Source organism: Dysidea avara, chromosome 3, assembly GCF_963678975.1.
Source record: "Dysidea avara chromosome 3, odDysAvar1.4, whole genome shotgun sequence".
NCBI classification, from domain to species: Eukaryota; Metazoa; Porifera; class Demospongiae; order Dictyoceratida; family Dysideidae; genus Dysidea; species Dysidea avara.
Genome location: NC_089274.1, coordinates 26134483 through 26193865, shown reverse-complemented (window position 1 = coordinate 26193865; position 59383 = coordinate 26134483). Strand labels below are relative to the sequence as shown.

The window sequence follows — 59383 nt, the reverse complement described above, 5'->3', positions numbered from 1 at the left end:
TTACAGCATAGCTTGTGCGCCATAACACAGGGCCTTACAGGTTATCAAATTTCACAGAACCTTGCGTTTTGATGTCTAATTATTATATAAATACCAGAAAGCCATCTTCTATATTTCAGACCCCAAACACCATTTAATGAAGGTGTGCATTTATTCACTCTCAGATTGTGACTGTCCCTATGGAAGCCAAAATGCTAAGGATGATAAGCAATCAACTAAGACGTGCACGGAATTTTCCGGTGTATAATTGTAATAAAACACACTAAATTTCGTGTATATACACTATTTGCACCTACACCTACGATCAAGTGCACAGTAAATGCATTATACTTTCAAGCAGTTGACTACAGTAAACAAAACAGCATGTCTACATTTCAAAACTAGACATATAACATAGACCAGCCTTACCTCAGCAGACTTGTCAAAAGCAGTAAGATCAAAATTCTCTTACATAGCAGTCACCACAACACCACATAGGGCAAATGCTTAAAAGGTATTTTCAAAATCGCTGCTTTAAAGCAAGGTTTAAAATACTTATCTGCCTATAGGTATTAACACAGTTGTGAAACAATGCACACTTTAGTTAATTAGATGGAGTTCCACAACAGGCACTGTTTACCATATAAAGCAACTATACTACAATTTACTCACAACTCTTATGGTGTTCATGTAATAGGTAAACAAATATACTTGGTAATATGCCTACTAACACTATTGTAAACACATGAAGTTATAAGTTTTCTGGTTGTTGTAAAATTACAAACAGCAATTACCACTTTGCAGCTCAACCACTTATCAATTGCTTTTGGAGACTTGACAAATGTCACAGCCTCAGAGTCATTTACATCATGTAGGACCTTTCTGATTGATGCCATCACAGAGGTGTTCCTTCAACTTGCCTTTCAATTAAATCAACCAGTTGCATGGAACAGATCCTCTACTACATTTCCCAAGCCATTGTTGATTCTGCCACTTTTTAGCAGCACTTGACCTCAATCAATCCTTTGCAAGTTATCTGCATTCAAGACCCCTCTTGGGTTATTGTGTTCCATACCGTTGGTTTGTGCAACAGCACTTAGTTTCATAGCATTCAATAATATTGCAATGTTGGACTTCATTCTACCCATATCAGTACTATTGACACTCACTTGTAACAGTAGCTGGAATTACTTTCTATCAGGTCAGCTTGAATATATTAGGTAACAGATTGAAGCTTGTTGAGACACCTTGTTATTGTATCAACTACCTCACTATAGTGCACTGTAGCTACAGTTCCATGGATGATAGCAACACATGGATGATGGTGACTTTTGTGTTGCGGACTACCTGGCTTAGAAGAAAAAAACTGGATTGTGGCTTGTGGGACACCTTATATAGCCATTCTTAGATTCTTCTGAATGTGTTTACAGTTCCATGTGGGTGTAACTAATCACTGGACTGGACTACTGGACTGACATATTGTTGGTTTTTACACATTTTGAGGTTGGTTTTATTGAGTCTTGCTAGCTAAGGACCTTCAGAAAACTTGCAGTCTGCCACTAAAATGATGAGTGTGAGGAGTGGAGTTAGCAAAAACTGCCTTCTCATTATTTCTTATGCTCTACAGCATTTATACACTTCTTAATATTGTGTTTTGGAGATTGTAATATATAGCAATAGCTAACCAAAATCACTGTACTATATTTGTGCTACCCATGATACACTGTATCCTTGAACTAAATAGCTCAGACCCCTGGGACACAACCAATCCTTCTTATTGTATCTAAATTCATTCCTACATGCAATATACAAACTCATTGCACAACTGTAGGGTTTTTGTTCTGCTGTCATGATTAGTTCTTACATGTGCTGGTTGGCGTACTATAATACATGACTAAATTTATTGGCATTGTACAAGCTTGCCATTATCTTCAAGACATTATCGTTGGTTAACCATAACTAGCACATTCCCTGTAGCATACTGATAAGGAGTATATGTACTGTAGAAGAACACAATAAGTAGTGAAATCACTAGAAGTCGGTTTTTGCTTACTCCACTCCTCACACTCATCATTATAGTAGCAGATTGCAAGTTTTCTGTAGGCCCTTGGCTAGCAAGACTCAATAAAACCAACCTCAGAATGTTTAAAAACCAAAAATATGTCAGTCCAGTAGTCCAGTCCAGTGATTAGTTACACCCGTTCCATGTTTTGTATAAGTGCATTTGCGTGCTTAAAATCAACTGATGACAATTGATCTAGAAGCAACAACACATAATTGATCTGAGAAGGAATTCTCTAACTATAATAGACAGGGTGGTATACACTATGCCATACTCATGTCCACCACTTTTTTCTTGCTAATCTTCTCTACAGTTCTCACTACTGGTTACTTTATGATAGTGTGCACTTCTTGTTCAGCACCAACCTTATGTGTCCATGGTTACTAAACACAATCATGAGCATCATTAAGAATACATGATAATCAGTGAATCATTACAGTTAGCACATGTCTAAAATACAGTTACTATGTAATACCCTTTTTGTCTATACTGAAACAACTCTACCTAGTTTTTAGGACATGTATAATCATCATAAAGAAGTCATACAATTATTAAATCCATACAAATACACATTATTAACAAAAGGTGACAACTACAATCTCTGGTCCCAAGCATATAAATGTAAGCTATTCAAGCTAGCCACTGTCAAAAAGAGGTTACTATGACTTTACAGATTTGCTTCATGATCAGCCAGCTGCTGCTCAGTGTTATGCTGCATACAGCAACTGCACTGAAGTGTACCAAGCTAGTCACCATTGATGGATCACCAGTTATGGATGAGCAAATATTCACTGAAGGACTCTATACTGTGAACACTACACTACCAACCAACTCTACTGAAATCAGGGAACTAGCAACTTCACTGCAAGATAGCAGTGATATGGAGTTTGACGTAGACAGTTTCATGGCTATCTTACAACCTAAGCATGTCAAAAAGGCAAGTTACATAGATCAACTGTAGTGTCTGTGCATGTACAAACTAAAATTGTGATTGCCATTAAAACATGTTTTCATCAACATGTAGCTGTGTGGCAGTGAGCTTGTGATGCTTATCAAGCAGCTACAGAGAACCAGACATGAAGTCAAGTGTAATAAATTACTAAAATCTCAGACTGGTGATCACAACATGCAGGATAATTACATTATGATGATGAAACAAGGACGAACAAAGAGGGACACAGCTAATATTGTAAGAATGACACTGTAAGGATCAAAGATACACCAAGTCTCATTCTTCCTTACTCTTGGCAATTGTATATGACAGAAGCCATTTACCTGCATGCTCACACAATGTCATTACTATTGTATAGTACAAAACACTCTGTCAGTTTGTTTAATATGGCATACTCTTCAAAGATCACCAAAAGGCCTCAACTGTCATATCTCACTGTGTCTGTATAGTATATCATCCCTTGTTAACCGCTGCTTTGTTCTGTTTACAATTCTTCATGGTATTGTCGGCTTTTTCACTGTTGATACGTACATACACATGCATGTATTGTAAATGGAAACTATTTTGATATCAGAAGAATTCAGGATGCTATAATTTGGCAATGAAAAGTTGTGACAGTCATCACGGCACTCAATTTATTTTAGTATGGAGATATTAAAGTTTTATCATAGTGGATAAGGTTTCTGGCTTTTATCTACTAATTACCTCTTCTGGTAATAATAACTCCCAACAGTGATCACAACAAAAAAAATCATGATACAGCGAAAATCATAACCTGCCCTCCATCACAAAAATGATTTAATATTATCTGTTCTATTTACTTATAGATCACGTCACTTCGCCATGCATCAGACAATGTTGACAGTTCAGTAACAGTAGCTCACATTCAACCATTCAATGGTAACAGAAAAAGAGGACTTCTTATGAAAATGAATGAAGCTGCACTAGAACATGTAAGCATATCATGTTGAATGAATAACTGCCACAACTATTGGTAGGCCACATGATAATAATCTCACTTCATTCACAGATATGCAATGATCCAATGGTGGATTATATTGAAGAAGATCAACAGTTCACTATAGCATCAACTACAAACCTGTGGCATCTTGATCGTATAGACCAGACTGACCTCCCACTCAACCACCAATACTCCAGCCCCAATGATGGCTCCAATGTGGACATTTACATCCTTGATACTGGTGAGTGCTTTCTATCATTCACTACATCATGAGGATTTTCCCCTTCTCTAAGTTGTGTAGCTGTAGCTTTTACTACATGCATGGCTAACACATATACCATGTACCAAAATGCACCTAACTACCATTCAATGTGGATCATTGAGCAGCTTCACAATGGTGGAAGCAGGTGGAATCTTTTCCACAAGCAACTTTCAAGGAAATTAACAACGAAAATGTGTTACAGTGGAACCTGTCTATGATGGTCACCTTTGGGCCAAAATTTCTTGGCCTTAATAGGCAGGTGGCTGCTTTATACAGTTGAATTAGTGTATAATTGTCTCACTTGGGGGGAATTTTAAGCTGGTCTTTATAATATAGTGGTGGTCTTTTTATACAGGTGGCCAGGTTCCACTGTAATAGAACAATCAAGTATTCTAGAACAGTCCTTGCAACAGTGTATGCATGTGCTTAACTTCACTCAGAAACCTCTTAAAAAGATCTGTAAAGTAATGAACTTACGGTACCACTTAAATGTAATGTCGTCTCACAAGAGTGCAAGCGATTAAAAACTTGCTAATTAAAGGGCGTGGTACCCACTTTCTTGCGAGTATTCAACCCAAATGAAACAGGATGAATACTCGCGAGTAATACGGGTGCCACGCTTTTTAATTAGCAAGTTTTTTAATTGCCCACACTGTCATGAGATGACATTACTTGGATTATTCACTAATACACCTTGTGATCCATGTACAAGTATACAATGCTCCTGCCAATCCACATACATCTAAAATAGGTATGCCTTTACCTTTGTCAGTTCTTTAACCTGTCTGATATATCAAAATGCAGTGGTAATCGCAGTTGAGTGCATGAGTCTGAACTTCACCCTACAATATACAGTGTATATAGTTCAAATCCATAGCAAATGAACATGCGAATACTTTCACTCAGGAATCAAATATGACCACAATGAATTTGAAGGTAGAGCTGTCTACTCCGGCTTTGATGCAGTAGATCATCAGTATGGTGGAAACAGAAAAGGAGAAGACTGCAATGGTCATGGCACAAACATAGCTAGTTTGGCAGGTGGAAAGTCATATGGTGTGGCTAAAGGAGCAACTCTTCATAGTGTGAGAGTGATGAGCTGTAAGGGTCACTCACATCTATCACTAGCAACACAAGGAATATACCATGTGGTTAAGCAAGTACAACAGAAACAGAAATCCTCACAGAGAACAAGAGCAATCATCAACTTGTCATTGATAGGAGGACACAGCCAGGTAATGACAGATGCAATAAGAGAGGCAGTTGATAGTGGAATACTGGTGGTAGCAGCTGCTGGAAACTTCTTTACTGATGCATGCAAGTGAGTACTTAAAGTGTAATATGTGTTCAGTATCTGGGAAAACAAAACACTAAGTACAACTTGCAGTATACACAAAAAGCTCCCTGAATAAGAACGTACAAATGGGCTGTATATCAAACTAAATAGAACATTCATTTTAAACTTCAAGTGTAGATAAACATGGGCCAAGTAAACCTTAAGATGGACACTTGAGGTATCTACTGTCCTCAATATGTTCTTACACAAATTATGAACTTTTTGTGCAGCAGAAAAATTTATACATACATAGTAGTCCCTATTAGAGCACACTTTGGGGATACACTGGTAAGATAACAATGACTGCATGTATGGATCCTTCCTTCACAGGTATTCACCAAGTGGCTTACCCGAAGTGCTCACGGTTGGAGGAACGCAACAAAATGACAAACTTTACAAAGCATTTGCCAGTGGAAGCAACTATGGGTCATGCGTGGATATATTCGCACCCGGACAAGCAGTAAGAGGTGCTAACATCCGTAGTACAAACAGCCACACCATCAAAGATGGTACATCACTGTCTACTGCCATAGCTAGTGGAGCTGCAGCTGTTTACTGGAACATCTTACCTGATAGTGCAACTACTACACAAGTTAAGGATCTCTTACTTGACACTTGTACTAAGGGAAAGATTTCTGATATTCCCTTAAACACAAACAACTGTCTCCTTCATATCACAAAGCCACCACCACAGAAAACATCTCATACTGTTCAGACTTAAGTACTAGTCAGAAAAAATGAAATTTTAATCATATACAATATACTATTCAAGTACGAGTAACTGCTTAGTCAGACACACTGTATTACAAATACAGTTAACAATACTTCATAGCAGTCACAAACACTTGTGTACACTAATTATATGGCATTACTGTGGTACAGTTAATACTGAATAACTGCTGTCCGTACTATGCCAAAATTTATGTATCAGCACTTTTATTGCCAAGTACTTATAAATGTCCCACAATTACACAACTTGTTTGATATGTCACCAGCATACACTCCTATTATTAATCTGATGGTAATAAAAGTAGTGACCATTCACAGTTCTAGTAGACTGTCTTCTAGAACATGTGTGCTCTACATACAGTAAACATGGAAAATCCTAACTTGCTTGCAGTTGCTTTGCAGAAACAAACATTTTAGAGGTGAACAACAATCGTGTATGACCACTCCCTTAAACAATCAGAACACACCTTCACACCCTAAAACAATCAAAGCACATGACCATGTGTCTTAATGAACTAGCAACTATCAGCTGCAGTTTTGCTATAGAAATAAGACATGGCACTGAACAACGCCCCTGGACGCAGAGTTCACTTGAGATGAGCAACAACATCAAGATACTCTAATTAAGCAGTCATAGCCACACATGTACAAATAAAACAGTGACGTGCCCAGGTTTAGAATATTGATGGCTACAAGAAACAGGGTTGAGTCCAGAAATGTAGTGTGGGGCCTTAACTAGTGTGTCAGAGGTGAATTTGTAGTGGTTGTTGAGTGATAGTGGTGACTGTTTTATTTGAGTGGTGGTCAGTACCAACCACTGTGGGCACATCCCTGATAAAGTACAGTAGGACCTCAATTATCCGAACCCTTGATTATCTGAACAGTGTGACTGCTCTATTAGAGTATTTCATCACTAGGTGAACGTTCTACAGTATTAGAGTAGTTGATCAGAACTCTGTACATAAATACAAATCAGCTTCATTTAGACTATGGTGTGGCTCATTTACAGGTTTACTAAATCACTTAGTCACCTGACATGTTCACTTAGTCACCCGCCCTCAAGCAATTTTGTACATGACAAATAACTATAACACGAAAGGCACACTGCAGTACTTAATAACACTATATTACTCTTCTTCTCTGTGTATGAAAATAATTCTGGACAAATAGTAGACTAAGCGGCATATCTACTGTAGCTCTAGCTGTCACTGTGGTTACCAGTTGAATAATTATTTTTGTGGGCGCTGTAAGGACTTCAGGAAGAAATCGTTCCGCTGTTCTACATTGCTCTTTCACCCCACACTCATGCTCTGGCTATAAAGGTACGTACTATAAAACATAACTCTTAAGGTAGACACCGCAACCAACGGGAACTAAGCGATTTAGTAACCCCTCAGGCCCTTAGTAGTGCCCTCACTGCGCTCGGGACACTACAGTCTAGGGTTACTAAATTGCTTAGTTCCCTTGGTCTTGGTGTCTAACTGATATTTATCCAAACAAATTTACTTATCTGAACACTTTTATGATTGGATAATGGAGTGGCTATGCTATAACAAAAAAAAAGTTTACAAATCAAAATGAAGTACTGTAGGGTTCCAGTGATAAAAAGTAGTTAAACAAGATTTATTAATGATGCCAGAAGGTCGCATTACACTACATAGTTTTGTTGTACAATAGTAATATTATAGAACAATATATAAACACTATACATATTTACAAACATACATACATGTAATAGACGCATTGTAAACATGTAAAAAGGTTCACATGCATACAGAGTTAATATTGCTTCACTGCACAGACAATGGTGATGTTACTGATGAATGTGGAGTTCCAGGATTAGAATTTTCTTTGTCTACAAACAGAAAATCTTTATTTATAGTGGCTAATAAAAGCCAAAAAATACCACACATCTTATATGTGTCATGCTTATTAATTTGACATTATGTACAGAGTGCTCAGATAATATGCACACATACAGGGGGGGGGGGGGGGGTGTATAGGCACGTAGAAATTTCCCACAAAACTACACAACGTAATGCTACCATCATTCATACTGTATATCTAGTAATATAACTACGTACTTTTTATTACTGGAACCCTATTTTATTTCTAAATTAATCATAATATTTTCATTAGTAACTATAATTGAAGTACATGCATTTGCATACTGTACTGTATAATACAGTAAAGAGTATCTAATAGAAACCAAGAGTGTCGAACGGTGTACAGTATTAGCCCGTGATTACTGATTGCGTAAAGTAACATGGATATTTTAGTAATTGTTTGTTTATGTGAAATGGTATTTTGAAATGTGTACGTGGCAACGGGTCTTTTTTCCGCTAAAACAACGGTTGCACAAACGAGCATGTTGCCATGCCTTCAGGGATCCGCTTGACAGTGCCAGAACTTTAACATTAGCCAATTCTCTTTAATGCTATCATGTTTTCACTTGGTTTAGTGGCTAAATTGGGCTAAACACAGCAACCCTTAATGGCAATGAAAACGAACAATTACTGAAATATCCGTGTTACTTTATACAATAATTAATCACGGGGTAATACACCCGTTCGATACTCTTGGTTTCTATTATATACTCTTGATACAGTGTATCACCTTATACTGTAATGATGCATTAGCTTGACATTAAAGGTCCACTGAAATGGAAAATTCACTTGCCATTTTATTGAATAAATAGGTTGTTTGTATCATGCAATACACACAAACGCCATTTAAAACTCAATTATGTTGTTAAACAGAGATATTTAGCCTAGTTACGTCACATGTTTCTCTACCTCCATCCACTGTATTGGGCCCTTAAACGTATTCAAATCATCCAAGAAATAAACTTATGATTTGCTTTGACCACTGTACTGTTGATTTAAAGTCCCTTCTCGAGCATTCATCACCCAATACCAGCGTAAATTCACAAACTATCTCCCGTAGGCTTGTAACTGGCTGCAGTACAAGTTCTTACCATGTTTCAAGTCATTTTGTAGATATGACGTGAAACTAAATCAAATCTAGTTGTACATGGACACTTCTGTCACTTTATGCACCGCGTTACGTAATTATTATTACTTTTGTGGTAACGAATTTGTAATATAACGAAATGTTCTGTAAAAACAGGTAATAACTCAAGTTAATTCACTTGTAAATGTAACCCATTACCTAAGTAATGAAGTTATTGTAACGAGTCTAATATTACATAATGTTATTACTTTAAGTAACGAAGTTACTAATCTCATTAGTAATCCACTGTGTAACGCCTAACCACTACAAAGTAACGAAGCCTACTGAACAAAGCTTATTCACCAGCTTCTTGTTTATAACCAAGATTTGCACATTGTCCAACAACACAATCATGTCACGTGATAAAGTGGTAGTTTCACACGTGACAGCTTAAGGCTGTAGACACAAAATAATACAATATGTAATATTACATGTATTATAGTTACTTTATTTTATGGGTAATATGTAACTGTAACTAAATAGTTCAGTTGTAAATAATATGTAATATGTAACGAGTTACATTTAAGAAGTAACTGTCCCAACACTGATGCACCTCACGCATGCTAAAGTTTCTTTCGTTATGACACAATATAATTGACTAACCACAATATACTAAAATAATTATATATCTACTTAACAAAGCAACATTTGACTAAATCAACCAACATGTATCCCAATAGTAGCAAGGATTGATAATAACCAAAGTGTATTTTACCATTTCAGTGGACCTTTAAGGGTCTTAACTGCTCCAATAGAGACACACTACACACAATGCACTTGAACTTGAAGCATACACTGTACATGCGCATGCACACGTACGCACACTACACTAAATGCACTGCAATGTCTCAAAACACATAAGCACACACATACAACAACACACATGTTCATTACTGCTTCCAGACACACAAGCACAAACCTGGTGAATCTTGAAATACTGAATGTGAAAACTTCTTCTGTAGTGCACGAGCAATAATGGCTGCTGGATCACCGTCAGCTGGTACACTAGTATTTTGTGACTTAGTTCTCAATGGAGTACCCCCTGGTGACCTATAGCCCATAAAAGTATAAACACACAAATATTACTGAACACTAAACAAATATTCTGTGTTGTGTTTACCACTCTCATCAGTAGTAAATTATAATTCACAAGTGGGTGTTGCCATTATTAAGATGTATACATATGTGTGTAAAAGGGGTACAAAGAAACTATACTTGGCGGACATCGAATAAGGCAACCTCATTCAAAGGTGGTACAGCAGTAGAGGGATTGATGGTTGGAAGTACAAAAGTACATAACAGCCACACAGGATGCTCAAAAATGAGGAACACGATCTAAGCATGCAGCATATACTGCAAGCATGAACCAACCTTGCAACACTTCTTAACTTAACAGCACTCATCTCTCTTAGCAAAAATGACATGTCCGGTCTATCGTCAATTTGTGATACTGTCTCTGTACGAAGTGGAGTCTTTAAATCTGTGTGGTCCTGTAAACAATCATGAGATAAATCAAACAATTATCCAAGCCACTAGATTTTTGTTCACATAATGTGTAGTCAATAGATACAGATGTTTTGACCATTTTTTTTAAATTCTACATCTGGACACCTGTAAGTGTTTTTAACATTGTATTTTGATGTTGAATTATTCTGTAAAGGTGACTGTATTACTGTGATGGTTTAGACGCGGACCTTTTTTTAGTGGCGTGCATCACTTTAAGGGGAACCGTACTAAACAGTTATTACACAAAATGTTTCATGCACCGAGCATTGTGTCATAAAAATTTCATTATAAGTACATATGGAACAGGGTCTGTTCCAGACCTAATAACATTTCCTTGCAATCTCATCGATAGAGTCTAGTAGTGTTTTTGTACTGGTCACAAGAATATCACTATGCAACAGTAATTGAGTATACTATATAAAGTGCTAATGGGATTAAGTTTATTAGTGGATCATCTGCTGTCTAACCTTTATGAAAATAACTATTGGAAATTCAAGCAACTAGGAACCAGATAGAATAAGCCAGGGCTTATAAAATTTGTGACTACTCTAATAGAGCAATCACTTTGGTGTGCAGCATAAAAAGCAGTCTCTGTATGCTATTTTATATTTCTTACTTGATAATGTGCAGTTTTTGTTGGAGGAGGGGGTGGAGCTAGAGGAGGTGGAGGAGCTGCTGGGACTGCAGGAGGCACAGATACATAAAGTAGATAACATAATACACACAGACAGACATCACTCCAATAGAATATCATACAATTACTATATAAGTTTGATTAGAGTTAGGGATCATAGAAAAAAGGTAGGGAAACAAGGAGGTCACCTACACCTGCAGATATACTGGACATTCAATCCCTATCTCAGTCTATGCCCATGACTGAGTTAGGGATCAAGTATATCTGCAGGGTAGGCGACCTCCCTTGTTTCCCTACATTTTTTTTCTATGATCCCTAACCCTAATCAAACTTAAATTTCTGGTGCTTGTTTGTTTACTTTTTTGTAACATTATTATGACTGGTGATCCCACGCATACCGCATCAAAGATGGCTCCAGAGTTAATGTTTTCGTCTGAATGTGTGCCCCAGCTATCAATTACTGACTCAAGTGGCTATTATGCTTAGCTTTCAACCCATTATACAGCATTACAAACGAAAAACAGTACGAGAAGCATCTCTGCAATCAATCCAGTCACTAGGAAAATATGGGTGATTAGCATAATAGCCAGCACAGCCACAGGGAAGCCACATCGCGCTATCACAAATTATCACCTTGCATTGTCAGCAAAAAGAACTAGAACACAAAGGAGGACAAAGGCAAGTCCATGATGTGTGTATTGTATGTACTGCGGTTGGCGAAAAGGCACATCTCAGGATGAAATGATGTCAAACAGTGAAGAAATCAAGCCTGTAGCCTTATCCATTGTCGAATTGTGCTTGGCTGGAGGCATCAGTTAGTTAGCCAGCTAGCTTACATAATTCTGTTAAATACAACTGTAGAACTTTTTTAAAATTTCATAAAAACTTTTTGGAAGGGTTTGCAGTTGCAATTGGTGTGGAGACAATTTTGGGCTTGGCTGTTTCTAACCAATGCTGCCAAGCTGTCATGAAGGGAAATTAAGGCTGATTTTAGGGTGATATTTTGGGCTGGAAAAGCCTGGTTCTTCATCATCCCTAACATACATACATACATACATAGTATAGGCCGGAGAAAATTTTGGCGATTTAACTCTAGTCGTATGGTAGTACAAAACACACACTCTACACATACTGCACACACACACACACACACACACACACACACACACACACACACACACACACACACACACACACACACACACACACACACACACACACACACACACACACACACACACACACACACACACACACACACACACACACACACACACACACACACACACACACACCATTTGACTCAGACTTTTGCATCTGTTCCAGTGACAATTGTGCCATTTGTGCTTTTAATATAGCCAGTTCATCTTCTAGTGCTTGTATTCTTGTCCTCTCATTTCCTACAGTACATCACAATGAAATGAACTTCTGAACAAAATGAAAAGTCTCAGTCACTCCCAAAGATAAGCTCAGTCCCAATACCGGTGAACACATACTTACATCAAAGGATGCGTACACAGTATATACTGTATCCTAGTCTCATGTTGTCAGATCGTATTCTGATAAGTGTCAGGTCTGGTAACATTACAAGCCATTACGGAATGTACTACTACTACTGTACTACTATACTTATTGTGCTAGTATTGGGGCTTTATTATAAAGTACAGGTGGCACAAGTGACAGGTTATCTCATTTCAGTGCTGGTCACTGTAAAGCTCTAACAACAATAATAATAACTCACTGCTATTGTCCCTTAGCAACAACAGTGGTTTTTTGTCATAAAACTGAGGTAAAACCTGTGAATTGCCTGTGCACTATATGCTGTGCTACAGAACTGGTAATGGCCGGGTCATAAAGTCACAGCCAGCGCTTTTATTATTAGTTTTATATTGATAAACTCCTGGTACACATTGGTCTGGCAACACAAGACCAACTGTACCCCTGAGAGGACATTAAATAAAGAAACTGAAAAATAAACTGTTCTCAAGATGTACAAATTACTACATGTTTCAGTAATTATAAAAAGTATACCTGTGTAACATGTCATTCCAAAAGTATCCTACAGAAGCTGTATAACACTAGTACAGTATATTAAAAATTATGCATTTAAAAATGAAGTAGGGATCCAAGCGGTAAAAAGTAGTGAAACAAGATATGAACGATAGTAGCTATTACTGCATAGCTCGGTAGAAAATCCCTACTTTGGCATGGTATAGCAATTATTTTGTGTTCAATGCCAAAGTAGGGATTTCCCACCGAGCTATGTTGTAATAACTACTATTGTTCATCTCTTGTTTCACTACTTTTTACCGCTTGGATCCCTACTTCATTTTTTTAAATTTATAATTTTTAATATACTAGTTTGTTTAATTTTTGTTAAAGCATACAGCTAGCTATAAACACGTGACTGTTCTATTAGGGTGACTGCTGTATTAGAGTATCTTGAGTCGGTCTGCAAATATGTGCGCTTGCCAAAACAGGGCGTGGTCATTGAGATTTTGATCGATTATTAGAGTCAGCCTTTTCAACTTGAAGGTGTGTGGTCACTGACTAGCTATTCCATCATCTAGCGTAAAAGGGGTGTGTCATCGTGGTTTCAATTGACAGATCGATAATGCGTACAATAAAGAATGGGCGTGATTGTTATTATTTGATCTTGTGACCTATCATGAAGATACAGGTAGCTATCTACTACCGGTACCTCTGTACAGTAGCATAGTCTAAGCGCCTTAAATAATCTTGTGGCGTCCATTATGCTGCTTAAAGAAAGTGTTGATATGGAATATTAATGCCTTGATATGGTTTCGTTGTATGAAGAAGATAAGCAACTTGATTGAAGATGAAAGAAGAGACAAGGCGCGGAGGACCTACACTTGTCGCAACCCCAAAAGGCACATCCCACTGGTAAGTTTGTTATTGTGGCGTGAAACGGAGGCTGTGTGCTGCTTCGTTTGTCCTCTACCCTTGCAACTGTGGTCAGTGAGTGAGGCAGTGAGGCTAAAATTCGAGTTTTGGTGATTTTTTAAAATTTATATCCAGCCACCTGTAAGTGTTTCGTTGCATTTGATCCTGTTTTATGTATTATATGGACTAGTACTATTTCGTAAAGATGATTTTGGTCATGTAAAATGTCTCTAGGGTGATTTTTAAAGGCAGAATTTTGGGCGGCGTACGAAAGTTTCACTGCAATCCCTACTTAAATGGTACTACCGTACCGTTTGATACTACTTTTGTAAAACAAAGAAATTCTAGCTTCTAATAGCCATTAGGTAAGGTACATGTAGGTAGTCTTTACAAATGCAGTTAAAATTTTCTTCAAACTTCTCTGATGAATGTCCTGGTTTTTATAGCAACATCTACTTACCTTTAAATTATAGAGATACATTACAACATAAATAACAATACAATGTATTGCAATACAGTGTGTTGCTTTCTTGAGTTTACCTGCTTCACTTTCGGTTTCATCATTAGAAAATACATCATCATTATGGTCCACGTCTGACATGTGCTCCTCGTCATCATGGTGTTCAGCTATCCCCTCAAGAGTCAACAAATTAGCTGCACTGGCCATGACTCTCCGCGGTGTCTTGAACCATGATGCCAATCCTAGACCACTCTCCTCTGTATCAAGTCCAACTCGATTTAATTCACTGTCTAACGATCTAGCTAATTTCTTCTGTTCACCAAGCTTTAAGGAACATTTATGGCTCTGACATCAAAGCACACATTTATAATTTACCTGTACTTTAACTCTTGCTTGCCCTTTACAGGGAAAGAAACTCCCTATTGTTCTAACAATGCTCTTCCTTGATTTACAGTAAGTCTAGAAGAAAAGACAACTAAGTATACAGTAAAAAATCACCTATAATTTAGAACATTATTTGTTGCTACCGATACTGACCTCATCTGAGCTCTCTAATCCTAATGCTTGCCACATGACAACCGACGATCTTCAAAACCTGGCGTGGCGGGTATTAATTAGAATGACCAAAACACAAGTGAACAGATAGTTAGAACTGTTCAAAATGTAACGTACATACAATATCCAGGCCGTTTAGACGATCAATATCTACTTCGTCTCTGCTACCCGTAATAGTTAAGTGATCACTTCCCCTTTGTTGATTCAAATTTAGCCAATCAAACAAAGTTTGCGTTAGGATCACGTGGGCTTTCAAAGACGACTAGTCTCAGAAGTGAGTTTTCACGGTTTTTAACTGTTTGGTGGATGTTCGTTGTTGATTTGTATTACTCTACCGACATCTATATAGTTGTTTTATAGACATTTAATACTTGTAGGTTGGTAACTTCCTAACCCATATATCCGCGAAGATACGTGATACGTGAAGAAAGAAATTTGTTTTCATGTTTTTGTGGCCTCAATGGATGTACTAAAAGTTGTTCAACAACTCCGGGATTTGGCCAAAGAGCCACAAAACAGGGTGACAATAATTAAGGTACAGAAGGAACTCAAACCTGACTACTTTGTCAGTAGAAAAATGTTTGCAGGACCAAGGTTGTCTACCAGGATTAATTCTATTCCTTGATAATGGTGATGACAGAGTTGTACTGACAGCACTAGAAGTTCGTTATACAGTATATATTCTGTACCATTTGTTACCTTTTGGCATTGGAAAATTCTAGTGGTAGACAAAGACATTAAAGTGCATATCAGTACATCAAAAAATACCTTTATGAGCATTAATTAGGTTTGATGCATGTTGGATCCATATTATTCCAGAAACAAGTGTTTGTATTTGTGTCCCAATAGAATGTATTTTTTTATGTTTACTTGATGCTGGGTCAAGGAGACTGTACCACACAATTAACACCAATACTGGGTTAAGGCCATATTGTGCGTGTTGATTACTTTGAGAGGAACTTAATAGATTATACATAGTGTAGACCATGTTACTTGGTTAAAAGGCTGTAGTTTCAAAACTGGTGCAGCAAATATGTAAACTTGATGTGTTTAAGCCGTTATTTTCCAAGTCTTTTGTGGCACTACTCAAGTGTGGCTACTATTGAAGGTGTGCCGGGCTATTCAGAAAAAAATGCATCCCAAAAAGTGCCTCCATATGATATGCATTAAGTCCATTTCATGGGGATTAAGTTTAGGGGAAATATACGTTGTAGGTCAGAGAACAGCTTGGGTTTATAGTGTTTAGGAAACACTCATGAGTGTTAGAGGTAGTTTGAGAATCTTGAATATTGATTATAATTCAAATGATATGTACTGTAAAGTATACTTTAATTAAGATGCTACTCATGATGAGAAGGTATGCTGTGGAGTAGTGAAGTGGTATTAATTTTTTTATTTCCGTGCACAAACCTGTATGGTTCACAGTAGTGTTGTACTTTCTTTGCTAAACATGAGAAGTAATTTAGCAGTCATTTGTCTATTAATATAAATGCAACAGAACTTATGTGTGTTATTCACAAAGTTTGAAAAATATGTCTGGTGGTTTGTGCAGGGAGCATGTCAATTATGCAGGGTGTGTACTAAGTAGTGTGTTATTCTAAATGAAGAGTTGTAAGCAACAAACATTAATTGAAAAATGGTGTGTTGTTACAAAGAAGACTCCTTGGGTGTAATGTGATACTTGGGAATAGCTGTGATTATTACATGTTGCTTTTTTTTTTACTATTGTGTGTGTGTGGAAATTGTGTACACTTGGTATTGTTGCCTATGTATATGTTTTCTATTTCATAATCTATATATATATATGTATAGGCATTGCAGTACTTGGCTCAGTTACCATCCAACCGGCCAACAATGAAGAAGGAGCTGGGCATGTTAGTTAGTCTAAGAACGCTGGTCAACAGGTATGCTAAGTTTGTTTCTGTATTAATTAACATCTTAATACCATGTAATATGCAGGACTGGTGCTAATCCTGAAGTTAGGAAGATGGCACAGACGGTTCATGATATGCTTGTGATACCAGCAGCCACAGCAAGGTATGTGTTACATCTGTAAAGTACTGAGTTATCCAAAGTACAAGTATTCTAAATACTTTTCACATCATACAGTACTATCATTAGGGATCATGGAGATTTGGGTTTTTCTGGCCAAAAAATTACCCAAGCACCAGTTTTACAAGACCATTCTGACGCCTTGGCAGTATTGGTTAGGTATAACCAAGCCCAAAAGTGCCGACCCTAAATGCTTGCAGTAGGTAGCTACAATTTAAAATATATATATATATATTCAATGAAATTTTCTACTGACTGACTAATTAACTGCTTGCTTGCTGACCTGCCTGATGCCTTCAGACAAGCACAACAACAGCTAAGGCTACAGGCTTGACTTTTTCACTGTTCAACATCACTTCATCCCAAGATGTGCCATTTGGCATACCACAGCATGTAAAATGCACTCATCATGGACGATCATAGAAAAAACCAATAGTCATGCTGTCAACCAGTTTTCTCTCCAGATAACATTGTCAGTGTCATTAATTATTCTGGCTACACTACAATGTGATCCTGATGAGGAAAACCCAGTAATAAACTTTTCACAGGTGTGTCATGAAATACTTCTACATATTGTTTTTCCAACCTTATTTGATTTATGGTATATATGTACGTACAAAGTACACAATGAGCATTATCCACAATTACGTCACTAAATAAAAATGGCAGCAGTATTGGGGTGACTTTGTACAGAGTGGTATTAGGAGAGATGGTATTAGCAAAAGTATTAGTAACACCTGTGTGTAGATCGAAATAATTGAGCTATTGTTTTCCTTTACATACTATTTAGTTTAACCACAATGTACAATAAATTGATTTTCAACCATGTTAACAAGCCACGATATGTCAATTTTATTTATCACAATACGTGGTATATTGATACAGTTTAACTTTGTATTGATACAGCAATGTTGTCTTAAAATGATACGATACGTGATATGTCAATATACTGTTGCATCTCTAGTCTCTATGTAGAGCTGAGCAATAGTACAACTATCATAATCACAATTTGATAGCAACTTTTATATCACAATAACGATAGTATCACGATAGTTATTAGCAGTTATTAAACACACTCAATCTCACGTATGCAAACACTTGAGCACTCTAATTATGTACACACCACACATCTGCTTTTCTAACACTCCACTAAAGAATTGTTATGTGTCAGTATTACAGTTGTTATCGTTGTTGTCCATGCTCAAGCTACTGGTCTTTTATAGCTCTCTGAACTTCAACATTATTATTTTTGCTTTTGCTATCCATATTTTTGACCAGACTCAGATATGGATAGGTAATCACAATAGCACGATAGTATACTATCAAGATCACGATTGTTACTAGCTATCACGATAATCAATTGGTCGCCACTATCACTCAGCTCTATCTCTGTGTAGCATATAGTACAGCAAAGACTGCCATATACACATTGTACAGTGAATCCTCTATAATCCAATGTTCACTGGTGTTCAAAACTTGTCAGATTAGTATTGTGGTTGAAAAAGTTTTATTTGTGTGGCAAAGCAGTGTAGTGGTTTTCTGGATTGTAGAAGTGTTGAGGTTTCACTGTGTATTCCTTTACATGCATGTGTAGTTAGTTATGTACCTTCTCAGTTGCCTATTGTGCCCTTGTGTAATGTGTATTTGTTTTACCTTTAGGCCATTGTCACAATCCAGAGTGGCTGGAAAAGGAAATGTGTTTTTAGGTGCCTCAAACAAGAGGGCCAAAGTAATCCTACTACAAATAAATGGACTAGTAGATGCGGTAAGTATATTAACCTGTATCCTTTACTTGTACGGTGTGTACCTAACCTTCCACCAACTGGTCCCTAGTGTACTTGTTGTTCCATTTAATGCCCACTCTGGTGATTACAAACATGCATAGCTAAAGGTTATGTTTGACTATTGGGTAAATTATACTTACAATTTTGTATGAATCTATTCTGACTGTTTCATAATCTGGCAAAGTTTACATTAATGTCAAACTCTTCTTACTTTTTTTATGATCACTTCTATAACCCTAGCAAATTGTGGATACTATGTTAGCTATTGAACATCACGTAATCTATTGACCATTGGGTACACAGTAGTTGAATTGTTCCAACCCCATGTTCAACAATATACATACAAGTATTGTTTTAAACTGTTACTGTAGAAGTTGTACTATCTGTACAACAGACACTTAGTAAGATGCTCAAATGATGTAATGATTTTAGTGTGGGGTTTCTGTATAATTGTAGATTCTCTCTCAGTGTATGATTTAAAATTTGCACAATATTAGAACACACGACGGATGGTTGAAGAACAGTTACTAAGCGTCAAAGGAATAATCAGTTTCACCTTCGACATGTCTCATCGGAGGTGTACCATTAGGGGCAGGGCAGACCTCAAGCCTCAGGTATATATGACCTCTGTGCGTGCGTGCGTGTGTGTGTGTGTGTGTGTGTGTGTGTGTGTGTGTGTGTGTGTGTGTGTGTGTGTGTGTGTGTGTTTGTACATGTGTTTGTACATGTGTTTGTACATGTGTATGTGTGGTGGATTGGTGGGTGGAAATGTGATATCTAGGAGTGCCTGTAGTATGCTTGTATGTGAGTTCCTTTGTGCCTTTATCAAATAATCAACAAGTATTCTGGTTGTTATTGTTCTACAGAGTTTATGTGAAGCAATAGCTAAGACAGGAGTGCTAAATGCAGAACAGGTTGTCAGAAATGAACAAGGAGAAGAAGTGAGTGATGCATAACTTTGTCTTTGGCAAGGGGAAGGTCAGATCATTTTTAATTAGCTAATGAAGATTCATATGAAATTCACCAAAAGTCATGATCAGTTTTTTTATTTATTTATTTATTTATTGAACGTAACAGATGTGACACTAAAGTGGAAATTAGGGGAGGAAGACCAGTCACAGACATACCTGCAATCCGTAGTTTGTCCTCCAGGTTTGATGTGTGATTTAGGTCACTATACAGTGGAGGGTCAATTATCCGAACTAATGTGAGGTTTGTATAATTGAAATAGTACAAACATCCATATTCAGACTGCTTTAATAAAGCATATACTTGTTGATAAAATACTCTAATTGAGCAGTCACTTTGGTGTTTGGATAATCAAATGTTTGTGGTTCGGATAATCGACTCTCCACTGTATATGCAACATAGGATTACATATGTGACTGAATTTTGGAAAACTGATGAAAATCATGGATCAGTACAATTCAGTAGTTTCAAGATAAATAGATTCAAGCCATTTTCACTTACCAAGGACGTATGAAATTTACACCTGATAGTACCTTTCAGAGCATTCTCTGGGTATGTAGCTGCTTGTACAGTTTCCTGCCAAATAAGATAGAAAATCCAATATACCACTGATTTTCTCTAGAAATTGCCATTCTTCAGTGTAGCTTTCCACACCACCCAGAAAAGACGACTCTTAACCTACCCTCAAGTAGTTTGAGTAATGCTAAGGCCTAAAACCAATAGTATGATAGTGTAGCTACCCACTGGTGGTGTTAGTTTGATTTTGCCTGATGTACGATTTGTATTGGTTTGGTAAAATCTGGTCACGTATTTGGGTTGGTTGAAACTACCAATCTTGTCACGATATTCCACTGTATGGGTGTGTATGCTCTATCAGAGTATTACCAATACCTGCTGAAATGAAATTGTAGTACTATTTGTTCACATTGGTTGAGCACCACAGTTGTATGCAATTGTCAATAGTGTCATCATGAGTTTGAATGTAGATTTTGTGTTGAATTTGTGTAATTTGTTGTAGGCAGTGGCATAGCCAAGGGTGGGCCTGGGTGGGCACATGCCCACCTAAATTTCCCAAGGACAGCAGCACCCATTCGCTAATGATAATTAAGAAATGAGTAGTGCATACCTTGGCAGTGCCATATTTTCGTTATGAACCAACCGCTGATATCGAGATAAGTTCAATAATTGCATCATGTGATCCAAGTAGTTTTGGTGCTTTCTATTTAATGTACAGCATCACATGATCCAAATTTTTGGCGGTGAAAGAGGAGCATGGGGAAAAGGGGATCCAGTTATTTTTCACTTCTGGGATACTGAATTGTGAGGAGCAACACGGATTCTGCTGTTGGCAAGATTATAAGTGACCAAAGTGATTAACAAAATCTAAATTCTCTGGTGTTACCATGTTAGACAAGTCGGTTGGAGATGAAAGATTCAGTGGTGACTGAATTAAGCCCACACAACTATCTTAAGGGTCAGGCTGGGTTATGTACAGGTGCAGATGAGCTAAACGAGAACAAGAGAAGGAGGTTAATAAGTTGGTTTTCATTTATAGCTTCTATATCATTCATGCAATAGCATTAGACTAGTGAAATAAGCTGCAGGAACAGCAACGTAGCATATTATTAGCTAGCTAGATACATTTATGCACTTTTGAAACAGTTTTTAATCCAAATGTACATAGAATCCACTAAGGATGGGCTTTCAGTTTATGCTAGATAGTTGCATGGAGTGAAATGTGTGGGTGAGTGTGCCTACCCATCCTTGAAGAACTGGCTATGCCACTGGTTGTAGCCTACTAAGACAGAATTAGGATCAGTCTGTATTCATTACATTTTTTGCTGGTTCTGTGTATTTTAGGTGTTCTTAACATTTGGAACAGCTCCTACAGCTAGGTCAGGACTAGAGAAGGAGAATAGTACACCAATTGAGGTTGGTACATCCTTCACTATGTTAATGTGTTAAATCTATGTTTGCGTTTTGTTGCAGTTACCCACTTACTTACCTGAAGAATTAGATCCAGAAAAGTCTAAGAAAGTAAGTGATGTATATGTGTGTGTGGGGGGGGTGCGCGCATGCGTGTTCCTGCAAGTTAACAGTTGTAGGAAACTAGTTACTCAATACTTGCCAATATATCCTGCTGTTGTTTCTTGTTTCCACAGGCAGTAGCAACAACAGACAGTGGGGAGAGGGGAGGTAGTTGGTTTGCCAGTGTTGGAAACTTTTTAGCAAAATCATTTTACTGGTGAAATAATCTAGCCAAAACACCCACACCTACACACACACATTCAATTTTGTACATCATCATCATCATCAATACTATGTGTATATAACCACAAGACCATAATGGCTTGCAAGTTAGATGTGTTTGCAGAACATTTCTACCTCCTGGTCTACTGAGATACAGTTCTTGTGTCTGTTAAGAACTTGATTTTTTTATCATGTAATATTGTTTCATTGTGTTGAATTGTGTAATGTTTCCTGTACTTGTAAATGTTGTTGTGAATGTCAAGCTAACAGTTCAAAGCATGTATCATAAATATTACCGAGGCACTCACAGAAGGGAACTTGTGAAGAGTTATTTAACACTTGTGAAACTATTTTGGTACTTTTTCTTTCACAAGTAGTGCTTTTTAGTGATTTCTCCAGCCTGTGAAATACACAGGCTTTGCAGGTTTTCAGATTTAGGGAAACCCCTTTTTCAAGTGTGATCTCATCTATTGCAGTAAAACCCTTTGCCAAATCAAACAGCTTTCCCTGTTTATGTTATTTTACAAAGGAACCTACCTAGTAGTCTCGCGTGGCCAGACCGCTTTTTCTCCGTCACGGCGCTTATCGATTAGAGATTATAAGCGCCTACTCCGAAAAAGGGTCTGGTCCAGAATCAATACGTAAACTCGTTTTCACACCCCAAGCAAGAGCTCGGGGTGTTTAATCAGCTTTCGTCATAAAACGTGTACTTCCTTTTAAATTTCAAGCCACGTACGCACTGGAAATGCCATGAACGATAGCCGGTAGAGTTAATAAGAGACACTGAAGCTGTTTTTCTACGGTTAAAAGGTCACGGATCGATTCCTTGTGAAAACGAAAAGGCTAAAGGCGAACTGAGCAAGGAATCAACCCGTGTCCTTTTTAGCCTTAGAAAACCAACTTCAGTGTCTCTCATCAACTCTACCGGCTATCGTTCATGGCATTTCCAGTGCGTACGTGGCTTGAAATTTAAAAGGAAGTACACGTTTTATGACGAAAGCTGATTAAACACCCCGAGCTCTTGCTTGGGGTGTGAAAACGAGTTTACGTATTGATTCTGGACCAGACCCTTTTTCGGAGTAGGCGCTTATAATCTCTAATCGATAAGCGCCGTGACGGAGAAAAAGCAGTCTGGCCACGCGAGACTACCTACCTAGTGCTTAATATGGTCAAGAAAAGCTACCCAGATAGTTCAGGCTTCACTGTGCTAAATTAGATACAGGTGTATGGCATCCTTTATTTCATTATTATCAACCACTAATGTACACATCTTGCTTAGCTCCAGTGGCGTAGCCAGACTTTTCGCCATGCCTGGGCAATGGGTGGGCAAACCATTTCCCATGCAACATACGTACGTACACATGCCCATCTTCATATGGACATCAATATAACATTTTAAAAATGCTTTATGTATCATCCTACACTACTGTATGCAAGATGACTAATATCAGCCTAATAGAAGCGAACACCTAGCTAGCTATTTGCCTTCTAACATATTACAAACATCTAGCTACGTGTCTTAATACGAGACTACAAAGATTCTTGAATTAAAGCACGAGGCGCTCTATCACGTGATGACTATGCTCTGCCACTACAGTTGTTAACCTAGAAAAGTGAAAACAAAAAGAAAAGAATTACTGACTGAACAAGTACTCCATATCGTTTGAACTGAGCAGTATCCACACGGATAGATGGGTGCTAATTTCACAAATACCTCTAGACTGCTTTGCCTCCCGAGTTTTGTCCACACCAATAGCTACCGTGATCACTTAATCCAAATGTAAACCGTCCAGCCCACTATAGTTAAACCAATTCTTTGTCCTTCACTCCTTGCCACGATGCTGCGCGGTTTTTCGTAATCATGTGTAGGGTCCGCAATCCGAAAAATCAACTTTTACAAATCGATCCCCCTACCATTGTGGGTTGTTCATTGTAGTATCCCATTGCTAGATCCACCATGAAACCGGAGGCACGATTGTTGTCTTCACAGAAATATCGACTTTAGTATTTCGTGAGATGCAAAAATTATTTTTTAAATTTCGTGCTCCACACAAAGAACAGGATAGAACTTGCTACTTAGATAGGTATTATCTAGAGTTAATGTAGTTAAAAAGTACGCACAGTAATAAGCAAATGATTCATTGGGTTCCCGGCACAGGGTTGCTTTCTCTCAAAAAGCAGAAAACGAAACACAAATTTTCGAATTCAAACTGCCCTACCAGCCAAGACAAGAAAAGCCAACTCTTCCTCATAGTGATGTGATAAGGTTGGATGCATAGTCTGTCTATGCTGTTAGTCTGGAAAGGATCTGAGACTTCTCACCATCTGGGTGAAGAACGTCAAAAATTTCGTGCGTCATTTCAAGGGATTCTCTCAATGGTACCAAAGTGCTTTCCAGTACTTCTGATGACACACTGGTCACTTCATTTTGTTTAGAACGATGATAAAGGATGGATCAAAACGTTTGGTAGTAGTAGTAGTTGGTGTTTCTGTGATTTCATATGGTGCAATATACCAGCAGCTCACCAGGAGCTCCACCCAGCTCGAATCAAAAATGAAAGATTTTATGCTTTTTCGGTTTGTTTTTGGATGTTTTGCAGCATAATGGTGATGTAGGGTGATCTAGTGAAAACTTGAAGCTGCTGTGGAGCGTGATGGGTGAAGTCAAATTTGGACGATTTTGCTGCCTCCCTGGATGCATAGCTTAGAGCGAGGCGTGGAAGCCGTGGATGAAATAATAATTGACAACCGCTACTACCAAACGTTCAGGGACATCTTTTGCCATAGTTTTAGTTTATAATTGATGATTGTTGTGGCTGCAGAAGCGCTGGAAATGGCTAGAAAGCGCGACACAATTCTTTGATGCTGCAGAAAAATTTGACGCTCGTCACCCAGATGGTGAGAAGTCTCAGATCTTTTCCAAACTAACAGCATAGACAGACTATGCACCCAACCGTATCGAAACACTATGAGGAAGAGTTAGCTTCTCTTACCCTGGGTGGTAGGGCAGTTTGAATTCGAAACTTCGTATCTCTTTGTCTGTTTTTTCAAAGAAAACAACCCTGTGCCGGGCACCCAGCAGATCATTTACTTATTTCTGTGCGTACTTTTCAACTACAACAACTCTGGATACGATTTGGCTAAGTAGCAAGTTTAATCCGGTCCTTTGTGTGGAGAACGAAATTTTAAAAATAAATTTTGCATCTTGCGAGATACTGAAAACGATATTTCTGTGAAGACAACAATCGTCCCTCCGGTTTCATGGTGGATCAAGCAATGGGATACTACAATGAACATCTCACAATGGTAGGGGGATTGATTTGTAGAAGTTGATTTTTCGGATTGCGGACCCTATCATGTGATCTTGCTTCTATTTATTGCCTTCTCTATTTGTGCACAACCAAGTTACTCATAGGGAAAACCCCTTGGATAACCCCATCTCTGTTTAGCCAAAAAGAAGGAAACCATCGGCAAAAATGGCACGGTGAGTGTTGTATAAGTTGTGTTATACTTATTCTTGTACAGTGACTAGTTAAGTAACTTTAGCAAAATCTCGAGCTATCCAGCCCACGTCTTTATAATTACTCTAGGAGCTGATGGTGGGGCAAAGAAGTCTGATGCCCGGGCAATGCCCTGGCTTGGCTACGCCACTGCTTAGCTCCATATAAGCTAATAGCTTGACTCCAAAACAACTTGTGGTTAGAATTAGCAATGGTGTATTTGTACTTTGACTTCCCTTTCAAATTTCTGTTATATTCACTCTGTAGTACTCAACATCAGCATCAAAGTTTTCATATTATAAACAAAAACTAAAAGTAATGATGTTCAATTGTACAATACACAAATTGCTAAGCTAATAAAAACAATAATTATTATCAATAAATTATCCAATAGCTTACACCAGATTGACAAAAGATAATGTACACAATATTCACAAAGTTTAACAGTAGACATTATACAAATATAGAGACAATTAAATCTATTTTTCATGTGGCAGATGGAAGCTTGTTTCTCAATTTTGTGAAAAGTTTTTGCTTATTTTTTCTTGTAATAGGGTCAGAATGTGGAGCACTGGTGGTGGTATACACTCGCTGTTTTATTGCAGTAAAAGGTTGAGGTGGTGGTGATGTAGAGTTTTCTTGCCATGACTCCATAGAAGATGTTGATTCTGCACTAACTTTTCGCTGGTATATTCCTGGAGGAACAGTGGGCACTCTTCGTTCTATAGTGTGTGACACTCTGTAAGGTGTAGGGGGCTTAGGAGGGGGACCTCGCTGCTGTTGCTTCTTGGGGAGTACTGGGGGTGAATTTTCACCGCAAAACTCATAAACATCATCAGCTGATTCGGTTAGGTCTGTGAGTGATCGAGGTCTCTGCACTGTAGGTTTGTCCAGTGTACTGCCTTCAGGATATGACATTGTGACAGTTAACTTGTTGCGATCAATCTGAAAATAAAACATGAGAGATGGTCCTTCAGAGAGCACTAAATTTCCAGTGGACATGCAACAGTTTGGGAAATACTCGGAGGATACCAGAGCAGCATAAAACAACTATTTTGACAATAAAATCTAGAATTGCAAAAGGTTTTCAATGCCCAATATGTCTACACGCCCACGTGGGTGACATGCATGCTACTCACACACATGTGGATAACCCTGCAGCAGGTCTACACAATACACTTCACCAGTGCACTTACATGTGTATTTAGCTTCTCACACTCATCGTCAATGGGTTCCATAACTGTATACTCCTCTGTTTCATCAGGACTGGCAATATGGGTCAACATTGAGTACTCTGACTGTGGCCTGGAACTTTTCTATACACAGAACAAACACACCACTGAAATATACATCACCTAGTACATACAGTATGTGTGTTGTTATAGTGTAGTGTGTGTCTGTTTGTTTGTTTGTCCTTGCAAGCTTGAGTTGCATGACAGTGCCAAACCTGCTGAATTTATCTCCACCTAATGAACAGATTACTAGTTCCATTGAGTGTTGCATAACTAGTACACATTTTACTCAATACAGCAAACAAACAGTTTAATTTACCACTCTTCTACAAAATGCCATTTGTATACTTGATGAGCTTGTTGTATGTAACATAAATATAGTATTTAATATACACTGTACATGAAGTCATGAACACACACATGGTATACTTACATCGTCATCAGTTTGGTCCACAGACATGTACTCTTCATCAGGTTTAATGACGGGATTCAACACTGAGTACTCAGACAATGGTCTGTTGTTAGGAACCTGTTAATAGCAAACATGTATGTAGATCTATTGTTCTGTTATTGCTCAATAGTACGTCACAGACAATTTGTAACATATTTTTGTGACATGATAAAATTTCCCACAAGTAATCAGAAGCTACAGTTCAAAATTCACATTAGAAACTTTATTTGCTTCAGTGTAAATTTAGCAGTAGTACTAAATAGTAAGGATCTGCAAAAACTTTCATAACAGTTTGGCAGCAGTATTGGTTGGGTACAATCATGCCTTCAAAGTGGCAAGCAGATTTACACTTTGACATTGTACGCAATGAGCAGAAACTAACTACATTGTTTGTCATTGGAAGGAGTTGCATTTCAGGTGATGACCTTCCTATTTGTCATAACACTGTTACTTATAAAATTCCTTACACTACTACCAAGAGTTAATAATATAACTCTTGCTTCTACATAGACACATACAAAAAGGCATACAAATACATTATTGTAAGTTAGTCAATACAAAAGCCTACAGTACTAGCACTGCACAACATATGTACACTAACCTGATACAGGCTGTCACAATTAGTGGGTAGAGAATTGAATTTTGCTCGTGGAATAATTGCAGGTTTCTTGTTGACTGGTCTTTTTATGGGAGGGAATAATGGCTAGAAAAAATAGTGGACATTGGACACTGCACACGTGTGTGCGCGCATGCACGCACACATAACACACACACGCACAATAATGTACACAACAGGGCTTAAACTGGGTCAGCATGAATGACCCACTGACTTGGGCCGTAATAAAGTAGAGGCATACGCTAAAACCTACATGTTACAACAAAAAAGCTTTTTGTAAGAGGACAAGGTACAGTAAATGTGTGTGTATAGGCCTTATTCTCAAGTACCCCATGTGTAAACTGGGTATGGCTCCAACTGGATAACTATAGAACTTTTCATGCCATATTAACACTTCCCTAAAGAATGATCATTGAAAGTGTATATAGGTTAGAGGTTATATGAAAGTGAATCTATACTTTTGAGGAACCAAGCACCAAGTGATCGAAACACTCTAACAGAGCATCATTCACAGAGCACATTATCTTTCTCCTCACAATATACTAGCCAGCAATGATCTTGGGGATTTCCACCTCAATTGTCAAGCTACGTATATAATCATATTTTATAATCAGGGTATGTAGACAAAACATGACCCGGATGACCCAAGCTTGGTACACAAAACTTTTAACTACGCACAGAAGTTTTCTATGCATGCAGTAATCTAACATGTACCTTTGGTAGCTCAATTGGTAAATCCCCAACACTTGATCCACCTGACAAATGTTTTAGAGTGCTCTGCAACTGGTGGTGTTCAGCAAACTGAGTAATACTATCTTCCGAGCTTTTGTCTGGAGAGAAAAGATTACATGAATCATACTAGCACCTCTCTATATTATTAACTGTTGGTAGTGTATATATACATAGCTCAATTATGATCGTGGAGAAACTTAGATATGTTAGGTAAGCTGTACTGTAGTAGTCTTAAATTTCTTCACTATTTGCTGAACTTTAAGGCCTCACACAAGTTCACAGAAAACAGGCTTTGAACACATTATCATTTTCAATAGGAAGCCCCACCCATGTAAAATAGAGTGCTGGCTCCAAGGTTACGTTACTGAAACCTTTCCAGTGAGAGTTAGGTTTGCAAAAGACATTTTTCTTACATGCACATTACCCACCCACCTAGGTAAACATGCAGGCTATGCGAAAATCGTTATCAATAAATTTTGATAATGAAAATTTTGTTAGTGTAATAATAAAACAAGTGAGCAAAAACTAGTACAATAAATTATTAATTTAAAAGTGAAGTAGGGCACCAGGAATAAAAGTAGTGAAACAAGATTATATGAATGATGGTAGCTATTACAACATAGGGAAAATCCCTATATTGGCAAGTTACTGCCTCAATACCTAATAGCTACCATCATTCATTGTGTTTCACTACTTTTTACCTCATTTTTTTTTAATTATTATTTTTTGTAGCTACGTGACTGCTTTATTAGAGTATCTCGATCTCCCTGATTGTTTTGTGCAATATATTATGGGGTGTGGATTTGTAATGTCTAGTTTTCTACTGCAAAACCATAGCTAGATTATTAAAGGGGGTGGTCATGGCATGCTCTGATTGTTACGAGCATGGTGATATTTCTGATCGTCTAGGGAGCGTGGTAAGTCCATACAATCTTAAGTGCTGCACGTATCTACTCCACTTGAAGTTCTTCAAATAGTTTTGTGGTTTCTAAATACATTCCTTTAAGGAAGTGTCGATGCAGAAAATTAATGCCTTGGTGTGGTTTCCTTGCATGAAAAAGACGACCATGTGATTGAAGATAAAAGGAATGGCAAAGTGTAGAAGGCAGGACACTCGTCAAACAAAAAAGGTACTTCCACTAGCGAGTTTGTTATTGTGGTACAAAATGGTAGCTGTGTGCTGCTCTAGCCTTGTGACTGTGGTCAGGCAGACTGGCAGACCAAAGTTCAGGTTTTGGCATATGTGACTGTCTCTGGGAAAACTGGTCTTATCGCCCATTTAAAAGTATCGAGAAATGTCGGTTTTAAATGTTCGGAGTGTTGTAGCTGGCCAATGGTGGTAGCTACGCATACCAAATTTTCACACATTTTACAACAATTTCTTACCTTCCTGATCATCCACTGAAGAAGTTGTCAACAGGTAAGCTTCCCACCATTTTAGATAGTTTTTAAACCGAGGTTGACTGTATCAGGCGAGCTGCCAAAAGGGTGTGAGGCGGGGGCGGGCAAGATGGTATTCAAAAATTGAAAAGGAATGTGTTGGGATGAATTAGGCCAAGTTATGGGCCATTCAGGGCTCAGAACTAGATAAAATGAATGGAAACTTACAGCACAGGTCATTGTCCAACATCATGGAGCTGTACAGCCACACACAGCCATCTCCTGGTTGGCCAGGGCTCCATCAAGACCCCAGACCACTCGTACAGCTCGCCACTGTGCTTTAAAAAAGCAGACCACTTTACTCTGGTCGACTGTGACAGTGAAACTTGATAGTACATTCATTAAGCTTTGTGTTTGTGTGAAAAAAATCAAACTTCCTGATAAGAACGGTTTTCGTAGATCCAGTCACACATATTAAAATTTCAATATTTAGCCATCTGTGCTTGTTCTTAACACTGGATCCTGAAGTTGGATGTGACATAAGATGTTACTATGATGGTTTTTAACAGCATTTTGGGCGGTGCCCATCATCTTAGGGGGTACTAAACAGTATGTACTACTGTACTTTTTGATATTTGGCACTGCCAGAGACCCTTCTCAACAAAAGTGTACTGTCTGATATCTGGTAGTTTACGAAGATTTACATCTTTGTCATGTTAAACTACAATAAGTGTTTTACTCATATGACTGCACAGCTTTAAGTTGTAAAATACATTTATCTACTATAAAAAGTTTTGTGATTGGCAACTACAAGTATTCTTTACAGCAGAAGTAATTTAGTCAGTACTAAGTCAGTAATCAACACAAATGTTATGATGCTCTAAAACAGTACATGGTTATGAGAAAGTAAATGAGATACTCGAGTCTGATGGCTGTTTTTGAATGCAAAGAATAAGTTTTCCTCTCAAGGAAAATTACATTTTGTTTAGAGACTGAATGTGCACAAAATACTTATCAGTGCCACATGTAGAGCTTCCCACACAGTACACACAGGAATGTACATCACATTCATAGTTCTTGGCCATAACAATTGCATCATTATTGATCACCTCCTGTATAAGGCTATATGTTTTACATGTGTCATCGTCATATATGTCTATACAAACATAGTTTCAGAAAGGCATGAATAATTTTCTTAGAATGTGGTATGAGAAAGATAGCTGTGCTGTTGCTCTAATAGGCATACATTCTATACAGAACACCTAATACAGCCAGCCAACTTGAACACTACTTAAACTTAGAAAATAAACCCACAATACATAAGTATCTACAGCACACATAACCTACATGCATACTGTACAAATGTATGTGGCTGCGCAGTTAATCAGCAGCTCACACACACACGCATACACACACACACACGCATACACACACACGCATACACACACACACACACACACACACAAAATATTTACAGTGGCTATGTACAGTGTATCTAAGACACACCTTTAGTCATTCTGGTGGTGTTCATGTACGTCTTATCATCAGTCCAACTGAGTAGTGTGGACAATATCTCATCTATCCTCTTCTCCTTCCCTATATGTTCCCCCATCACATAATAGTAGGATAATGACATGGCCAATAAGGCACTAGTCATCTTGTCTGATATCTTATCAGCCATTTCTGTAATGAATTGTATGCTGGCAATTATTGGTATATCCACATGTGTACACACTATACACACCACACACAAGATAGTTATTTTAGCAGCAGTAATGTTAAAACTTAAAGAGCCCAATATTAGCTGATGACATCTCATTACACACCCACCATATTTACATACAGATTTGTCCAGACAAAACTGTGGTTTAAATTATAAAATGATGATGAGGTATGACATCTATCATGACAAAGTTTAGTTCTCTTTTAATGTACCACCATGTGCTATTTCCATGAACACAATCAATCCCATAAGAATTCACTAGATCACTACACACACAGTTTTATGATTTCTTCCTAACTACACTTGACAGTATAGTGGGATATGAACACATTGCAGGAAGAGGATGGTAAATTCTGGCTTTATCAACAAGAAAGGGTTGCAATGGACAACGATTTTAGTTACAAGTCAATTTAGAACTCTAATGTCAACTAAAAGATTCTTCCAATCTTAAAACATCGAGCCACACAAGATTATACTCACCACTATCATCCATTGTGAACTTTCTAAACAGATACTCTACTGGAGACACCAGATCAAGTGAGAATACAGCTATACTGTTATCATTTCCTCCAGCATACACTGACACCTCTGCTGTACAAGGATGGTCAAACCCTATTGAAAGACAAGCTATTAAACTGACTGCCTGACACACAAAATTCTAAACAGTGGATATAGTACCAAACAAACTCAAACCATTATTTATAAAAACCGTTCTTCCCAGTGCTTATTAAATTTTATCACAGTCGAAAAATGATATTTAAGCGAAAGGTAAATATTTGGTAGGTCTAATACTGTATACACAAGCATAAACACACAATACATAGTTATGTAAAGAGTGCACAAATGCTGCAGGGATAGTAGCTACTAAGAATTACATTAACAGATACACTCTTCTACACAGGATTATGAAACAACAGTTATGATGATAGTCATGTGATACTAAAAACAGGCCTCTCAGAAGCCACACAATAATCCACTCTGGCAAGAGAAATTGGTTTCAAGCTCCAGTGGTCACTATATGGTGCTCATAGATACACAGCACCCCAGAGCAAATGTATATGTGCAACACAATAGTTTAGCTGGTGTTTGTGTGAACTACAATAAATGACTTTCATTGTGGATGTGTGCCATACAACAAACTAGCATATTTTAATACAAACTCTTACATGATATTGAGTATATGTACACATCACAAACTACTATAAAAGATTCAAACCCTATGCATGCTCACAGTAACCAACTACGATAAATTATAAGGTCTTCAAAGTTTTGTAAATGGATAGCATAAGCAAAAAAAAAGCACACTCCAACCTCCAGTCTAGACTTCTATGCACTCCAGGCAGCAAGTATTGACGGAAATATTGACAATGGTACAGAGTGTAATATGTGACATTGTGTAGGAGAAGGTGGGTAGTGAAGTATTGGATATCATTTGTGATCTAACTGAGAGGCCCTAGTCATGTAGCAACTATACAATCAGTCATCTCACTGTGTTCCACAAGTATTCATAGTGATATATGTAGTCTTGTCACTTACTATGCTGTAACCACTTGTAACAGGCTTCTAGTTTACAAGCATTGCTTACTATTTTAATGTTTATGGTAGATACATCCTACACAATACTGCTAATACCATTGTTATAGGTGCTATCCATACTTATTAATGATCCGTGGAGTTGGCTAATTAAAATGACAGGTAATCCATAGAGTTTTTGTTTTGTTACAGTGATAAAGATGATGTCACATTACTTAGTAACACATTCCAAGGTGTTGAGTGTGCCATTTTGACAGACTGGGCAACAATTCTAAAAGGATGACCCCAAATGTTGCTAGTTTCAAAAATTCAGCTGAGCACAACACAGGTTGTATAACATGCATAGCAAATTGTGAAACATGGTTGGTGTGTATACCCCTACACTTCTATCTATATAGCCATTTTTATTACATTCATTGTAGTCAGTAGTTTGAGGAAGTGGATAAACAACTCTGAAGAGATTGTTAACCAGAAATTAATAAAGTGCAGCATGTACAATGTATGGCTGCTCCATCATCTTCTGGGAGGGACTAGCTCACTTGGTACATCATGTACAGGGCTGGGGGAGCCACCCAGGCAGCCCAGGTAAGAGCCTGACCAATATTACGCATCAACAGTTCAACTGACTAGGTTGGGGACATATTTTGTCCACCCAAATGAATTTTGCCTGACGTTGCTTCCCCAGCCGTACAATTTTCTGAGCCGTAAATTATAGATTTCTCAGCTTAGCTGCCCCATCATTTTTGTATTTACTCAAGGGCACAATAAAACTTAGCAAATAGAATGTCAGTGTATACGAAGGTCTAATAAAATTGTGATACATGAAATAAAACACCTTAGATGAAACTAGCTACAGGGTATATAATATTAAACTGGTGATTACCGCTATACAAGTAGTGTTACTGAGATGAAAGATGGAACAGTCTTCAAAATCGTAGACACTCTTAGACTACAAATGATGTATAAGATTATCCACCATATAGTAGGCTTAAAACTACCAAACTATGTTAGTTACAATCGTGGAATTATTAGAGGCCATGATTTCAAACTTACCGTTCCTTTTACACGGATTGATGCATACAAGTTTAGTTTCTTCCAGCTACCATTGCATCATGGAACAAATTACCTAATGAAATAGTTAACGCTAACACTTTGTTGACCTACTTAGTGATTTTAATTAACTTTTTGTACTCGTAATTGCATTTTATACCCGCTTGTGAGGTTTTGCAATCATAATAATAATAATTTTTTCAGGTGCCAATAGTGCATGTATCATGTGTGCCGTATGCAGTAAATAGTCTTGGCCTGATAAAGGTTGTTCTCTGCATCTAGGGGTGGTCACTACCAATAGTCCTGTAGAACCATCTGCAATTGGGATCAAGGTTTTGATTGACGAAAATATACCTTGATCACTTGATTTCGCCTTAAAAATTATTACAGCCTTGATTGCTTAATAAATTAGTACATATTTTCGCAAATTTTCGTTTTGTTTGCGAGCTAGCTTTATCAGAGCTTTCTAGGACGCCTTGATCGCTTGATTCAGTGCTAATTTATCTATTGATCGCTTTATTTGATTTTGATCCCGGTCGCAGATGGTTCTACAGGACTATTGGTAGTGACTACCCCTTGTGCATGCATGCTGTGCACAGGGTAATGCACACATAACACACACAGAGCTCCCACATACTCATCAACCAAGTATTCAGTAACGATTACTCATTGCTATAGGGGACAACACCCACCTGGAGAAATCGTAGTGAGCACATCAGCACCAGAAAGTTCTGCCTCACGGTCCTTTATCTTTCCACCCGGAAATGTGTATCGGAGGTAGTAACTGGTGCTCGATTCCAGCGAGTGATTCGGGAAAATGAAGCTGTACCGCTCCGCACACTATCAAGTCGGTAAACAGTGATCACTATTCAACACACATAACTTGCTGATACAACTTACGCAAAATAGAACGAAGCTCTGATTGACAACGATCTCTGCTTGCTCCATAGCTCAACAAAACTAGTAATGACCACTAACAGACTGACTTTAAAATAAGGAAACCTTTCAATCGTTACCAAGCCTTAGCGCCATCGCTTGTTGCATAACGCTTATTAAATTTTATTCATTAAAAATAATCACGTGACATTCAATAAAAAGTTTATGAAAACATAAAAATAAGAAAAACGTTATGACCTCGGCTTTGTTCTTGGCTTAGCTCTAGGTATCGGCGGATGAGCAGGTAAAGAGATGTTCTTGGCAAGTGGGCTTTTCAGTGGAGAAGGAAACTCTGGTTGTTTAGACAGCCTAGTAGGTGAAACTGATTTCTCCATAACCTTAGATGTTCCATTAAGTTTAGGCGAATTTGGTCTTTCATCAGAGCTACTAGATTTTGGTTTGCCACGTACTGGAGCGATAGGTTTTTGGGGGCCAGGAGGTGATTTAGAAACCAGTTTTGCAGGATCAGGGGGTGGAGGTCTCAAAGGCGGCTGTCCACGAGTTGGTCTGTTTAGTGTTTTGGAGGCATATTCACGTGGAACAATATAAGTGTATTCGTTATCATCCAGCATGTCTTCTGCAGATCTGGAACGTTGTATTCTTTTGTTTGCAGAGAATGGTGTAACCACAGGTGGAGACTTGCCAGCTTTATTATGTGGCTTAGGATTCTGTCTTGGCTGTAAATAATCAGCAGGAATCTTTTTAGAAATCTGTATACAATAAAAAACAACAACATACACAAGTGATCTACCCAATGCCATCACAACAGTGATTAACCAAAGGGGTATCAATAATAAAAAGTGAATTTATGGCAGCTAAATAACAGCAGTTCGTTGGTGAGTTTACATGGATTTTGACTGACTAGTATAAAGTTCACCATAATTCTGTCCCAAAATGAGAGAATTACTTATTGTATTACTCGAAATTTAGCTGGTCGAACAATTTGGGAACCAACACCCTTGAGTGTCATATTGTCATATTGTTTCATAACTTATAACATGAGTTACTCTCCACGTAACATCCCAATGAAATGTCCTCCACAGGCTATGTAATCATGCCACATGGTAAAACATTTGCATTACATATAGCTAGTGATTTGTGAGGTCAGACAACTATACGTGTCTAATATAGTGCGTAATGAGAATGCTAACAGCATTTTTACCACTGTGTACTACACAAACACATGCAGCATGTGCGCGTGTGTACATACACATTGAACCACAACAATGCTAATTCACACATACCATGCTAACACTGTCTGTCATTGGCTCTTCATATGTTGTCTCATCAGTTGCGGGTGTATGATTAACCACTAGTTTTGCATACTCTGACTGATCAGATATTTCTCTAGATAGTGATGTATACAGTTCTGCATCAGACTGGGACCTCCCATGCTCAACCTAGTGATGTCATCATACAGTTAGTAATACACTGTTAGCAACATAAATATGCAGGTATCTATGGTGAATAGAGCATTGTATGCATGCGAAATCTTGCAGATTTAGTAAGCTTTTCATTAAACTTTCATCTCTAAATTTTGCTAACGTTACAGGAATAGGGTACACAACCTATACAGTGTTGATTATGATTGTAGTGTAATATATATGGTTTCCCAGAATCCCAGTGCATGAATCTTGGCTCCATTTTTCTTGCAAGCTAGTATTGGGGGGGGGGGGGGGGGAGGAGGAGGAGAAGGGGCATGCATACAGCTTTTCACAATGATATTGCAGAATAAAACTTAACAGTCAATTTGATTGTGTACAAGATTTAACATTATGTGGTCTTCATGGTAGTGGTAGTTTAATGGAGTTTCTCACCAGCTTCCAACTGAACATAGTACACAAACTCACAAAGAGATCAATACTAATAATAAATCTTGCATGCACATTAGCAGTTTGGCAGATCTAGGATCTAGGATTTTTAAACGGGAGTTTCTGAAAAATTGATGTTACAAAATATTGTAAATGACAAAACTTGGTTTGGCAAATCAGCATGTGAAGCAGTTTGGCAGATAAAAGTTTGGCGAACTTACTGCATAGCCAATATTGAACAACATAAGTGACTGGATTTTGAACAATTAGTCTTACTGTAACATTTGACAGCTTATGACCAAAATAAAGCATTCAAGCTATCAATCAGCTTTACACAGTGATTTAGATCATCAACAAATTCAATGAAATAATCCAACAGGTGTATAACTGTCTTAATGGGAGTACACAATGAATTGTATAATTCTAATTGTTTCATACATGACATTGAGGCTAACAAACTAATAAAGTTTGGAAAATTTCCTTTTATTCGCCAAATTCGCCAAACTCCAGTCATGCCAAACTTTCATCATTTACAGTAGGTAGACTGTATTGGGGACATGTCCCTAGAAAATTTTAGAAGTTCTGAGATTATCAGCTGTATTGACTGCTCTATTAGAGTAGTTACTTGACTTCTCTGTTAGAGTATCTCGATCACTTTTAAATGAAATGGGAGATAAAAGTGTAAAGTGTTTGCTGAGCTAGGGCTACGTATAATGGTAAGTGAGAAAGAACACATAATAATTGTTGAACTATTTTCAGATGCATTAAATAGTGATCCTTATTTCAGATCCACCATACCCACTATTACAAAACTTTTGTATTATTGGTATAATCTGGGCTGCAAGCAGGATTAAATACAAGATGTATTTAACTATGATCACTACCTCAACTTGGAGGGATTGGTCTTGTACATCTGCTCCACCAGGATATAACAGCTACAGAGAAAAGTTCAATGCTATAATGAAGCACTTGAATCAGAATCAAAATCTGTATATGTTATGTGTATATGTGTATATATGTCATGACTTCATGTGGCAGTCACCACCCTATAAAAATATTAGAAAAGATTTCATCAGTTTATATGCATCATTTTTGTAAACTTTAACTGCTTATGAAATAGCACAAGACTGATCTCAAGCCTTTATTTAAACCATCACTACATTATCTCTCTAGAGTAGAGGACTACGATACTACTACTACTGCTGTATATACTCTCCGAAAAATAACTTAATCCACAGCTTTGGCCTTAAACCACAACATTTCTCCATGATCTAGATGTGAAACTGCTACCTAATATCAGTAGTATTGTTCATGGTGGTTTGTACTTTCTCACAAAAATATCACCCTATCAATACCTTTAGGGCGCCTTGGCAGTATTGGATAGGTAGAAATCAAGCCACAAGTGACTTCCAATAAATTTGAAAATTCATAGAATTTTAAAAATTAAAGAATTTTCTAGTGGAGAAGGAGGACAAAGTAAAGCACATGATGCATTGTAGTTGCTCAAACAGTGAAGAAATTAAGCCCCTAGTGTTATATAACCATAGTCAAGTTACATGTATGCTTGGCTGAAGGCATCAGCCTCAGAGGCATAGCTAAGGGGGGGCAAGGGGGGCATTTGCCCCCCCATCCCTAATTGTTTTTTTTTTTTTAAATCTTCGTCACAAGTTTACCAGTATTAAACTGACACGCAAATGACTGTAAATTATGTACACTACCACTCGGTATCACCAGGGGTTGCTAGTGAATGCGCACACACAACATTCAACTCGCTCGTGAATCCATCGAACAAAAATATTAGAGACATACTTCTATATTTAGCCTAGATTACTCGCGTGATAGAACATTTTTGAATCTAAAAAGAGTGACCCGCTTCTCCGCGGCAGGAGTCACAAGTGACAAAGGAGACCGGATGATGCTACGAACCTACTGCCTACGAGGTGATAAAGTGTTAGCTAAATAAATGTACCAAGTTTATTTTATCGAGTCGATCACACTGGACCTTTGTACGTACGGCAGTGCAGTCTGTTTTTACTTTGTCAGTCAGGTGGATCAGTCAAGCTTACAAGTTCTGCTAGCAAGACAGGTGGGATTTCGTGCAATACATGGCATTTCAATTTCGCCGAGTGAAGTGAGTGAATACGTCATCCTGTCAGCAGTGTGCTAGGACTGCAGCACAGGCTGTGGCTAACGTAAAGTAACCTGTATTTGCACTAAAGTATTAGCTCTACCGGACTGTGGATGAATTTGTTGGAGTACAGTTGTGGCACGTGCGATGATGCTCGACGAATATAGCTACCTCGATTGGAAGCAGTCAGTACTGAAATAGTTACGTAGCTAGTTCTTTAAGCTGTAATAATACAACACCGTATGTTGGCTAGCCCACCATTGGATCATTAGCTTTTTTTGCAATCATGAATAATTTTGAGTGTTTCGTGGGGGTATGCCTGCCCCTCCATTACCTTCTGGCTAGCTACGCCCCTGATCAGCCTACTAATTAGTAGAAAATTTGTTTAAGCAAAAATAAAAAAAAATAAAAAAACAACTTGTTTTGAGTTACTCTGAACAGCCTGTAAGATTTGAGAGGAAAGATGAGGTTGTTTTCAATTGACATTTTTAGCAGGAAAATGTATGACAGTATTACTGTACTATATGAAATCAAAAGAGTTGACACATTTAATCACAATTCATACCGGCAGTATCAATCCAAAAGGCATTAGAGACAGTTACACATATACCGGTACTGTAAAATTGAACACACACACACACACACACACACACACACACACACACACACACACACACACACACACACACTCACATACACATACACAAGTACTTTGTACCTTTGGCAGTTGTGCAGGCAACTCTCCAACAACTCCTCCCATAGACAAATACCGTAGAGTACGTTGTAAGTGGTGATGTTGGGCAAACCGAGCAATGCTGTGTCTTTCATTAGCTGTAAAATGAATGAGTAGTACACACACACATGCATGCACACACACACATTACTCACTGTCACAACACAGACACACACAACTGTGCGTACATGCATGCACACTAAACAGCTGCAGGTAGACTGGAACAATTTGATTCAAAGGATTTGAAAGAAATCAAACCTGCGTTACTCAGATCCAGTGAATCAGCAAAGGAAAATCCTCCTGGGGCAGGATTAGTGACCCACAGGAGGCTACCATGTCTTACAAGTAAAGGTGTGGGCACAAAAGATCTTCACCACACACACACACAGTGTGCAACTCACTAGCTGATGATCTACGAGGATTAGAATATGCTTTACTTCCATACATTGTGAGCAATGAGGATAATATCTCGTCCATCCTCTCACCATCGTCCTTCCTCAAATGTTCCCCCATTATATAGTAGTAGGATAATGACATGGCCAGTAAGGCACTGGAATAAGTCTCTGTCACTCTATCAGTTACTTCTGTAATAAAATAATGTGTCATACTGACATTGCCAAAACCAATCCCTTAAGGCAAATAACAGTATTAACCTTAAGAACATATTTACATATTAATAAGCCAACAAGGTTTCTATGCTATTTAGAGACCCAAGGATGATGTGTGCAAGGCTACTCATAAACTTAATAAGGCTACAGGTAGATAGTGTAGAGACTAATGACAGTTTGTTCTAGGTACTTGGGAAAATTTACCCCAAGTGAAGAAAGAGCAAAATAAAGTGGAAAACTGTGGCTGCTAATATTGAGATCCACTCTTCGAGTTGATAGTATCAGCACCACACTGTGACATTGTGAATCAAGCAGCTACTACAGCCACTGATGTTTGTCTTGTACAGAAAGTAAGCTAACAAATGGCAAACTGAGGGTGCTAGCATTGAGTGCTACCCTTCCAGTTTATTGCATCAGTACCACACTGTGACATTGGTGTATCAATGCCTAGATCAACACTAATGACACCTGTCCTGTCCAGAAAGTAAGCTGACAGTAAGAGCATTTCATTTTGGTTTTACCGATTTTTGTTTGATGAACAGGCTTGACCACAGGTTACTAACTGTTTAGTGACCCCACCACAGGTTTCTATTGGATTTAGTAACCTCAGACCTCAAATGTAAATTAAATCACCGTAATTATTTGTTAAGACACAGACATAACATTGTCTATTAAAAATATAATCCCTGCTCTATCAAACAGTATGGTAGTACTGTTTAAATAGGGATCCCCCCAAAAGTGACACGCGCCATCTAAAATGCCACCTTTAAAAATCATCCTAGAGACATCTTACCGGACAAAAATCACCTTTAAGGAATAATATTAGTCCGTCTAACATCAATTACAGCATTAAAAAGAAGAAAACACTTACAGACGGCTGGATATAAATTTTTAAAAACAATCACCGAAATTCTAATTTTCATCTGCCAGCCTGCCTGCTTGACCACAGTCGCAAGGCTGGAGGCCAAACAAAGCAGTGTACAGCCACAATTTTACGTCACAATAACAAACTCACCAGTGGGATGTGCCTTTTGGGGTTCCAATGAGTGTGCATGCCTAGTTTTTCCTTCTATCTTCAATCAGACTGATCTTCGCCTTTCTTCATGTAGTGAAACCATAATTTTCCCTATCAACACTTTACTTGAGCAGCATATTCTCATTATTTAGACACCACAAACTCATTTAAGTGTCTACGTTCGGTATGATACCTGTAACTTCATGATAGGTTCAATACCACATCTATTAACACTTGGGTATTAATAATGATTGAGCACCGAGACCACATCTTTTAGCAATCTATTTACTTGATCATGACGACACAACCTGGTCTAGTTGTATTCATAATGCTAGCACAATGAAAATATGGAATAGTGACACACACACACCCTGGTAAGTGAAAGGCTGCACATCCTGCTAAGTGAAAGGCTGGCTAGAGATACTCTAATACAGCAGTCACCTTGGTAGAATTGTCACACGTGTATAGCTGTATGCTACAACAAAAAAACCTAACAAACCAGCATATAAAAAATTATTAATTTAAAAATGATCTAAGCAATGAAAAGTAGTGAAACAATACACAAATGATGGTATTGTAGCATAGCTCAGTGGGAAAATCCCTACTTTGGCATTGAACAAAAGTATTGCTCTATAACATGCCAATGTAGGGATTTTCCCACCATGCTATGCTGTAATACTATCACTTATTTCTTGTTTCACTACTTTTTACCACTTTGATCCCTACTTAATTATATAATATACTAGCCTTTTGGTGCCACCCCTTCCTCTTTCGATAAATCAGATAATAATAAAATAAATAGTAAATTGTGAAGGCTCTGTATATTAATCATATTAGTTTCAAAACTTCTCTGCATTTAACTTTGCTGTATTTATGTAATAAAATAATGCTACACCTCTATACATGCAATTAAATATTATTTATTTTACAGATATTAGGTAGATACTAGTATTTGCTACTGTTACTCACCACTATCATCTAGTGATAACTTCCTATACAGATATTCCACTGGAGACACCAGATCAAGAGGGAACACTGCTATACTGTTGTCACCACCAGTAGCAAACACCTCCACTTGTACTGTACAAGGATGATCATATCCTACAGTGCACGTTACACGGTAAAAGACAATTGCTGATGGAAAATGTGATATTTTTGACCTTAAGTGTTTTGTTTATACCAGGTCAGATCTGTTTTACACAATTGGCGATGAATTTGATTCACTTGACAATGTGGATGGCAATGTAATTGTACATACTCACAAAGACTTCATTAATTACTGGCAAAGTGACACATGATAAAGAAGAATGCAACAAGATGTAGTCTACTCCTCCAACTGGGCGGCACTTATGGATTACACATTACAAGTGCCTCTTTGTAAAGAGGGAGCATAAGATCTCTAACAATACTTGACAACCCTGCATCCCTGGAGCAGTATCAAACCATAAAGTGGTGTAATGTATGATATGTAGCATGTATGATTTATTCACAAAATATAGTAGGGACCACAAAGGTTTGGGTGTGGCACATGAAAAAACATCACCCAAAAACCAGCCTCACTTTTCCCGATGATGATGAGGCAGCATTGGTTAGGTAAAACCAAGCCTTCAGATCAACTCGAAACACTTCAACAAGTTGCTATGATTTTTTAAAAAGAATTATTAAACGAAATTTTCTACCGACTGACTGAGTGACTGACTAATGCCTTCAGACTCAATAACGGCTAAGGCTGCATGATATTAAATCACAGAAGTGTTAAATCCCTACTGTGCATTTCCATTAGGGTATCTTGAGTACAGCAGGAATATAACACTTCTTATTGTTTTACTGTGATTTAATATTGTGCACTACTCCAGCTTGTTTCAATACTTTTTATCGATGTGTTATGGTCCCTACTCTAGTTGAAAATTCTAATTTTTTTGTGTGTACTTGTAATCTACAAGCAGTGATATAATTCAGAAATATAGTTATTTACATTAACATGTCAGGTGCAATCATTTCTATACGACTCCAATTATATTGGACCAGATAATCTCAGCTGTAGTGCAAGTGTTATAAGGGGCAATATCATATGTTAATCAGTGCTGTACCTTGTATCCGGAGCCTCCGAAATACAATCTCAATGCTGACAATAGATATTATATGCATGAAAAGGCTCCACATTGAAGTGATGTTATAAAAAGTGAGGTGACTACTAATTGAGGCTTCACCATTCAAAAGGTTCAATAAAGATACAATAGAGAAGTCACTTTACATGATATTCAACCTGTATAAATGCTTTTGTCATGTATTCACAGTTTCACTCTGCTTAGAATTTCTTCATAGCAGTAGCTGAGTGTGACAAGTCATGAAAGTTGTATATGGCTTGATGTTCTCATACCTGGTGGTTTCTTTATGTACAACATATTATCCCCAATATGATCTGCTTCTACATCCTCTGTACTTTCATCAGGATAAGTGTATCTGACAATATGGCCAGTTGAAGACAACACCTTCCCTGGTAATGTGACACTGTACTGCTCTGACGAACACTACAGAAACAACCGTTTCACATTGTAACATAGCAATATAAATTAAACCACTCAATTGATAATATCTGTCCAATTCATTCCAATACCCTGTACACTGTGATATAACAGTACAGCAGCCTTAAAATCACTGCAACTGATAATATTGTGATAAAGCAACAAACAGTTACATTCATATAACACCATGCAATTGAGCCAGTAATGCAAGCAACAACCTGTCACAATATGGTAAATTTGTATCTGTTGTACTCAACTCTTTTATTACATGGTTATGACCGCGGCATATAATCCAAAAGACGTACAGTTAGTGATCCGATAGGTCAATGCTTGGGTCACTCAATGAAAAGCACTTCCAGGGGGGAGAAGAGGCCAGTCTTTTACATTGCACCCAAAATACGCACACATGGGGAGAAAACATGTTTACAGCACCAAGTGTCACTCTACCCTTGCAAAAAAGGTTACGCCTCACCCTACGCCCATTCTTAACATACGGTACTGTAAGATAATTCGCTCCTTCATCCACTCACGCAAAAGAGAAGGAACTTCTGACTGATAGTAACAGACGCTTGTGCTTCTCCAGGTATGGGCTCTTCCATCTTCTGATTGATCTGTGAATCTCGCTGTGAATATCAATGTGACGATTACGTACGATTACACGCGCTAGTGTTGTTCCTTGGGTGGTCTGGTCGATCACGTGATCGTTAAAGGTTTCATAACATTTGTTTCGTAATTATACTGTTATATTAAAGTGACCGGCCTGTAAAAAAACGCAGGGAATCAGACACTAAAACACTGTTGAATGCAAAATAAGGGTCTAGCTAGACCCAGGCATGGTATAGTATAACACTACTGGGCAATATATCCATGCCGGTTATTCATGCAGTACCATGGAATTTGATCCTCATGAAATATCCATGAAAGTTACAGTTGGTATTTTTCATGGGTAATGAAATACCCATGAAATGCATGGAGCAAACTAATGTACCAATGAAAAACCCATGAACGAGTGAGTTTTCATGGGCCTGGTATTTCAATACCCATGAAAAACTCATCAACTGAAACTTTCATGGGTATTTCACAGGATAATGGGAATTTCATGGTAATAGCATAGATCACTGTCCAGTAGTGTAAGCAACATGGCTGGCAGTCCTGACATGAAGGTACTTAGCTAGCTAGCTAGCTATACTGGCCGGCACCAAAAAGAACTGCAATACACTGAGAATTTGGTGAGGTCTCTGCATTTACTTTAACACATACTACATTCAGGCTGAGCCTACTATGTGTGGAGTCTCAATTATTAAAGTCCGCCCAATAATAAACATCATGCATGCACTTTGGTATGTTGGTTATGATGGTAGTCAAGTATTGCTATGTGACACATTTGCAATTGATTGACAGATGTGTACTAGATAAGCTGAAGCTGTCTTTAATAGTTATATAACAATAAGTCATTCAGGATATTCACACTTAAGCAAACAATACTGGCTGTGTCACACATATACACTGGGGATATTTTATCAGTTTATATTATTGCCATATTTGTGCAGATAATGATTACACTGTTGATTCTGATTTAATTATTTTCAGTACCTATGTTGCCACATTTAATTGTTGGAGCTTATAACAAAGCCATACATACACATATTTGACAGCACCGTGGGATATTTCATATACATTATTACCATATTTGCGCATAAAGCTAATTATGATCACAATAATCATTTAAAAAGTCCACCATTAGCTGTTAAAACTGATGTGTAGTGGTAGCACCTATAAATACTAAATTTTGACTGCCACCAAATCCAGCTAGTCAAAAAATAGCACCTCTAAGTGCTACTATAGCACTTCAGTGTAGTTGCTGCATCATTGTTGTGTCTAATTCACTGCTATAATATAGCTTAGTCCCATGCAATAGTAAATTAACAAAACCACTAATTTACAATAAACTACATGACATTACAAATTCTCCTTATAATAGTTTTTACCTTTCCTGTAAGGTTTTCTTTTTTTTCTGTTGTTGAAATTTGTCATTGGCCATTGCCTGGTGGACATTATGCAAGGGACTGTCACTCTGAATAGACACTGAATTAAGTCCTCAACATTATATGCATCATTATAGGCATCATTTTGAGATTCAATTTTGGTGAAATTATATAGTGCGTAACTGTGGTCTATTTGAAAATGTAGTATTTGCATGTTCTTGTATAGTAATTAGTTCTATGAAATTATCCATGCATCTAACCTATTTTGAGTTATTTCACTGTTAGTGAAATAATGACACATTAGGTCCAATCAAAGTTCACACCGGGTGCCAAATTACTGAATTAATGCATGTTGTAGCTACATCAGTACAGGTTAGAACAGTTTGTTTATTGTTTAGTTTCTGATCACAGATTAATGAATATGTGAAATCTAATAAGCTTCATGAGAACCTGGGAATAAGGGCCCAGCCAAGAATCAAGTAACTCCACAAATTGATCTGCAGCACTTGCACTGAGACTCCAACCAGCTGTACCCATCACACACATAAAATTATGACAACACCCTTGGCATATGTAACAATAGTATAGGCCAATTTACTCAAGATTTTCAGTAGATTTTTCGAACAAACTATAGCCACTAGCTAACAGTTTGCTTTATCTATATATACACAATAGTTCACCACCATGTGTATTTCATCTCTAACTACACGTTCTTCAGTTGGTAAAAGTCTTCCAATGCCATCACCAATTATACCTGCAAATGCATCCACTGAAGTGTGAAGCTGTGCCATGCAAATAACATTAACAGGACATTTAACTAGCCAGACATTCAAATAATTAATTTCTTTTTCTTAGGTCAATATAATAGCAAGAGTCAGTTATGCATACTGTTTCTGAAAATCTGCAAATTGGTACAAGAACCTTCTATTTCAACCATAATACATCAGTCATTGGTCTTATTGCTGCTTCGTCTAGTTACAAGATTACTCAATATATTTTTCCTAGGTGCTGTAAAATCAATTAAAATAGACAAAATGACATTTGTAAGGCTTACCCTGAGGTTTTCCTATGCGGTCTAATCCTACTTCAAGTGATTTGGGTCTTGGTGGCCTCTCTGGTTTCTGATGTTTTTGAAGTAACTTATGTGAGGTACTCAGATGTTGTGGAGATGATGCTGTGGAGTCAGATAAACTACTACTGGAGGCTTCCTGCTGAATCTAGCAAGAAAAGTATTATTTATTATCAGTAGTGTTTATCCGTGTATACATATACATGACTATAACATATACACCACTATCAAATGACACAATCATGTATTAAAAGACTATGAGTAGCTTCCATACACACTCTACAAACCTATGCAAATAATACAATGCAAATGCAACAAAATGAACAGTACAGCCAGCCATGTGCATTGTGCAATCAACACAATACAAATGTAATAAAACTGTAAACAAACAGCCAAGCCAGACTTGAACCATAAGATGAGACACAGAATGATGAGTGAGTAACTACATAATATGTACTGAAGCAGTTTGTTTGATGACAACATCCTCCTCCAGTCGGTTTTCAAAGGCATGATCAACACACGTAATATACATATATACACTGATACTACTGAGAAGAATCTTCAATGACATTCATCATTATGCATTCAAATCATGTGCATATATTGTACACACTATACAGTCACAATACCGACTGATCCAGCAACAGTGAATCCATTGATCTTGGTCTTGCTTGACTTAATTTTATACTATTAGCTTTTCGTCTTCTGGGAGGAACTGTTGGAGATCTAACAGGAACACTAGTACTCTTAGATCTGTCAGTTGTGAATGCAATGTTGGTTTCCTGAAAGAAACACATAAAGCAACATATCAGATATTCTTTCACAGTTCTTAACAGCAAGTAAAAACGCTTACGTTTTCACAGTTGTAATGTAAAAAAGTAAGGATGTCTTTAATGTAGCCATAGGCAATTATAAGGGGAGGCCAGTGGGCCACCCTCCCTTCCCCCCAGCCCTGCTGAAAAATAAGCTTGGGGAAAAGTTGCAGTATAGATTTGAATTGTTATTTTTAGCATAAAGTTTAAGCTGTTTTCAAACCTTCAAATTGTAAAAATCCTGCAGCTCTGAGAGTTGCTACCCCAGACCCCTTGAAATTCTACAGCCATACAGCAATAGTCATGCTGTGCCCTACTTGCCCCCCCCCCCCCCCCCCCCCCCATAAGTCAGGTCTAGAATCGCCACTGAATGTAGCCCTGTCATTTAATAATGTATGATTTACCTGACGAGGATGCATTGCTATATAAGGATCTTCTTCAGTAACCTACAGTGACAAAAAAGACTTATCACCACATTTACACAACATTTTGAAGGAATGAATTCACATTAATTCTATCAGCAAATTTAACTTGCTTAGTGAGTAGTATATACACATTTTGCTTTGTATAGTGTTCATACATTGCTATAAATGTACACCAAATGCTCAGCATATCATAAGTATAAAACAACCACACACACTCACATTAGGTGAAGTTTGTACATTCCCGTAGGTTACATCAGGTGGAGGTGGTCTTGGAGGTGGTGACTTATGACTTTGTGAAGGAGAAGGAGGAGGAGTCCCATCAAATTCAAAGCATATATAGTCATACTCAGAGTTTGACCTCACACGTGTCTATTACAAAAGGTATATACAAGCAGAATGTGGACGATTGGAGATTGGACGAGATCTTAGATGGTTAGAGCTTACTTGTGTCAATGGATGAGTTACTGTTTCATATTCATGATCATCTTTATTAACATCAAGATCTTCAACTTGAGCCTTCTTAACTTCCTACAGAATATACAATAGATTTTAATCATTTGCCTTCATTCTTACTATCATCCACTATATATCACTAGCGTAAGCGACCGAATGTCGACCGGTATCTTATGTCGACCACAGATGTTTACAAAGTCGACCACAGAAATGACTTGAAGTTATCCGTAAATTTACTGCTCTTGAATTGGCGCGTATTAAAAAGGCTATGGCGCGTAAGAGGAAGAAGAAGAAGCGAAGAGAAAGACGCCTGAATAATGTACAAAAACCAGCCAGTAAAAGGCCATCGAAACTACGACAATGGACTGATGATGGTATGGTACGCGCATTGAATGCCGTACAGTCTAGCATTCTTGGCGTTAATGAGGCAGCACGAGATTACAAAATACCACCGACAACATTGAAAGACAGGTTGTCCGGGCGAGTTATTCATGGCACCAATATGGGAGCGAAACCGTACTTGAGCCGAGAGGAAGAACAGGAGCTGGTTGAATTTTTGTTGAATTGTGCGAAGATGGGGTACGGAAAAACCAGAAAGGAGGTGTTGGGTATTGTTCATGCTATGGTGGAGAAGAAGGGCATTAAACTGGAAAATGGAGTTACCCAGGGCTGGTGGGTAAAGTTCTGTAAAAGATGGCCAGAAATCAAACTCCGTAAGGGTGATTCTTTTCCTTTGGTGCGTGACCAGATGACCGTACAGTTTTTGAGTCGTACTTTGATCTTCTCGATGAAACACTAACTAAGCACGGCCTGAAAGACAAACCAGCTCAGATTTATAATTGTGATGAGTCTGGCATACCCTTGGAGTACAAACTGCCGAGAATTGTTGCAGCCAAAGGCACAAAGAAGGTGAGACAGTGCACATCAGGAACTAAGACTCAAATAACAATCCTTGCCTGTGCCAACGCTGCAGGGCAAACCATACCTCCAATGGTAGTGTTTTCAGGAAAGCATTTCAACAGTGCCTTAGCTAAAGGAGAGGTCCCTGCTACTCTTTATGGAATGTCACCATCGGGATGGATGGACCAAGAGCTTTTTAGAGAGTGGGTTTCAGAGCATTTTCTGAAGCATGCTGTTTCCAGTAGACCTTTATTATTGTTACTCGATGGCCACTCGTCTCATTACACTCTAGACTTGGTCAAAACAGCTGCTGAGGAAGATGTCATAATATTTTGTCTTCCTCCCCACACCACTGCCGACAGTCAACCACTTGACACCAGTTGTTTTAAGCCACTGAAGACCCATTGGGTTGATGTGTGTCGCAGATATTTATTTGCTAATCCTAGTCGGGTCATTACTAAGTTTCACTTTTCGTCTTTGTTTTCAGAAGCATGGTCCAAGAGTATGACCATTAATAACATTTCATCAGGTTTCCGCACCACTGGTGTTTGCCCATTTAACCCAGATGCAATCTTGAGCAAATTTCCCAAGCAGAAAGAAACAGACGAGTCTACTATCAGTAAGAGTCCGGCTAAACCAGTCACCTTTTCGGTGGAGACGGTCAAGAAATTTGAAAGACGATTTGAGAATGGGTACAACATCTATACAGATCCAGCTTATGTGCAGTGGATGCGGATGTATCATCCTGACCATCTCCCTCCTGGTTAGTACAACTTTGCATTCTGTGTGATTATATATGTACATGTTTACTTTGGTGCTGTAGAGATTTTGGATGCTGATGTTGTGACCGTGGGTACTGCTACTGGCTCTACAAGCACCGTGGGTACTGCTACTGACTCTACAAGCACCATGGGTACTGCTACTGACTCTACAAGCACCGTGGGTACTGCTACTGACTCTACAAGCACCGTGGGTACTGCTACTGACTCTACGAGCACCGTGGGTACTGCTACTGACTCTACAAGCACAGTGGGTACTGCTACGGGCTTCCGCACTACAAGTGTTTGCCCATTTAATCCAGCTAAACCAGTCACCTTTTTGGCAGAGACGGTCAAGAAATTTGAAAGACGATTTGAGAATGGGTACAACATCTATACAGATCCAGCTTATGTGCAGTGGATGCGGATGTATCATCCTGACCATCTCCCTCCTGGTTAGTACAACTTTGCATTCTGTGTGATTATGTATGTACATGCTTACTTTGGTGCTGTAGAGATTTTGGATGCTGATGTTGTGACCGTGGGTACTGCTACTGGCTCTACAAGCACCATGGGTATCGCTACTGGCTCTACAAGCACTGTGGGTACTGCTACTGGCTCTACAAGCACCGTGGGTACTGCTACTGGCTCTACAAGCACCGTGGGTATGGCTACTGGCTCTACAAGCACCGTGGGTACTGCTACTGACTCTACAAGCATCGTGAGTATGTCTACTGGCTCTACAAGCACCGTGGGTACTGCTACTGGCTCTACAAGCACCGTGGGTACTGCTACTAGCTCTACAACTGCAAGATCTCCTTTTTCAGAGCTCCTCGTATATCCAACTCCTACACAAAGGAAATCGAAACCAAAGAGCTGTGCCCGGGTTTTGACTAGTGCAAAATCTATTGCTATGCTGGAAGAGAAAGTCCGTAAGAAGCAAGAAGAAATAGACTTAAAAGACAAAAAGAAAAAAGAAAGAGAGGCAAAGAAAGTTCTTCGAGATGAAGAAAAGAAGCGCAAAGTGCAGGATAGAGAGCAGAAGAAGGCTGAAAAGCAAAGAAGGTTGGACGAAAGAAACAATTCTGGATCAAAAAGGCAAAACGCATCATCACACAGTCAGAGAGCAGCGAAACGGCAACGAGAGGACAATTGTCCTGAAAGTGGTATTCAGCATCGTGAGATTTCAGAGGATGAATGTGCTGTTTGCTTTGGGCTGCACGAAGAGGACCCAGAACAAGTCGAGTGGCTGAGGTGTACCAATGAAGATTGCAATGTGTGGAGCCACACCGATTGCCTTGAAAATTGTGATGGTGTGTACGTTTGTTATGCCTGTGGAACCCTACTCATGTAGTATTGCTTACCCTACACTCTTGTGTTAGAATACTCCATTGATACATGTTGTACATATTGTTTATAACATTATAATAAAAACACACTGCTTAATTAATGTCAACATGTGCTGCGGTTGTGACAATCTGAATGGAAATGGGATACAGGAAGCTTAACAAGGCCGGGAATCACGCTGTGGGGAGCCTCAAATAAAAGGAAGTGGTTATAGCGACTATTACACTTAATTAATTCATAGTAGCTGCGTTAATCTGGCGATGAAAGATCATCTGAACGAAGGCGAAGGTCTCCTTCGCGTTCACACAACAGCTGACTCCCGAAAACTCTAGAATACAATATTAACACAACACTATTTTTAGTAACACTATATATGGACTTACACCTTACTATTTATAGAACACCATAGTATGAATAATAGTAAAACTCCGTACATGTAATTACTATGGCAAAGGGGAAAACCAGGGTGGTCGACATTGAGATATTGGAAAATGTATAGCGGTCGACTTAATATATCCGTGGTCGAAAATGGAAACAAATGGAGAGAAAGGAAATCGCTTGTCACTACTTTTTGTCACGTAGAAACTGTTGTTTAAGTACAGGCAGAGACTATGCTTGTACTAAAGGTATTGTAAAACTAATAAATCGTAGTGCGCCTGGTATAGTACGGGCACCGCCGAAGGTAAGCGGATGCTGGTCGACAATCGATCGCTTACGCTATATTGACATAAACAATTCAATAGTGGAACAAATACAGTGATCCCTCCGTTATCCAGCCATCAGTTATCTGAACTTTCTGTTATCTGAACTGTGAAGGTGACTGTTCTAGTAGAGTATTTTCTCTAAAATGTGTGTTCTATTAGAGTAATTGAATGGGCTTCTACTTTCCGATTATCTGAATGCACTCAAGACCAATGAGTTCAGATAATAGAGGGACCACTGTAAAGGGCTATTCATCGCATTGGTCAATTATCTCCCAACTCCAGTAACAAAAAAATGATAACGGCTGGCCAAGATATGCATTAGTAGGTAAGTGTGTATATGTACAAAGCATGTATATTAGTGATCGCTTGTTCTGAATTTATTACCAATTGTGCAGTAGTACAGGGTGTGCGAAATGCTTACAGAATTATAAACATTTTCTATAGCTGATTAAATCCACGTATGCATATGGTGATGCAAAGCAATCAGACTATTAGAATGGACACACTCGGTTATCAGCATACTTTAATGAGTAGATTAAATTCTTAATCATTATTATAGCACATTATGCACATTGTTAAATTACAGAACAAAGACTGCTTCCCCCCATACACACACATGCACACACACACACACACACACAACACACACTTTTATTAGTCAATTCTTGTAACAAAAGATCAGGATACTCTAATAGTGCACTCTATATTACTTTTAACCATAATTTAAATGTATACAATGAAAATAGTTTACAGTACTATCTTAGAACTACTGAACTCTGAGATGCTTTAAACTCCATTGCGTATCTTTCATCCCCAAAGTTTTCCTCCCCGATTTTTTGACATTCACAGCCACCACCACATTTGAAATGATCACAATTATCATAAAAGAATAAGATAATAGATAACTTTATGTTAACTATAATACTCATTTAATGTCTTGAAGCTAAATTCATTAATAGTCTATACATAGAACTATAGTACTCACCTGTAATAGCAGGTTTAAATGGTTACGCTCGCAAAATTCCTTGATCTGTCTTCCATTGTTAGCTCCTGTTAGCAAATTGCTATTTCACTGCATATTGCTCAGGTGGTAAATATGCTCACCTTGAAGTGACCGTAGAGCAGTTTTGTATATTGCTTTTCCAGAACTAGAACATCTGAGAAGTGATGACAATATCTCATCCATTTTGGTGTTCTTTCCAACTTGTTCCTCCATCACAAGATAGTATGATAATGACATTGCTAGTACAGCACTAGACATCTTCTCCTCAAGTGCTTTGTCAACTGAATCTTTCAGTAGATAAAGTTTTCATCAGAAAATGCATGCAAAACAATTTAACACACAGCAGAGTGCAATTGTGTCTAATTAACCTCATGCTGTAAGCTTACCACAGCTTTCTAATGACAACTTCCTAAACACATAATCAACTGGAGATAGTAGATCCAAAGAGAACTCTGCTATCTTCTCATTACAATCATCTTGAACACTTGCATGCACCTTATAAGGATAATCAAGCTCTGCAGACAGAAAGGAAATGTAGGTATACTAAGGAACACACCATTGAGGTAATTACAAATATATCAGTAGAAAAAGATCGAGATAGCAGTCAGTGATTCTAATAAAACAGTCATGCTACCCTTGACTCTCAAAACCAGTCATATATGTGTCTTACCTATTGATATGGCTGTATTATTATTTTGTATGCCACTGTCATGATAAATAAAATTTGACTATCTGCATACTTATTTTTTATTATTTACTAACGTACTTGGTGATTTCTTTACAAAGAGTTCATTGGCTCCAATGACTTCAACTGGGATGTTTTCAGGTGCCTTGTCTGGAATTCCAATCAATACGTAATACTTTTTAGATTGAGGAAGTTGATATTCTTTTGGAAATGTAATGCTATACGGTGATGAACACTGCAGAGAGAGTTTGATATTATCACATCAAATTAACGTTAAAATAATATACTTTTATCATACACTCAGTCATTTTAAAATCATGCAATTTTACCAAGTGCCAGCTACAGGCAAGCACTATGCCCTGAAATTACATGTATACAATTTTCACTTTAAGTTATATACAACTACATAAAGTAATGACGAGACATATTAGGCCACAAAAAGTTAATTATATGTTTCTAGTTCTCTGCCTGGGTCATTTTTTTGCTGAATGAATTGCACAATCGATTAATTTTTAATGCTGTATGTAGCTATTCTTATCAAGATGCTCTAACTTTTTTTTATATCTCAACTATTATTGTCCATGTACTGTATGTTATAAGTCAAATGTGCAATTTTTTTTCAAACAAAAATTTTAAGTCGCCTGATCAATTTTTGGGAGCTGCATGGTAACATATATTAGAGTACTCTAATATCTGTGATATAACGGCTTAATATTATCATTGAACACTTCTATATCAGTAAGTTTCATTAGTAGTTTGCATCTAAGATCTGGTTGAATGGAAGCTGTCAACTGCGTAATTGTATGAATCTGATCTGTTGCTGTCTGCATGTGCACGCATTCTATGCATGTATTCAAAAACAATGCACTCTCATCACCAGCATTACATTTAAATAATCATCTTCATAGCTATTATATACAAGTACCAAGAAAAATTTGGAATTTTCAACTAGAGTAGGGACCATAGCACATCGATAAAAAGTACTGAAACAAACTGGAGTAGTGCACAATATTAAATCACAGTAAAACAATAAGAAGTGTTATATCCCTACTGTGCATTTCCATTATATATGATATCTTGAGCACAGTAGGGATATAACACTTATTGTTTTACTATGATTTAATATCGTGCACTACTCCAGCTTGTTTCAGTACTTTTTATCAATGTGCTATGGTCCCTACTTTAGTTGAAAATTCCAAATTTTTCTTGGTACTTGTTTGTTAACTTTTTTGTAAATAATTATTATGACTGGTAAACCCACGCATACCGCATTTGAAATGGCACCGCGCGCCCCAATTATCGTCTGAAGAGTGAAGTTATTATTATTATTATTACATTGTGTACTGTGCAGGAATCATGTATGATTATAATGCACAGGTGTAATTATAAAAGTGTCCAAATCATTACAAAACTCAGTGTATGTGGGAGCGTTAACAATGTTCTGGAGTAGATTATTCCATAGTTTAATCACTGAAGGGAAGAAGGAAAATTTAAAACTGTCCACTCTAGTATTTAGTTGATTAAAATAGCCACTTCATAAAAAGGAGGGAACGGGAGTTAAACAATCGTCTGGAATATCAGCTAAATGATGAATGATTTTATACAGCATTTGTAATTTCATTTTTTTCCTTCTGCTCTGCAGGGTGGGTAGATTAAGATCAGTTAACATTGTGGAAACACTGGAGAATCTAGAAAAGTCTTTATAGCACATTCTTGTGGCAGATCTCTGTACAGATTAATGTTAACACATGTGTGTGGGCCCCAGACTGAAGAAGCATACTCCATAATAGGGCGAACCATTGCTTTATAAATATTACATTTAATTGTGGGAGGGCATTGATAAAGATTACGATGTAGGAATGCATTAATTCTGGTGGCTTTACTAGCAGCTTGTTTTGTGTGTTCGTTCTAGTTAAGATGTTGATCAATGACTACACCTAGATATTTAGCATGAGTGACTTCTCGGATTGTAGAGTTGTCAATGTGGTAAGTAAATGGTATGATGTTTATCTTGTTTGTTATTCGTAGGAATTCACATTTAATTGGATTAAAGGTCATAAGCCACTTGTGTGCGTGTGTGAAGTATCCATTACACTTCGTTGTCAGCTATATTCAACTCGTTATGCAGCATTTTTGAATCAAGAACTGTTCGAAAAGCACCTCTGCACACCAAGACGCATTCCGAAAGAAATGATGCCGCGCGCCCCAGTTATATCAATTATCGTATGAAAGGTGAAGTATCCATTACGCTTCATTGTTGGCTGTGTCCAACCCATTACACAACAGTACGAATCAAGAACTGTCTGACAAGCACCTCTGCTATCAAAATAGCCGCTATGAAAAATACAAACGATTTCCGTTACGTGAAGGGAAGCCATCACATGCTATCGCCAAATTGACACTTTTCGCTGTCAGCAAAGATGAATGGGACACAAAGGAGGACACTGGTAAGTCCATGAAGAATGCATTGTACGTACTGCGGTATGCCAAAAGGCACCTGTCGGGACGAAGCGATGTCGAACAGTGAAAAAAATCAAGCCCGTAGCCTTAGCCGTTATCGAGTTACACTTGTCTGAAGGCATCAGTCAGTCAGTTATGCACCTATCAATGTAATCCCCGACTACCACTAATACGGGCTGAGGTGGGGAAAAGTGGGGATTTGCATTTCTGAAAATTACAATTCCCCACCTACTGGGGGAATACTGGCGATACAAACCCCGACCAAGTCTCGGCCTGTAGACCCCAGGAATACTGGGGCTAGGAGGGGATTTGTACGGTCGTGTGGTGTTGGTCTATAGTGATGAGTTAGTTCAAGTGGATAGTCTGAACGTAATAGCTAGCACCCAAGACACTATTTCCTAAACTGAAAGCACACATCTTCGCTGTCTGAGTGAATTTCTTTAGCGAAGACAAATCCCCGGGAAATTTAGCGATCAATTCCCCCACCATCCCCGACCTTTCCCCACCCTCAGCCCGTATCAGTGGTAGTCGGGCATTACAATGATAGGCGCATTACTTACTCAGTCAGTAGAAAATTCCGTTAAATAATTTTTAAAATTCTGTAGCAACTTGTTGAAAGCATTTCGGGTCGATCTGAAAGCTTGTTTGGGCGTAGTTTCACCTAACCAATGTTGCCTGATCGTCGTTAGGGGAAATTGAGGCTGTTTTTTGGGTGATATTATTTCGTGGGCCACGCCTACTCCTTTGTGGTCCCTACTATACACTACTATTGTAGTGTATTATATATAAATAAGTGACTAGCAATAATGCATCTATCAATGTCACGCTCCACCTACCCCAGGTCGGGCAGCAGGTGGGGATTTGTAGGAGATTTGTCACCCAAGCTCGTCCCCAGGGTAGGGGCATTTGCAACACGAATATCCGTACTTTTCCATACTGTTGTGATTCCCAGGATAATTAGTAGGGGATTCGTAACTCAAAGTTGTCCCCAGGGGTGGGGAATTTGCATTCTCGCATTTGCAAATCCCCAACTCTGCCCGATCTGGGATAGGTGGGGCTTGACATTGATAGGTGCATAACTGTCCGCTAAATTAATGCTGTTAATAAAACGGAGTGTCTATATCCACCGGTATACCGGTGTCAGTAAGAACCACCATGGGGTGTGTCTATAATCTATGGAACCACCCACTAGCTATTGACACCCGGATGTGTATGCCCCAAGCATTCGACTTTAGGGCACGCGTCTAGTAGTTCCCCGAGCATTCGACTTTAGGGGAAGCGTCAAGTAGTTGCCCCGACCATTCGACTTTATGGGATGCGAAAAGTAGTGTTAACGTTAGGTTAGGGTCGGGTTCAGCTCGGGTTCAGCTTTGGTTCCTTGTTCTTTAGTAATATAGTACACCTTTGTGGTTTGCTATAGTTGCATTTATAAAACAAAAGAAGCCGTAGCTGGCAGCGGTGGCTCAGTGGTATAGGCGCCGTGACTCAAGTGTGGAGGGTCTGGGGTCGGGGACCCGCTTTAACCAAACTTTTTTTTTTTCGTTTTACAGTCTAAGTTTATTTTTTCTAGTTCACCGGTGGCAATAGCAACGGCCTTAATAAAATGAATTGCGGATGGGCGTAGCTCACAGACCCTGTAAACACAAAACACCTTCAGTTTCAGCATTGAATACTGTCACTTAGGCTTCTGAATAGTTTAAACTGTAATTAGTGCTAGAGCCACATGTACGTGATGTAAGGCCCTCTGATCTGTGCTTTAAGTGCTATATAGTCCAGCTTAGCAAATGATACCGCGCAACATACCGGACCGCGATATTAAACCGGCATGCAGCACGATAACTAGATTACACACTATGCACATATTTATTTATGCACTCACGCAGTAAAGGAAACAATTTTCACTGATCGTAACAATTTGCTGAGCCATTTAAACCCGCAATGATGATCTCAGTCCCGGCATCTGAGTGTCACGTGCTTAAAATATTCTTGAGGTAATTTACAACATGCTTTACGTTAGTCTCGTGCCCAGCCGGGCTCGCGCTAATGCGCAAACACGCATTAGCGCGAGCCCGGCTGGGCACGAGACTAGCTTTACGTAGGCTCGTAGCTGACACTTCACACGTGATCTATTCAGCGGCATCTCCAAACCGCTTATCGTCATTATAGATAAGTAAGGCCACTCCAAATAAATTCTCTGTTTCCCGTCCACCGCCCGCATCTAGTTACTGTCAGCTCTAAATATTCCGTATTCTTCCATTATTTTCCGGTTATTCTTGCATACTGACAGGCTTAGTAAAAGCCATCTTGAAATAGTGTCTGCTCATGGGTCAGCAGTGCTATCAAGTCGTGTGTTATTTTTTGCAGCCTGAAAAAAAGGAACATGGTTTTGTGCAACTTTTTAT

At 38.2% G+C, this 59383-nt stretch overlaps 7 protein-coding genes across 9 annotated transcripts; 3 read left to right on the top strand and 4 right to left on the bottom strand.

Moving 5' to 3' along the window:
- The first annotated feature begins 2702 nt into the window (after positions 1-2702).
- On the top strand, positions 2703-6273 carry LOC136248438 (extracellular serine proteinase-like). The gene is made up of 6 exons (XM_066040220.1): positions 2703-2978; positions 3066-3230; positions 3821-3946; positions 4024-4195; positions 5123-5537; positions 5883-6273. Exons 1-6 carry the CDS (start codon positions 2703-2705, stop codon positions 6271-6273), a joined length of 1545 nt encoding a protein of 514 aa, XP_065896292.1.
- A 1685-nt stretch (positions 6274-7958) lies between these two features.
- On the bottom strand, positions 7959-15621 carry LOC136250538 (mitochondrial fission regulator 2-like). 2 transcript variants are annotated; one of them, XM_066042755.1, is made up of 9 exons: positions 15470-15620; positions 15335-15392; positions 15173-15256; positions 14878-15121; positions 12729-12833; positions 11416-11480; positions 10665-10783; positions 10213-10343; positions 7959-8136 (listed from the first exon to the last, which is right to left on the bottom strand). In XM_066042755.1, the coding sequence occupies exons 2-9, from the start codon at positions 15368-15370 to the stop codon at positions 8072-8074; spliced, it is 849 nt and encodes a 282-aa protein (XP_065898827.1). In that variant the 5' UTR covers positions 15371-15392; positions 15470-15620; the 3' UTR covers positions 7959-8071. The 2 variants fall into 2 exon arrangements, with proteins under 2 accessions (XP_065898827.1, XP_065898828.1); XM_066042756.1 differs by lacking the exon at positions 12729-12833 and having other exon boundaries at positions 15470-15621.
- LOC136250540 (armadillo repeat-containing protein 1-like) lies at positions 15548-22697 on the top strand. The gene is made up of 11 exons (XM_066042759.1): positions 15548-15626; positions 15730-15887; positions 15940-16014; positions 17165-17256; positions 17312-17389; positions 19064-19169; positions 19686-19802; positions 20055-20129; positions 22018-22089; positions 22147-22194; positions 22320-22697. The coding sequence occupies exons 2-11, from the start codon at positions 15813-15815 to the stop codon at positions 22404-22406; spliced, it is 825 nt and encodes a 274-aa protein (XP_065898831.1). The 5' UTR covers positions 15548-15626; positions 15730-15812; the 3' UTR covers positions 22407-22697.
- Positions 22698-26183: 3486 nt separating this feature from the next.
- LOC136250519 (uncharacterized) lies at positions 26184-35671 on the bottom strand. Its single transcript, XM_066042738.1, has 9 exons — positions 35525-35671; positions 35317-35464; positions 32522-32653; positions 31825-32001; positions 28921-29036; positions 28192-28293; positions 27573-27668; positions 27104-27223; positions 26184-26852 (listed from the first exon to the last, which is right to left on the bottom strand). The coding sequence occupies exons 1-9, from the start codon at positions 35570-35572 to the stop codon at positions 26394-26396; spliced, it is 1398 nt and encodes a 465-aa protein (XP_065898810.1). The 5' UTR covers positions 35573-35671; the 3' UTR covers positions 26184-26393.
- LOC136250520 (uncharacterized) lies at positions 35668-45083 on the bottom strand. 2 transcript variants are annotated; one of them, XM_066042739.1, is made up of 8 exons: positions 44911-45083; positions 44236-44386; positions 42825-42956; positions 40634-40816; positions 40218-40330; positions 38256-38306; positions 36805-36960; positions 35668-36270 (listed from the first exon to the last, which is right to left on the bottom strand). In XM_066042739.1, exons 1-8 carry the CDS (start codon positions 44977-44979, stop codon positions 35752-35754), a joined length of 1374 nt encoding a protein of 457 aa, XP_065898811.1. In that variant the 5' UTR covers positions 44980-45083; the 3' UTR covers positions 35668-35751. The 2 variants fall into 2 exon arrangements, with proteins under 2 accessions (XP_065898811.1, XP_065898812.1); XM_066042740.1 differs by lacking the exon at positions 38256-38306.
- Positions 45084-47193: 2110 nt separating this feature from the next.
- On the bottom strand, positions 47194-58969 carry LOC136250525 (uncharacterized). The gene is made up of 11 exons (XM_066042744.1): positions 58861-58969; positions 54603-54756; positions 54223-54351; positions 53938-54123; positions 53819-53883; positions 49116-49199; positions 48891-49040; positions 48651-48692; positions 48064-48216; positions 47420-47582; positions 47194-47373 (listed from the first exon to the last, which is right to left on the bottom strand). Exons 1-11 carry the CDS (start codon positions 58906-58908, stop codon positions 47309-47311), a joined length of 1239 nt encoding a protein of 412 aa, XP_065898816.1. The 5' UTR covers positions 58909-58969; the 3' UTR covers positions 47194-47308.
- Positions 49343-52232, top strand: LOC136250508 (uncharacterized protein DDB_G0280205-like). The gene is made up of 3 exons (XM_066042725.1): positions 49343-50787; positions 50848-51237; positions 51298-52232. Exons 1-3 carry the CDS (start codon positions 50115-50117, stop codon positions 52134-52136), a joined length of 1902 nt encoding a protein of 633 aa, XP_065898797.1. The 5' UTR covers positions 49343-50114; the 3' UTR covers positions 52137-52232.
- Positions 58970-59383: the final 414 nt, after the last annotated feature.

What these genes read in the sequence shown, in the direction of transcription:
- LOC136250508 (XM_066042725.1), top strand. Translation starts at nt 50,115, where the DNA reads ATGGTAGTGTTTTCAGGAAAGCATTTCAACAGTGCCTTAGCTAAAGGA. An exon ending in TCCTGACCATCTCCCTCCTG is followed by an intron (nt 50,788 to 50,847) that starts GTTAGTACAACT and finishes TTGGTGCTGTAG; the next exon opens with AGATTTTGGATGCTGATGTT. An exon ending in TCCTGACCATCTCCCTCCTG is followed by an intron (nt 51,238 to 51,297) that starts GTTAGTACAACT and finishes TTGGTGCTGTAG; the next exon opens with AGATTTTGGATGCTGATGTT.
- LOC136250525 (XM_066042744.1), bottom strand. Translation starts at nt 58,908, where the DNA reads ATGGCTCAGCAAATTGTTACGATCAGTGAAAATTGTTTCCTTTACTGC. An exon ending in TGCTCTACGGTCACTTCAAG is followed by an intron (nt 53,884 to 53,937) that starts GTGAGCATATTT and finishes ATTTGCTAACAG; the next exon opens with GAGCTAACAATGGAAGACAG. An exon ending in ATTTAAACCTGCTATTACAG is followed by an intron (nt 49,200 to 53,818) that starts GTGAGTACTATA and finishes TATATTCTGTAG; the next exon opens with GAAGTTAAGAAGGCTCAAGT.
- LOC136248438 (XM_066040220.1), top strand. Translation starts at nt 2,703, where the DNA reads ATGACTTTACAGATTTGCTTCATGATCAGCCAGCTGCTGCTCAGTGTT. An exon ending in AACCTAAGCATGTCAAAAAG is followed by an intron (nt 2,979 to 3,065) that starts GCAAGTTACATA and finishes ATCAACATGTAG; the next exon opens with CTGTGTGGCAGTGAGCTTGT. An exon ending in ATGAAGCTGCACTAGAACAT is followed by an intron (nt 3,947 to 4,023) that starts GTAAGCATATCA and finishes CTTCATTCACAG; the next exon opens with ATATGCAATGATCCAATGGT.
- LOC136250519 (XM_066042738.1), bottom strand. Translation starts at nt 35,572, where the DNA reads ATGGAGCAAGCAGAGATCGTTGTCAATCAGAGCTTCGTTCTATTTTGC. An exon ending in TACCAATTGAGCTACCAAAG is followed by an intron (nt 28,294 to 28,920) that starts GTACATGTTAGA and finishes TATTTTTTCTAG; the next exon opens with CCATTATTCCCTCCCATAAA. An exon ending in TGGACCAAACTGATGACGAT is followed by an intron (nt 27,224 to 27,572) that starts GTAAGTATACCA and finishes TTCTGTGTATAG; the next exon opens with AAAAGTTCCAGGCCACAGTC.
- LOC136250520 (XM_066042739.1), bottom strand. Translation starts at nt 44,979, where the DNA reads ATGGAAGAGCCCATACCTGGAGAAGCACAAGCGTCTGTTACTATCAGT. An exon ending in GTACATAAAGAAACCACCAG is followed by an intron (nt 42,957 to 44,235) that starts GTATGAGAACAT and finishes CGTGCACTGTAG; the next exon opens with GATATGATCATCCTTGTACA. An exon ending in ACCAATCCCTCCAAGTTGAG is followed by an intron (nt 36,961 to 38,255) that starts GTAGTGATCATA and finishes TGACATCACTAG; the next exon opens with GTTGAGCATGGGAGGTCCCA.
- LOC136250540 (XM_066042759.1), top strand. Translation starts at nt 15,813, where the DNA reads ATGGATGTACTAAAAGTTGTTCAACAACTCCGGGATTTGGCCAAAGAG. An exon ending in ACAGGGTGACAATAATTAAG is followed by an intron (nt 15,888 to 15,939) that starts GTACAGAAGGAA and finishes AAATGTTTGCAG; the next exon opens with GACCAAGGTTGTCTACCAGG. An exon ending in CTAAGAACGCTGGTCAACAG is followed by an intron (nt 17,257 to 17,311) that starts GTATGCTAAGTT and finishes TGTAATATGCAG; the next exon opens with GACTGGTGCTAATCCTGAAG.
- LOC136250538 (XM_066042755.1), bottom strand. Translation starts at nt 15,370, where the DNA reads ATGTGGCAAGCATTAGGATTAGAGAGCTCAGATGAG. An exon ending in GATTAGAGAGCTCAGATGAG is followed by an intron (nt 15,257 to 15,334) that starts GTCAGTATCGGT and finishes CTTTTCTTCTAG; the next exon opens with ACTTACTGTAAATCAAGGAA. An exon ending in AAGTTAAGAAGTGTTGCAAG is followed by an intron (nt 10,344 to 10,664) that starts GTTGGTTCATGC and finishes TATGGGCTATAG; the next exon opens with GTCACCAGGGGGTACTCCAT.